Source organism: Henckelia pumila, chromosome 3 (genome assembly GCF_033568475.1).
Source record: "Henckelia pumila isolate YLH828 chromosome 3, ASM3356847v2, whole genome shotgun sequence".
Lineage (NCBI taxonomy): Eukaryota > Viridiplantae > Streptophyta > Magnoliopsida > Lamiales > Gesneriaceae > Henckelia > Henckelia pumila.
The window spans coordinates 176,914,207-176,975,154 of NC_133122.1; the positions used below are offsets into that span (position 1 = coordinate 176,914,207).

A 60,948-nucleotide genomic window follows, 5' to 3' on the forward strand; every position below is an offset into this window, starting at 1 on the left:
ATTATATTACCTTTTCATGTCATAAAATCTCCTCTCGGTATCAATTATAACACATAAAATCAATAAAAAGTTGATCAAACTCCAAAATTACAATAAACACAATAATATAATGAAGAACGTTTAAAAACTAAATTCAATCTTCAAGAATAAATCAAAACATAATTTTGGGGGTATGATCCCCTAAATCTCAACAAATAAAATAAAAGAAAAAAAGAAAACTAGTGTTTGCGGTTCTTGAGTTCTTCAAGTTTTCTCCCTATTTTTGTTCTTCACCCTCTTGATGGCTGCCGTCTCTACGTTTCTGATGTTTGGAACCCTTAAAACGTCAGAATTTTTCCTATTTATAGTGCCCAAGAGTTCTTTCCATGTAAAACACTGGCAAAATATAAATTTTCAACTTCGCGAGGGCGCGCGGTCGGTAAAAAATGACCGACCGAGCGCTGAGAATTCGCCAACTTTTTGCCCATTTTTTTTCCAGTGGGCGCTCGGTCTGCTCTTTTCTACAGCTCGGGCGCCCCCTGTTTCTTTCAGCGCACGACAATTTTGAAAAATTCATAACTTAAGTTCTAACCATCGGATTGAGCTGAAATTTTGACAGCATATTCAAACATCTTGAACTGTAATTTGGACGGTCAAGATTTGATTTGGACCTCTCTAAAATTAAATTCAAATTTTTGACCAAGGCTGCTCCGTAATTCATTCTTCAAAAACCATTTTCCTACAAAATTAACCCGAGGAGTGAAATACACACACATGCACTAAAAGACATAAAAAAATATGAATGCACACAAAATAGACATAAAAATATCACAAACTAATGCATACAAAATGCACTTATTAACACCCCCATACTTAACTCTTGCTCGCCCTCGAGCAAGACAAACAATGCAACAAGCACATCATAAAAACAAGAGTAGGAAAATTCATGGGAAGCTCTCTCAGAGAATTCATATGTCAACTTAAAACACGAATGCTCTCAACCTTTTATAATACACCGTCGATTTAGCGTGAACATGCGTGTGTGCTTTGTCATTCCAGTTTCATGCAACTCAAATAGAATCCGTTTATGTAGTAACCCAGAAACCATTGTAAGATAATAATATGTTAAACATGATTAAGGGTTGGTATTTAACCAATTTCGGAGTGTTATTGGACTTCAGAAGTAAAATTTGGGCTTTTTAATTTTGGGCCGGATAGTAAGTTCCGATCCCGGATAGTAAGCTCCGATCCCGGATAGTAATCTCCGATCCTAGATAGTAAGCTCCGATCGGAACGGAAGCTCCGATCCTGGAACGGAAGTTCCGATCCCCAGCTGCCAGAAATGATCGATGACTCAGTCGCGAGTTTTGACAAGTGTCGATCATAGAGCAGATCGGAAGCTCCGATCGTAGATCGGAAGTTCCGATCCTGGCGTGGCAGACATGCACGCAATGAGCTGGATCGGAAGCTCCGATCCCGAAATCGGAAGTTCCGATCCTGGCCGAGAAATTTGCCTATAAATAGGGCTTCTCAGATTCCTTTCTGAATTACGAATTTCCGAGTTTCTTTATTCAGTTATATAGTGTGAGATATACACTTGAGGGCCCTATCGGTTATAATAGAGGTTCTGGAATAACCAAGGTGTGGTTATAGTCATCCGGGACTAGCGACTTCAAAGGGCTAACTACGGACGAAGGTATGGTTCGAGAATCTATTTAAGTTTTGGGAGTACTTATTAGCTTAGTTAAGGCTTATAGAATTTATGTAGTGATACGGTGAACTTTTGAATATAGGCTTGGAACCTAGGATCCTATTATACTTAAACTAGCCTAGAGGTACGTACACATTGACTGAGATTTTCAGCGAGTATACATGTTTATATGTTGCATTTATTTGGCATTATTATATGGCATGATGTATGATTTACCATTTTCTATACTCATATGTCATGTGCATATACACGTTGAGCCTATTCCCTGTTATAACTGATTATAGAGCCGCTCAACTCTATATTCGATAGTCTGTCACTGAGAGTACCGCGACGGCGGGGGCATTTATGTCTGTCTACTCTGGTGTACTAGACGAGTGTGGTTGCACCCAGAGGTTGATCCGTGCAGTGGCAGCACTCATATGGCGCCGGTTCTGAGCATGAATTTTCAGATGATCTTTTACCAGTCATCATGTTGCATGCATTATATACATATGTTTACTCATGTCTATGTACTGGGCGTAGCGCTCACGTCCTAGTTGTTATCTTGGACACCCTATTCCATGGGGCAGGTCGCAGGATGGATGGAGCTGGTAGTTCAAGGCAGGACTAGGGAGCAGGAGTCTTGAGGATTTTATTATACAGCAGGATTCGATATAGCTGTATAATGTTTACTGTTTAAGATTTTGATTTGGTTGTATCACTACAGATTTAAGTCTGGATTGTGTTACTAAGCTGATATGTAAATTATGGTTTTGTTTCCGCATGTCTTACTCTGTTAAGTTATTTTGCTGTATTAAGTTTAATGCATGCTATTAGTTGCCAGTTAGTAGGTGATACCATGCAGGGTCACTACATTTTTGGTATCAGAGCATGCATAGATTTTGGGATTAGTACTTGGGATTTAGTTTAGTCTTGAGTAATTCTTGCGCATTTGGGATTTTAATGTGCAATTCTTTTCAGGATATGGCTGACGAGAGTCACGGTAGTGTTGGCCAGGGAGGTGGTCATCATCATCGTCGCCATCATCATCAGGATGATCAACATCGTCCTCATGAGGGTCGACGTCTCTATACTATTAATAAGTTCATGCAGGTAGGACCGAAACCCTTAGTGGGAGGCGAGAATCCTGAACAAGCTAGAAGCTGGATGTCTAAACTTGAGAGCACGTTCCGAGCTTTCGAGTGTACTGAGGAGCAGAAACTGGAAGTTCTAGAATTCGTTCTAGAGGATAGAGCACGTTTTTGGTGGGATGCCAAGGTTGCTCAGGCATGTACTGAGAGAGGACAGGTGACTTGGGGGGATTTCTGTCGGGAGTTTCAGAAATTATATTTTCCTCCGGCTGTTCGCCAAACACGATCTATGGAGTTGCTTACTTTGAGGCAAGGATCAATGACTATTGATCAGTATCAGCAGCGATTTCTTGATCTGCTACCTTTCAGTCCTCATATCAATGCGAGTGATGCGTCGAAATATGATATCTTTCTACAAGGCCTGAACCAAGATATCTACGCACAGGTTGTCGTCTGTGATGACCCGGTGTCTTATGAGACTTTGGTGAACCGTTGCCGTCTTGTGGAGACCAGCAACAGGCGTGGACAGTTGATGATGCCAGCACAGCCTAGTGGATTTATTGAGCCTCGAGCTCAATCTGTTGTGTCATCTGTACCTACGTCTTCTTCTACTCCTACTACTTCGTCTGGTTCTCGTGGTTCACGAGGTACTTTCCGCTTTGGGAAGAAGAAGAAGAAGGAGGAGTTTTGTAGCCACTGTGGTGGGAAGCATCCTGCAGCTTCATGTCGGAGAGCTACTGGGGCTTGTTATATTTGTGGTCAGCAGGGACATCTGCGGAGAGATTGTCCTCAGCGTATGGGTTCTGCTAGTGGATCGGGATCACAGGTTGGATCTCAGGCTTCTATTGTTCCACGTCAGCAGCCAGCACCACAGAGTTCTTCTGGTTATCGTCCCTAGACTCAAGGGCAGGTGTTTGCTCTGTCTCAGGAGCAGGCTACGGAGGGAAGCGATCGCATGTTGGCAGGTAACTTCTTGTTATGTGGTATTCCTGCACTTGTATTAATTGATACTGGAGCATCGCATTTCTTTATTTCTAGTCGCTTTGTTAAGAGACATAGATTACCTTACGTATCATTAGATATGGATTTAGTTGTATCTACTCCGTTGGAGCAGGAGGTAGTAACTAAGCGTCTAGTGATGGGTTGCCTTTTGGAATTTGAGGGTAATGTGTTATCGGCTAATTTGATGATATTAGCGATGACGGATTTTGATTGTATTTTGGGAATAGATATGCTGACTTTGTATCACGCTACTGTGGATTGTTATCAGCGTCTGGTACAATTTCATCCCGTTGAGGGTGATAGCTGGTAATTTTATGGTGAGGGTGCGCGACCTCCGATGCCACTTGTTTCGGCTCTGAAGGCATGTCATGTCTTGGAGTCAGGTGGGGAGGGCTACCTCATCTATCCAGTTGATATGTCCATGAGAAGTACGGGTATTGATCAGCTACCGGTTGTCAGCGAGTTTTCTGACGTATTCCCTGAAGAGATTCCTGGTTTTCCTCCGGTTCGAGAGGTTGAATTTGGTATTGATCTAGTACCAGGAACTACGCCTATATCCCGAGCACCTTATCGTCTGGCACCGTCAGAGATGAGGGAATTGAAATAGCAGTTGCAAGATCTGCTTGATAAGGGATATATTCGTCCGAGTATTTCTCCGTGGGGAGCACCTGTTTTGTTTGTCAAGAAAAAGGATGGATCGATGCGATTATGTATTGATTACAGGCAGTTGAATCGTGTCACCATCAAGAATAAGTATCCTTTGCCGCGGATTGATGATCTGTTTGATCAACTACAAGGTACTTCTGTTTATTCGAAGATAGATCTTAGATCTGGATATCATCAGATGCGGGTACGAGACTCAAATATATCTACGACTGCTTTCAGGACCAGATACGGGCATTATGAGTTTCTGGTGATGCCATTCGGTTTGACGAATGCACCGGCAGTCTTTATGAATCTGATGAATCAGGTATTTCGAGATTATCTGGATAGATTTGTCATCGTCTTCATAGATGATATTCTTGTTTATTCTCATGAAAAGGATGAGCATGCACAACATTTGAGGATTGTTCTACAGACGTTACGAAATAAGCAGCTATATGCAAAATTGAGCAAGTGTGAATTCTGGCTTGATCGGGTAGTATTTCTCGGTCATGTGATTTATAATGAAGGGATATCTGTTGATCCTAGTAAGATAGAGGCAGTGCTGAACTGGTCTCGACCGACAACGGTTGCTGAGATTCGTAGTTTCTTGGGTCTAGCGGGATATTACCGTCGGTTCATCGAGAATTTTTCACAGTTGGCCAGGCCTTTGACTCAGCTTACTCGGAAAGATGTTACCTTCATTTGGTCCTCGGATTGTGAGGAGTCGTTTCACGAGCTACGTAGACGTCTTACTACTGCACCTGTACTAGCTCTACCTTCTGGATCAGGAGGTTATGTTGTTTATACTGATGCCTCTGGTCAGGGGTTGGGATGTGTGTTGACACAACATGGACATGTTATTGCCTATGTTTCTCGACAGTTGAAGAAGCATGAGAATAACTATCCAATGCATGATCTCGAGTTAGCCGCCATTGTATTTGCGCTCAAGATTTGGAGACATTATCTTTATGGCGAGAAATTTGAGATATTTACGGATCACAAGAGTTTGAAATATTTATTCACTCAGGCAGAGTTGAATATGCGACAGAGACGCTGGATGGATCTCCTGAAGGATTATGATTGTGAAATCAAATATCATCCAGGTTCTGCTAATCTTACTGCTGATGCCTTGAGTCGGCAGGTGAGACTGTCTGCACTTCATACTAATGAAATATCTCATATGATTCAAGAGTGCTGTTCATTGAGTTTTACGCTCAAGCACAAGAAAGGGAGGAATGGGATTCGTTTGTATACTATTCTATCTGAGCCAGCGTTGTATTCTCGGATCAGAGATGCTCAGATATCTGATGTTAAGACTCAGCGATTGGCACGTCTAGCCAATAGAGTTAATACATCTGGATTCCATTTTCAGGCAGATGGTTTATTGTGCCTATCCAATAGAGTGGTTGTACCTAATGTTGCGGAGCTCAGGAATGATATTTTATCTCAAGCTCACAGGAGTCGATTATCAGTTCATCCTGGAAGTATGAAAATGTATAAGGACTTGCGAACTAGATTCTGGTGGAAGGGGATGAAGCAAAGTGTGTATCAATTTGTTTCGAGATGTTTGGTTTGTCAACAGGTCAAGGCTGAACATCGACGACCAGGTGGATTACTGCAGAATCTTGAGATTCCCGAATGGAAGTGGGAGCACGTGACTATGGATTTTGTTACCCACTTGCCTATGACTTCACGTCAGTGTGATGCTATCTGGGTTGTCGTTGACCGTTTGACAAAATCAGTACATTTCATTTCTTATAACCGGGAGTATTCTTATGATCGCATGACACGCTTATATATCCAGGAGATTGTGCGATTACATGGGATTCCAGTGAGTATTGTCAGTGATAGAGATCCGCGATTTACTTCACGTTTTTGGGGTAGTTTTCAGCAAGCGTTGGGTACCACTCTGAGTTTGAGCACTGCGTATCATCCGGAGACTGATGGGCAGTCAGAGCGCACTATTCGTACGCTGGAGGATATGCTACGTTCTTCTGTCATGGACTTTGGTTTATCTTGGCAGGATCAGTTACCTTTGATTGAATTTGCCTACAATAACAGTTATCATCGTAGTATTGATATGGCACCTTTCGAGGCATTGTATGGTCGACGGTGTCGTACTCCGTTATTCTGGGATGAAGTCGGGGAACGACAAGTCGAGGGTCCTGAATTGGTGCAGCAGATTGTAGACAAGGTAGATTTGATCAAGCATAGGATCAAAGTTGCTCAAGATAGACAAGCCAGTTATGCGAATATTCGCCGCAGGCCACTTCAGTTTGAGCCTGGTGAATATGTGTTCCTTCGAGTATCACCTTTTAGGAAGGTGATGAGATTCGATGTGAAAGGCAAGTTGTCTCCTCGTTACATTGGGCCTTTCCAGATACTGGAGAAGATCGGAGATGTTGCTTATCGTTTGGCTTTACCGCCATCTCTTTCCAGTATACACAATGTTTTTCATGTGTCGTTGCTTTGACAGTACATAGCTGATGAATCTCATGTGATTCAGTCTACTGATATTCAGCTAGAGCCAGATCTGTATTTTGTTGAACGACCAATCTGTATCCTAGACAGGAAGGAGAAAGTTCTTCGGAACAAGACTATACCACTTGTGATGGTACAGTGGCAGCGCAGAGGCGTTGAAGAAGCAACTTGGGAAACTGAGAGTCGTATGCGAGCAGAATATCCTGAGTTGTTTGCTTTGTATTTTTGATTACCATGTAAGATGTAATTACCGTTGTTGTAATAAGACATGGTTTGATGTTTCATATTGTTATCTTGATTTGTCTCTAGATGTTATTTCGCGGACGAAATATCTAAAGGTGGGGAGAATGTAGTAACCCAGAAACCATTTTAAGATAATAATATGTTAAACATGATTAAGAGTTGGTATTTAACCAATTTCGGAGTGCTATTGGACTTCAGAAGTAAAATTTGGGCTTTTTAATTTTGGGCCGGATAGTAAGTTCCGATCCCGGATAGTAAGCTCCGATCCCGGATAGTAAGCTCTGATCCTAGATAGTAAGCTCCGATCGGAACGGAAGCTCCGATCCTGAAACGGAAGTTCCGATCCCCAGCTGCCAAAAATGATCGATGACTCAGTCGCGAGTTTTGACAAGTGTCGATCATAGAGCAGATCGGAAGCTCTGATCGTAGATCGGAAGTTCCGATCCTGGCGTGGCAGACATGCACGCAATGAGCTGGATCGGAAGCTCCGATCTCGAAATCGGAAGTTCCGATCCTGGCCGAGAAATTTGCCTATAAATAGGGCTTCTCAGATTCCTTTCTGAATTACGAATTCCCGAGTTTCTTTATTCAGTTATATAGTGTGAGATATACACTTGAGGGCCCTATCGATTATAATAGAGGTTCTGGAATAACCAAGGTGTGGTTATAGTCATCCGGGACTAGCGACTTCAAAGGGCTAACTACGGACGAAGGTATGGTTCGGGAATCTATTTAAGTTTTGGGAGTAATTATTAGCTTAGTTAAGGCTTATAGAATTTATGTAGTGATACGGTGAACTTTTGAATATAGGCTTGGAACCTAGGATCCTATTATACTTAAACTAGCCTAGAGGTACGTACACATTGACTGAGATTGCCAGCGAGTATACATGTTTATATGTTGCATTTATTTGGCATTATTATATGGCATGATGTATGATTTACCGTTTTCTATACTCATATGTCATGTGCATATACACGTTGAGCCTATTCCCTGTTATACCTGATTATAGAGCCGCTCAACTCTATATTCGATAGTCTGTCACTGAGAGTACCGCGACGGCGGGGGCATTTATGTCTGTCTACTCTGGTGTACTAGACAAGTGTGGTTGCACCCAGAGGTTGATCCGTGCGGTGGCAGCACTCATATGGCGCCGGTTCTGAGCATGACTTTTCAGATGATCTTTTACCAGTCATCATGTTGCATGCATTATATACATATGTTTACTCATGTCTATGTACTGGGCGTAGCTCTCACGTCCTAGTTGTTATCTTGGACACCCTATTCCATGGGGCAGGTCGCAGGATGGATGGAGCTGGTAGTTCAAGGCAGGACTAGGGAGCAGGAGTCTTGAGGATTTTATTATACAGCAGGATTCGATATAGCTGTATAATGTTTACTGTTTAAGATTTCGATTTGGTTGTATCACTACAGATTTAAGTCTGGATTGTGTTACTAAGCTGATATGTAAATTATGGTTTTGTTTCCGCATGTCTTACTCTGTTAAGTTATTTTGCTGTATTAAGTTTAATGCATGCTATTAGTTGCCAGTTAGTAGGTGATATCATGCAGGGTCACTACAGTTTACACGACTGCTTAGTGACCTATAAATACATAAGTGCAATTTCCTTCTCATGTAACCATTCCTTCCAGATAACACTAAAATTTACACCTCCCTCAAGATTTTGAAATAACAAAAAAAAGGGTGATTTATATTTTTAACGCACATCTGCCCCATAAATTACCCGCATACTTAGCTACAAGTAAGATAGGATTAGGATTTCAATCCCCTTGTCTATAGTCCGGATGGAGCTCCAACCACATTTCATCCGCATACTTGGCCTTTTATTTAGGAATTAGGATTTCAATCCTTTTTTTCATGGCCCGGATGGAGTTTTTTTTTTTTTTCAAAGTGCGTATGCAAATCACTCAATTTTGAAGTTACAAAAAATAAATCCGAGATCATGAATGCACTTATTAGAGTATCACCAAAATTCACAAGAATACAATCGAGTTCCCTAATCAACTAGTATCGTGCAATGGTCAAGCAGTCAAAAAAACATCATCAAATCCTTCGCTACAATTCACTGGTTTAACATGAGTGCTTAAAAATATTCATGGTTCAACCTACGGTTTCTCATGTCAAGTCAAGAGCAAAAATAAAAAAATTTCACAAAAATCATAACTTCATATCATCATTGGCTCCCATTAATCATCCTACTAAACTCAAATGCAAACAATGACTAAAACAAACTATATTCAAATAAACTAAACATGCCAGATGCAACACAAACATAACAAACAATACAATAAACTAGTTTACCCCCCCATACTTATCCAAAGCATTGCCCTCAATGCTTCAGAACAATGAAAAGAATGAGAAACGAACAAATGCAACACAAAAATAAACACAATGAAAACAAAATAACACTCCCCTGGTCAATCATCTTGGTGTAAATCCATCTGCCGCTGCTGCACCATATCTCTTAGGCCATCAATATTCCCATATACTCACCTGGCAAATCAAAAATTTTGAGGGATTAAACATGATAAACTCAATATAAAGCAACAACTAGATAAAAACTGACACAAAAAAATGAAGTAAAAATCTTGGGTTGCCTCCCAAGTAGCGCTTGATTTTCAGTCTTCGGCTCGACCCTCAGAAGAACTCATCAAAGAGCGGTTGACGCCCAAAGTAAGTGTCATATGACACCACCAATGGGTCATTGTTCCATGTGCCCTCAATCTTGGCCAGATGTAAGCAGTTTATTCTCGTCACCTCTACAACACTCCATAGCAGCTGATAAACATGGGAAAAGAACATCTCTGTGGGCTCTCGGAGAACAAATTCTTGTGAAACTGGTGTTGGAGATGTATCTGCATATATTTTCTCCCTCAAAACTCCTTCCGGTTGAGGTTCAATGGAAATAGAAGACTCAAACACCTCAAGATCTTCAACATGAATTGATTCGCACTCCAAATCATGGTTCTATGAGTCATCATCATCGAACCAAATTTGGGGGATCATTGTTTGAGTATCTTTCTTCACTTCATTTTCTTGGTGTTCATGGATAATTGATATTTTGATATTCTCTATCTTCTCCTCAAGGTGGCATCTAGAATTGATTAGATCTTCTGTAGCTCGGTCGTTCATGGCCACATACTTGTCCACCATATCCTCCAGTGAATGGAAAATCAATTGAAAATAACTTACCTTCTCTTCTTGAAGCTCGAATGATTGGTCTGAAAATTCTGGGTAATGAGCATCTTGTGGGTATTGGTGGCTCCAAATATGTGGTGTAAGATCTCAATACCTGTGGTAGTCAAATTCTGCCATATCCTCTAGTATGTATATCGCACTATCATCATCTCGGCAAAATAGTGGACAACCAGTTTGCAAAGCTCCATTAATTACTCATCTCCTTGTCACTGCATCCAAACCATTAAGAAAAAATTTAAGAATAGCATAATTAGAGAAATCATGATACCCGAACGTGTTAGCCAAATTATTGAATCTCTCCATGTTGCTGGGTAAAACTCGTGAATACTTGTCGATGGAACATCTCAAAGTATTACACTAGATGAATTCCTGCAAAAATAAAATAGAAAAATGGTAGATCACGCAGGAATAAAATAGAACAAATAAATAAAAAAATTAACTAAAGATAACAAGAAGTAAAAATTGTCTATTCAATCCCCGGCAACGGCGCCAAAAACTTGATCGAGCAAATACTATCATGAAAAATCAACTTATATATATATATATATATATATATATATATATATATATATATATATCAATTAGGCTCGAATAAATTCGTAAGTGCACAAGTCAAATAATAATATAGTGTACAGAGTATGAGTATCGTCCCACAGAGATTGATTTATGACAAAATTATCTCAAGTATGATTCTTTAATTAATTATAACGATAGATGGAGAATAAATTAATAAACTAAAATAAAAATAAGAATTAAAATCAAAACAATAAAGTAAGCTCAGAAAATAAATAAACGATTGTTAGGATCTCGGTTCACCTACCCATTTTATTCTCTAACGATTGAATTTTAATTCTAAAGTCATGCTTTTGACGGAATTCCCTAATCTATCAATATACTCTCTCGAGCTTTATTAATCTAATTAAAAAATTGTAATAACCAAGTCTCCTTGCGTTATTTAACAATTGCAATTGCATTAACGATTTATGGAATCCTCTAGCTTTCGACCTGGTGGACTATGACTATCAACATGTATCCAACCTCATATCTCTATGCAAGTTGTAGATCCATGGATTATATTACCCTTTCATGTCATAAAATCTCCTCTCGGTATCAATTATAACACATAAAATCAATAAAAAGTTGATCAAACTCCAAAATTGCAATAAACACAATAATATAATGAAGAACGCTTAAAAACCAAATTCAACCTTCAAGAATAAATAAAAACATAGTTTTGGGGGTAGGATCCCCTAAATCCCAACAAATAAAATAAAAGGAAAAAAGAAAACTAGTGTTTGCGGTTCTTGAGTTCTTCAAGTTTTCTCCCTCTTTTTGTTCTTCACCCTCTTGATGGCCGTCGTCCCTACGTTTCTGATGTTTGTAACCCTTAAAACGTCAGAATTTTTCCTATTTATAGTGCCCAAGAGTTCTTTCCATGTAAAACACCCGCAAAATATAAATTTCCAACTTCGCGAGGGCGCTCGGTCGGTAAAAAATGACCGACCGAGTGCTGGGAATTCGCCAACTTTCTGCACATTTTTTCCAGTGGGCGCTCGGTCTGCTCTTTTCTGCAGCTCGGGCGCCCCCTGTTTCTTTCAGCGCGCAACATTTTTGAAAAATTTATAACTTAAGTTCTAACCGTTGGATTGAGCTGAAATTTTGACAGCATCTTCAAAACATCTTGAAACTTAATTTGGACGGTCAAGATTTGATTTGGATATCTCTAAAATTAAATTTGAATTTTTGACCAAGGCTGCTCCGTAATTCATTCTTCAAAAACCATTTTCCTACAAAATTAACTCGAGGAGTGAAATACACACACATGCACTAAAACACATAAAAAAATATGAATGCACACAAAATAAACATAAAAATATCACAAACTAATGCATACAAGATGCACTTATCAGTCACCATGGCGCGGGGGCGCCCTGATCCAACTCCCCTGCGCTGCACAAGGCGTGGGGGTTCCCTGCACTGGGGGCACCCGCGCCCTACAGCTGCCTGTGTATGCAGGCAGCGGCGCAGGGTGCAAGCCGCAAGTTTTGTGCTCTTTTCGGTCGTTTTCGACTCCTAACACATAAAAACATATATCCATTGAAAATCGATGACCTTGGGCATGTAAAAACTTCAAAACTCAAAAACGATTTTGCCCAAACCCGATCAATATCAACCATCATGATCCAAAACTTAGATCTAAAATGCACACACAAAAAATGTCATGCTTTTACCCTTAAATCCATAAACTTCAACAAAATTAACACCCAATACATCAGGAACACCTCACGCTTCCCGTCTAAATATCATACTCATGAGTTTTTTGAAAAATATGCATCGATCAACACATACACATAGGGTTTACCTTGAAAATACATATACTCTTGAATGAGTTTCAAAACAGTAAAAACTTGCTTGTAAGATTGCTTGGATTTAACCTGAACGGAAGGATGATCTAGCCTTGAGAATCGAAGAACCCTAGACTTGGATGCAGCGTTGGAACGTGAGAACTTTTGGGGGAGAAAATGAAAGCGTTCTAACGAGATTAAAAGAAGAGTTTAAACGCTTTTCAATTTTGTGACTAATGGGCTCCCAACACGGTCCATTAGTTATAATTAAAAGTTTTAAAATTTTAATCTCCCAATAAATAAATACAATGCATCAACTTAAACTTATTTAAATAAAATATTTTCTTAACTCGATTCGAAGGCTAGCCTCGTCTCTACGGCCCAGAATTAAATACCAAACCTGAAAACTTTAAAAATAACATCACGACACATAAAATTCAGGCATTAAAATAAATCACATAATTAAACGTAACAATTAAATTTTATAAAATAACATGCATTAAATCATATAATTTAAATTAATTTATCGTGATTAAGCTAGTGGACTTTTTGGACCTTACACCTCTACCCTCCTTAAAAAAATTTCGTCCTTGAAATTTGACTTAAAAAATAGCTCAGGATAGCGTACTCGTATATCCCGCTCGGTTTCCCACGTAGCTTCCTCAAACAACTGGTTGAGCCATAGGACTTTCACCATCAAGATATCTCTGTTCCTCAACCTACGAACTTGTCTGTCCAAGATTTGAACAGGCATCTCCTCGTAGGACAAGTCTGACGTCCATTCCACTGGCTCATGGCGAATAACATGGGAAGGATTTGCCAGATACTTTCTCAGCATGGAGATATGGAAAACGTTGTGCACACCCTCCAAGTTTGGCGGTAGAGCTACTCGGTAAGCTCGAGCCCCAACTTTCTCTAGGATCTCGAAAGGTCCTATGTATCTTGGACTCAATTTACCTCTCTTCCCAAACCTCATAACACCTTTCCATGGTGACACCTTTAAGAACACATGGTCATCTACTACAAACTCCTAATCCCTACGCCTCTGATCGGCATAACTCTTTTGTCGACTTTGTGCTGTCAACATTCTGTCCCTGATCTTGGCTATCAAATCCACTGTCTGGGTCACAATTTTTGGTCCCAAAATAACTCTCTCTCCATTTTCATCCCAATGCAAATGAGTTCTACATCTTCTCCCATACAATGCCTCATAAGGAGCCATGCTAATAGTTGCTTGATACTATTGTTGTAAGTGAACTCCACTAGAGGCAATTTAGGCTCCCAATTTCCTCCAAAATCGACCGTACAACCCATCAAAATGTCTTCGAGTATTTGGATCACTCGTTCTAACTGACCATCTGTCTGAGGGTGGAAAGCTGTGCTGAAAGCTAACTTCGTTCCCAACCCTCGGTGCAAACTTTCCCAAAAATTCGAGGTGAACTTGGGGTCTCTGTCAGACACTATTCTCGCTAGAACTCCATGCAATCTGACAATTTCTCGAATGTACAGCTCTGCATATTGATTCATCGAGAAATTATTTTTGACTGGTAGGAAATGAGCTGACTTCGTTAAACTGTCAAATATCACCCAAATCGAGTTCATCCTTCGTGGTGTAATTGGCAATCCTACCACGAAATCCATAGTGACATCTTCCCACTTTCATGTGGGAATCGGCAACGGTTTCAGAAGTCCTACTGTCCTCTGATGCTCAACGTTCACCTGCTGACAAGTCAATCATTCACTCAAAAATCTCACAATATCTTTCTTCATACCTGGACACCAAAATAATAATTGCAGGTCCTTGAACAATTTCTTACTCCCCGGATGAATGGAATACAAAACAATATGAGCTTCCGTCATCACCTCTAATCTCATTGAGTCCACTGCTGGCACCCACATTCTACCTTTGTGATGAACAACTCCATCCTTGACGGTATACAGTGAACCACCCTTAGCCTCATCTCTATTCCTCCATGCCATCAACTTTTCATCAGAAGCTTGACCTGCTCGAATTCTATCAAGCAAACTTGGCACTACTGTTAAAGCTAATAAAGTGCATACCTCCATTGGTTCAAATACCTCCAATTTCATACGCTCAAATTCAGCAATTAACTCCTGTTGAACTGTCAACTGATTCAATGTCGCAAATTTGCGACTCAATGCATCTGCTACTACATTAACCTTACCTGGATAGTAGCTAATGTCACAGTCATAGTCCTTCACAAATTCCAGTCATCGCCTCTGCCTCATATTCAACTCCTTCTGAGTGAAGAAGTACTTTAGGCTCTTGTGGTCGATGAAAATCTGACACTTCTCACCATACAAGTATTGTCTCCACAACTTCAAAGCAAATACAACTGCCGCCAACTCAAGATCATGAGTCGGGAAGTTCTTCTCATGAACATTCAGCTATCGAGATGCATAAGCTATCACCTTATCATCCTGCATCAAAAAAACCCCTAATCTACTCTTTGAAGCGTCGGTATAAACCACAAAACGACCTGTGTCTTCTGGAATTTCTAGCACTGGTGCTGACATCAATCTTTCCTTCAATTCCACAAAGCTTTTCTCACACTTCTCTGACCATACGAATTTCACACCTTTTCGGGTCAAAGATGTCAATGGTAGAGCTATCTTGGAGAAATTTTGAATAAACCTCACGTAATAGCCTGCTAAAACCAAGAAACTCCGTATCTTTGTAGCATTCTTCGGAGCAACCCAATTCCGAACTGCTTCTACCTTAGACGGATCAACCTCAATTCCCTTCACTGAAACTATATGACCCAAAAATGCAATTTGTTGAAGCCAGAATTCACACTTACTGAACTTAGCAAAAAGCTGCTTCTCCTTCAGAATCTGCAACACTGTAGTCAAGTGTTGACAATTTTCATCCAGACTATGGGAGTAGATCAGTATGTCATATATGAAGACTATGACGAGCTGATCCAAGAAAGGTTTAATCACCCTGTTCATCAAATCCATGAACACTGCTGGTGCATTGGTCAATCCGAACGGCATTACCAAGAACTTGTATTGGCTGTAACGAGTCCTGAACGCCGTATTCTGCACGTCCCCATCTTTCACCTTCAATTGGTGGTATCCTGATCGCATGTCGGTCTTAGAAAACACCACCGCTCCTTGCAATTGGTCGAACAGATCATCTATCTTTGGAAAGGGATATCTGTTCTTCACTGTAACTCGGTTCAGCTCTCTGTATTCGATGCACAACCTCATTGACTCATCCTTCTTCTTAACGAATAACACCGGTGCACCCCATGGCGATACACTCGGTCTTATGAACCCTTTATCCAACAGATCTTGCAACTGCTCTTTTAATTCTTTCATCTCAGTCGGTGCTAATATGTACGGCGCCTTAGAAGCTGGCTTAGGTCCAGGTAACAACTCTATCCCGAATTCAACTTCTTGGACTGGAGGCAATCCCGCAACATCATCAGGAAAAACCTCCGAAAAATCCTTCACCACTTCCACCTCTTCAAGCTTTGGTCGAAGCACTTCCTGATCACCAGTTAGACTTGCTAGAAAACCTGTACAACCTTTATTCAATAGTTGTCAGGCCTTACCTGCCGAAATCACACACGACATGCTCCTCTTAGATTCAGCATAGAACACAAACAGTTCCCCATTCTGAACTTTCAAAAATCACATCGAAATCTGCCATCTCCAAAACAATGAAATTCGCACACAATTCTAGACCCTGCATTTGAATCTTACAATTCCTTTCCATACTGTTACTATTCAATTCCCCTCCTGAAGGCAACGACACACTAAACCCCGAAACAAACTTATCCGACACAATTCCCAATTTCATCATAAATTTAACAGACATAAAGGAATGTGTAGCTCCAGTATCTATCAACACATTAGCAGGTAAATCGGCAATACTAATCATACCTGTGATGATTGCAGAATCTGGATCGACTTGATCATGCGCCATAGCAAAAACTCTTCCTTTTATAGGTTCCTTTGCTAGAGGACAATCCTTGGCGAAATGTCCTGGCCTTTTGCAGTTAAAATAGTAATTTGTCCCCAGCATGCACTGACCCGAGTGTACAGATAGTTACATTCACCGGCTTTGGAGCTATGGCTGCCAACTGATTCTGTCCTTGATTCGCGCCTGATTGGGGTTCTGGAGCTGCTGTTGCTGAGGTCTCCTCTGAGCTGGAGCTTGGTAAGGCCTTTTCTGACTAGGTCTCTGCTGATCACGACCTTGGTAAGTTGTCCTCTTGGCCTGGGACTCCTTGATTATTTCATTTCTATCCTTTTCAGATATCATAGCCTTGTCCATTGCATCATTTTAAGTGGCAGCTCCACTTAATCTAACATCAAGGCGGATGGAGGCATTCAGTCCCTCCATAAAGTGCTTCAATTCCTCCGCTGCGTCATTCACGATCATGGGCACAAAGTACTGCCCTCTTCCGAACTTCTTTACATATTAGACGACAGACATGCTGCCTTGGCGAAGCTCTAGGAATTCCCTCGCCAATCTGGTCCTGGTACTCACCGTGAAGTATTTACCATAGAAGACATCCTTGAACCAGTTTCAATTCAGTGTGGTCAGGTTCACAGCAGACTTGGCTCCTTGCCACCATACACGGGCATCATCCCTGAACATGAAAGTAGCACATCTCACACGATCCGCATCATTCATATGCATAAACTCGAAGATAGTCTCCAACGATTGCACCCATTCCTCCGCAACTATAGGGTCAAAGCATCCTTTGAACTCAGCTGGCCCTAACTCCTTGAACTGCTTGTAAATCGGGTTCCTAGCTCCCTCGGTGCGATTATTCTCAGCATTGGTTGCCTGTGCCTGAATCAAATGCTAAATTTGTGCGCCCTGAGCACGGCTCTGCTCTTGCAACAAAGCGGTTAGTCCCACCAAAAATTGGTTGTTCTAGTTAGTATGATTACCCTGATTGTTTGGGTCGTTTGCCTCATTGGTCTGTCGTCCACGAGTTGTCATAATTCCTGTTGTCCAGGATTGTCCACATACTCAATCATGTTTTAGACATAATAAAAGATACTTGAAATATACAAAACTCATAAATCTTACATACTATCATGCATCTTAAACAATCCATAACATAAAAACTTATAGACATGAAGACGAAGCATAGGGTCGTGGCGAGTATGCATGCGTGCGATAAACCCTAGAGCGAACCGCGCTCTGATACCAAGCTGTAACGTCCCAAACTCTATTGGAGAGTTAATCAAACATACCTACTTAAAATTTTGTGGAAATAAAAATTTTGCGGAAGCATAATCTCTTCATTAAATAAGAGTATTAAAAAGTGCACAAAATAATGAATCATAAAAACTTTGTCAAACATAGCCACCAAATAAAACTAAAACTTGTTTTTCCCCTCAATGAAACCATCAAAATATTGTTTGAACAACTCCCAAACATAAATCATCGCATTACTTAACATGAACACAACTTGATGTAACCATAACATAAAAAATTTGGGGGTGATGAAGTATGTGTATTGTGGCAACCGTCATAATGAGTCATTCATAGTTTTCCGTTGTACAACAAGCATATGACTTTACGCCCTTAACATTCGTTATTTGGATAGCCGCTCCGGAGCTCATCCAAATTGCATACCCCGTGTAACCATCTCGTGAGCCATGTTTGGATAGCCGCTTCGGAGCTCATCCCGAAGTTCATACCCCGTGTAATCACCACAAAACACATAAATCATCAAAATATTTTTCATGTATCATAACATTCACCTTAACATATCATAACGTATCATGTCATCATCATACATCTCGTAACTTCGTGAAATCATGCTCTTAAAACTTCTCGTGATGTTAACATGCGTAAAATACTTCAAAACATTTCATGAGAAAATAGCTTTCATGAGAAAAATCACATAAACATGCAATACATAGTATAATCGGTCCACGTGAGCCGTTCCGTCCGTCCCGGACATTGAAAACTTGAAACTTTTCCAATAGAATGTCTTAAAAACACTTAAAAGAGCTTAAAAGATCATAAACTTGAATTATAGACTTAAAATGCAACATCTCAAAATTTTTGGGCAGTGCGTTTCGCGCTCAAGCGGAAGAAAAACCCTCTCGTGCGCGGATCGCACTGGTCACCAGGGCGGGGGGGCACCCTGATCCAGCGCCCCTGTGCTGCACAGGGCGCGGGGGAGCCCTACAGCTGCCTGCGCATGCAGGCAGCGGCGCAGGGTGCGAGCCACGATATATTCGCTCTTTTCGGTCATTTTCGACTCCTAACACATAAAAACATATATCCAATGAAAATCGATGACCTTGGGCACGTAAAAACTTCAAAACTCAAAAAAGATTTTTCCCAAACCTGATCAATATCAACCATCATGATCCAAAACTTAGATCTAAAATGCACACACAAAAAATGTCATGCTTTTACCCTTAAATCCATAAACTTCAACAAAATTAACACCCAAGACATCAGGAACACCTCACGCTTCTCGTCTAAACATCATACTCATGAGTTCTTTGAAAAATATGCATCGATCAACACATACACATAGAGTTTACCTTGAAAATACATATACTCTTGAATGAATTTCAAAACAGTAAAAACTTTCCTGAAAGATTGCTTGGATTTAACCTGAACGAAAGTATGATCTAGCATTGAGAATCGAAGAACCCTAGCCTTGGATGCAGCATTGAAATGTGAGAAATTTTGGGGGAGAAAATGAAAGCGTTCTAATGAGATTAAAGGAAGAGTTTAAACGCTTTTCAATTTTGTGACTAATGGGCTCCCAACACGGCCCATTAGTTACAATTAAAAGTTTTTAAATCTTAATCTCCCAATAAATAAATACACTACATCAACTTAAACTTATTTAAATAAAATATTTTTTTAACTCGATTCGAAGGCTACCCTCGTCCCTACGGCCCAGAATTAAATACCAAACCTGAAAAATTAAAAATAACATCATGACACATAAAATTCAGGCATTAAAATAAATCACATAATTAAAAATAACAATTAAATTTTCTAAAATAACATGCATTAAATCATATAATTTAAATTAATTTATCGTGGTTAATCTAGTGGACTTTTTGAACCTTACAATATCAACTTGAAATTACTCACTTTATATTGGCTAAAATAAATATTTTTCGAATCCATGAACAATGTAACCTCTTCACAGATATATACAGAAATACAAAAGGCTCATAAATATGTCCTTTTTAATTCTAATTTTTTTTTAAAAAAACTATTACTATGGGAAGTTTTAACTTTTTGTTATCCCTTTTCAAAATTGATTTTTTTACAAAAATATTTCTTTTTATTTTATTTATTTAGTTAGTTATTAAATGAAAACAAATCCCACCCAAAAACAGTAAATGATGGAAATTTATATTAGGTTCATTATATTGTAACATTTTTTTGATACACTTATTCTAATCAACCAACTAATACTCACTAATGAATATATTTAGTTAATGTGTAATAATTAGTAATCAATGTATTTTGTTTATTTAAACAAAAACTTATACATTTACTCCTAGCCAATATTTGACTTTTACATTTATATCCTTATATACTTTTAGTTTTACATAAAATAGTGTAGAGCAAAGGACAAAGTTGTAAATTCACAATTGTAAAACTTTGCACTTTTATGCAAAATTGATTTTTTACAAAAATATTTCCTTTTATTTTGTTTATTTATTTAATTATTAAATTAAAACAAATCCCAAATGATGGAAATTTATTTTAGGTTCATTATATTGTAACATTTTTTCGATACATTTATTCTAATCAACTCACTAATACTCACTAATGAATGCATTTAGTTAATGTGTAATAATTAGTGAGTCATGTATTTTGCATTTATTTAAATAAAAACTTATACATTTACTTTTATGTCCTAGCAAATATTTAACTTTTACATTTATATCCTTATATACATTTACTTTTACATAAAATAATGTAGAGTAAAAGGGAAAAGTTCTAAATTAATAATTGTAAAAATTTACCCTTTTATTTACACTTTTAGATAAATAATAGATATATAGATATGCAAAATTGACTTTTTTTACAAAAATATTTCCTTTTATTTTGTTTATTTATTTAATTATTAAATAAAAACAAATCCCACCCAAAAACTAAAATGATGTCTGAAATTATTTGTTAATAATAATTTTAAAAAAAATCCCACCCAATAACCTTAAATTATGGAAATTTATTTTAGGTTCATTATATTGTAACATTTTTTTGATACATTTATTCTAATCAGCACACTAATACTCACTAATGAATTTATTTAGTTAGTGTGTAATAATTAGTGATCCATGTATTTTATATTTATTTAAATAAAAACTTTTATATTTACTTTTATGTCCTAGCTAATATTTGACTTTTACATTTATATCCTTATATACATTTACTTTATATAAAATAGTGTAGAGTAAAAGGGCAAAGTTTTAATTAACAATTGTAAAATTTTGACCTTTTATTCACACTTTTAGATAGGTAATAGACAAAGTATTTTGTAATATTTTAAAAATTCAGAAATTTTCTTCAAAAAATTATTGAAATTAAAAAGGGTGTACTACAAACGGCAGCAAAATGCACACATGAACAAAATATGTCAAAACCAAAAAAACAATATATTAAACACGCAGACTATTGTTTCACACGCACGTGGCGCCAAATTTCCTTCATCTCCATGCGTTTGAGGGAAAGTAAATAAACCCTACCATAAACTTTTTAAATCCTTTAAAAATGAACATGTTTTATGTTCTTGAACCATGTTTGTTTGGAATTTGAGTTAGTGGGTTCATTTTGTTTTGTTCATATTTTGAACTTTAAATTTTAAACCTCCATTGGAGGTGCCCTAAGGGACAGGGCTTAGTGGAGGACATAAAATTTAGTTAATTATAGATATGAAATTTGAAATTTTCTTATTTAGGTGATACAACTCCACTTGAAAAAAGTGTTGGTCTCATTCTCATAACACCGGAGCCTTGATATTTGAATAACTATTCGGGCAAAAACAAGATCAATAAATTATGTAAAGGAAATCAAGGAATCGCATTGAAACCAATACCTTTCAATGTGAATCGCATCCTACGGTGTGATACCATTTTATCGAAACATAAAAATTTGAGGAGCGACAATCTTAATCAATATGGTTCAAAACTTGGTATAAAAGGTTTTCACTTACCAACAGACAACAGTTAAGGATGATAGGAAAAAAAAATTTGAGCATAGCGACGTGCTTATGCATAAAAATTTAGAGTGGTGACATGCTTAAACATATACGGTCCAAAACTTGGTATAAGAAATTTCAACTCATAAACACAATTCAAGGTTGATAGGCATCAGGAAGCTTGAGGCCCACACTTGCAGCAGATTTCCCTAATATTTTTTTCATCTCATCTGTCATATTTACCGCAATGTTGTATGACAACAATAAATCCTATCAATAAACCGATTTTGAAATGGTAAAAAACTGCAAACCAAAAATTTAGCAATGATTTGTCCTATATTCAAATATTAACAAAAATGAATAAAGCCTCAAACATGGAGCAATATGTTTAGTCTCACTATTGATTTTAATACGGTACTGAATCAAAACACTATTTCAGAAGTTGCATATCTTTTCCCACCAATTAGCCTTCAAATGAACCACCAAAGATATACTTAATGTGGTGCCAAATCAAATCAAAGAATGAAGTTAACAATTGCATCATAATTTATCAAACTTTCAAGCCAATGCATGATCTGTAGAAACCCCATAAAAAAAATTTCAATAAAGAACTAAACAGCGAAATATTTTTGAGGTTAACTTGTTATATAACAAAGCTACAAAGGAATTACAAATATTAGAGGCACAAAAATTCAAAAAAAAGCTACAGGAAAAATCAAGTACTCACAAATGCTCAAAAATTTCTAGTCACAAACAAGAAAAAATAATTCGGTTATAGGTAATTACAATGATCAAACATTATACAACAAAAATACGATAACTCATGCATAAACTATATACTAAATGTTAATTGTTCTTCAATCATATATAGCATAAATTATTCTTTTAATAACCAGTTACCACAAAATATTAGTATATAAATTTATTACGAACAGAAAGCAAACCTACACCTTCACTGACGTATTTACTTCTTGAAATGATGAATTCATTTCTGCTTTGAATTATTTATATTGTCCACTTAAAGAATTGCTTCTCCAAGACAAATTAGTGACAGATATATCTCTTGATAGAGCCTCAACCGAAAACTAAACTGCAATCCATTTTCTTAAAATCGTAAGTGGAATGAAGATTTGAATTTCTTTTTCTTTGAATTTCTTTTTCCTTCTATTTCTTCTCCTATTTGTAGATGTTGGTTTACAAAAGCGCACAACATTCCTAGTGTTATAACTGAATGGACCGAACCCAAATTAGCAAAGCCGAACCAAAACGATACCCACAGATTTCCCTATTAAAACCGAACCAAACGAACTAATTAAAAATCATTTTGGAGTTTGTTTGACAAACGACAGGAAAATGCTTCTTTTTTTTCCCTCACAAATCAGTAATCAACATAAACCATTACTTAACTAAATTAACCATTATATGCTTCCATTGACCGGCGCCTAGAGCCACAGCCTACAGAACAAAAAATTACAATAATAACATATTTTGAAAAACTAGAATGGTTATTAAAGAAAGAGGTTTAAATACCACCAAAAAATCACAACTAAAAACAAACGAAAACGGAGAATTACCTCTCATGATTATCGATTTATCGTCATTGATGCAGATTCTCCGTTTTAAGTTTCGAAAGTTAGGGTCAGAGAACAGGGGAGGGAGAGAAGCAAGAACGATGGCCGATGGTCTGTGGAAATGAAAGGGTTTTTTCGGGTTTTCTTTGTTAAAAGTGTAACAGTGTAAACCACTACAAATGTAGTGACCCTGCATGGTATCACCTATTAACTGACAACTAATAGCATGCATTAAACTTGATACAGCAAAATAACTTAACAGAGTAAGACATGCGAAAACAAAACCATAATTTACATATCAGCTTAGTAACATAATCCAGCCTTAAATCTGTAGTGATATAACCAAATCGAAATCTTAAACAGTAAACATTATACAGCTATATCGAATTCTGCTGTATAATAAAATCCTCAAGGCTCCTGCTCCCTAGTCCTGCCTTGAACTACCTGCTCCGTCCATCCTGCGACCTGCCCCATGGAATAGGGTGTCCAAGATAACAAATAGGACGTGAGCGCTAACGCCCAGTACATAGATATGAGTAAACATATGTATATAATGCATGCAACATGATGACTGGTACAGGGTCATCTGAAAAATCATGCTCAGAACCGGCGCCACATGAGTGCTGCCACCGCACGGATCAACCTCTGGGTGCAACCACACTCGTCTAGTACACCAGAGTAGACAGACATAAATGCCCCCGCCGTCGCGGTACTCTCAGTGACAGACTATCGAGTATAGAGCTGAGCGGCTCTATAGTCAGGTATAACAAGGTATAGGCTCAACGTGTATATGCACATGACATATGAATATAGAAAGCGGTAAATCATATATCATGCCATATAATAATGCCAAATAAATGCAACATATAAACATGTATACTCGTTGGCAATCTCAGTCGATGTGTACGTACCTCTAGGCTAGTTCAAGTATAGTAAGATCTTAGGTTCCAAGCCTATATTCAAAAGTTCACCGTATCACTACATAAATTCTACAAGCCTTAACTAATCTAATAAGTACTCCCAAAACTTAAATAGATTCCCGGACCATACCTTCGTCCGTAGTTAGCCCTTTGGAGTCGCTAGTCCCGGATGACTATAACCACACCTTGGTTATTCCAGAACATCTATTATAATCGATAGGGTCCTCAAGTGTATATCTCACACTATATAACTGAAGAAAGAAACTCGGGAATTCGTAATTCAGAAATGAATCTGAGAAGCCCTATTTATAGGCAAAATTCCCGGCCAGGATCGGAGCTTCCGATCCAGCTCATTGCATGCATACAAGACACGCCAGGATCGGAACTTCCGATCGGGCGATCGGAGCTTCCGATCTGATCTACGTTCAACACTTGTCAAAACTCGCGGCTGAGTCATCGAGCATTGCTGGCAGCTGGAGATCGGAACGTCCGTTCCAGGATCGGAGCTTCCGATCTCGGTGCTTCCGCTGAGCTTCCGAAGTGGCTAGGATCGGAGCTTCCGATCTGAGTTCGGAGCTTCCGATCCGGCCCAAAGTCAAAAGCCCAAATTCTCTTTCGAAGTCCAATAACACTCCGAAATTGATTAATTACCAATCCTAAAATATGTTTAACATATTATTATCTTAAAATGAGTTCTGGGTTACAAAATTCTCCCCACCTTTAGATATTTCGTCCGCGAAATAATATCTAAAAATAAATCAAGATAACAATATGAAACATTCAAACCATGTTTTATTACAACAACTGTAATTACAACTACATGGTAATCAAAAATATAAAGCAAACAACTCAGGATATTCCGCTTGCATACGACTCTCAGTTTCCCAAGTTGCTTCTTCAACGCCTCGGTGCTGCCACTGTACCATCACAAGTGGTATAGCCTTGTTCCAAAGAACTTTCTCCTTCCTGTCTAGGATACGACTTGGTCGTTCAACAAAAGACAGATCTGGCTCTAGCTGAATATCAGTAGACTGAATCACATGAGATTCATCAGCTATGTACTGTCGAAGCAACGACACATGAAAAATATTATGTATACTGGAAAGATTTGGCGGTAAAGCCAAACGATATGCAACATCTCCGATCTTCTCCAGTATCTGGAAAGGCCCAATGAAACGAGGAGACAACGTGCCTTTCACATCGAATCTCATCACCTTCCTGAAAGGTGATACTCGAAAAAACACATATTCACCAGGCTCAAACTGAAGTGGCCTACGGCGAATATTAGCATAACTGGCTTGTCTATCTTGAGCAACTTTGAACCTATGCTTGATCAAATCTACCTTGTCTATAATCTGCTGCACCAATTCAGGACTCTCGACTTGTCGTTCCCCGACTTCATCCCAGAATAATGGAGTACGACACCGTCGATCGTACAATGACTCGAAAGGTACCATATCGATATACGATGATAACTGTTATTGTAGGCAAATTCGATCAAAGGTAACTGATCCTACCAAGATAAGCCAAAATCCATGACAAAAAAACGTAGCATATCTTCCAGCGTACGAATCGTCCGTTCTGACTGTCCATCAGTCTCCGGATGATACGCAGTGCTCAAACTCAGAGTGGTACCCAACGCCTCCTGAAAATTACCCCAAAAACGTGAGGTAAATCGCGGATCTCTATCACTGACTATGCTCACTAGAATCCCATGTAATCACACTATCTCCTGGATGTATAAGCGTGCCATGCGATCATAAGAATACTCCTGGTTGTAAGGAATAAAGTGTGCTGATTTCGTCAAACGGTCAACGACAACCCAGATAGCATCACACTGACGTAACGTCATAGGCAAGTGGGTAACAAAGTCCATAGTCACGTGCTCCCACTTCCATTCGAAGATCTCAAGATTCTGCAGTAATCCACCTGGTCGTCGATGTTCAGCCTTGACCTGTTGACAAACCAAACATCTCGAAACAAATTGATACACACTCCTCTTCATCCTTTTTCACCAGAATCTAGTTCGCAAGTCCTTATACATTTTCATGCTTCCAGGATGAACTGATAATCGACTCATGTGAGCTTGAGATAGAATATCGTTCCTGAGCTCCGCAACATTAGGTACAACCACTCGATTAGATAAGCACAATAAACCATCTTCCTGAAAATGGAATCTAGATGTATTAACTCGATTGACTAGACGTGCCAAACGCTGAGTCTTAACAACAGATATCTGAGCATCTCTAATCCGAGAATACAATGCTGGCTCAGATAGAATAGTATACAATCGAATCCCATTCCTCCCTTTCTTTTGCTTGAGCGTAAAACTCAATGAACAATACTCTTGAATCATATGAGATATTTCATTAGTTTGAAGTGCAGAAAGTCTCACCTGCCGACTCAAGGCATCAGCAGTAAGATTGGCAGAACCTGGATGATATTTGATTTCACAATCATAATCCTTCAGAAGATCCATCCAGCGTCTCTGTCGCATATTCAACTCCGCCTGAGTGAATAAATACTTCAAACTCTTGTGATCCGTGAATATCTCAAATTTCTCGCCATAAATATAATGCCTCCAGATCTTGAGCGCAAATACAATGGCGGCCAACTCGAGATCATGCACTGGATAGTTAGTCTTATGCGTCTTCAACTGTCGAGAAGCATAGGCAATAACATGTTCATGCTGTGTCAGAACACATCCTAACCCCTGACCAGATGCATCAGTATAGATAACATAACCTCCTGATCCAGCAGGTAGAGCTAGCACAGGTGCAGTAGTAAGACGTCCACGCAGCTCGTGAAATGACTCCTCACAATCCGAGGACCATATGAAGGCAACATCTTTCCATGTAAGCTGTGTCAAAGGCCTTGCCAACTGTGCAAAATTCTCGATGATGAATATTTGATAGGATTAATTAACTAAGATTTAGGTGAAACATGAATTTGATTTTCAATGATGAATATTTGATAGGATTAATTATTTTTAGGGAATCGATGAATGGATGAATAAATATCAAGAGAGTAGTCAACTGATACCAAGGATTGTTTCTTATTGATTTCTTCAGTTTAATTCTCAGTCTTGCATGATAGTGATAATATTTCTTTTTAATTGCTTAAATTTTCAGTAATTAATTTCAAAACTAAAAAAACCCCTTTATTTTATTAAAACACATTAAATTTCTCTTTTCTCGTGGGAACGATCCCTACTCACACTACTACATATTCTTGGTTATTTGATTGAGTTGGGTAATTTGGGCGTGACGCGACTTAGCGCTACCAAATTTTGGCGCCGTTGTCGGGGATCGGTGTTTAATTTATTGTGTTCTTTTCTTTTTATTTTGTTTTGTTTAATCTCACTCTCTTCTCTTTTCTTTGTTTCTAGTTTCTCTCTCGTTTATGCTTTCAGGTGATTTTGCTGAAGAAGACCTTCTCTACGACCCAGAGATTGAAAGGAATTTACACAGGCAAAGGAGAGAAGCTCGTAGGAAACAGGAAGAGGACCAGACTCGAACAGAATTTCAAGAAGAAGAAATGGCTGCTAATGCTAATCTGAGTCTTAGACAATTGGGCACTCCTGATCCCAATCAACAACATTTATGCATTACTTTTCCTATATTAGAAAATAATGCTACTTTTGAGCTTAAATCTGGTTTGATTCACTTATTGCCTTCTTTTCATGGTCTTGCAGGTGACGACCCTAATAAACACTTGATGGAATTCCATGTGGTTTGCACAAGTATGAAATCCCATGGAGTGACAGAGGAGCAGATTCAACCGAGGGCCTTTCCTTTTTCTTTGAAGAGTGCTGCTAAGGATTGGCTATACTATTTACCCTCTGGTTCTATCACGACTTGGACGGAGATGAAAAGAATCTTTCTGAAAAAAATATTTCCCAGCCTCTAGAGCCGCGAACATCGGGAAAGAAATCTATGGAATCAATCAATACTCAGGGGAATCACTGCATGAATACTGGGAGCGGTTCAAAAAACTGTGTGCTAGCTGTCCGCAACATCAGATAAGTGAAAATCAATTGATTCAATTTTGCTATAAAGGTTTGTTGCTTCATGACAGGAGTATGCTAAACGCAGCAAGTGGAGGAGTTTTTGTGGATAAAACTCTGGTACAAGCGAGGAATTTAATCGAGAACATGACTGTCAATTCTCAACAATTTGGCACAATCAGGAATGATCATGTACCAAAGAAGAACATTGAGGTAAATGTCTTTTCCCTTGAACAACAATTAATTGAATTGACTTCTCTTGTGCGTCAGATGGCTGTAGGGAATGGACAGACTGCAAAGGTATGTGTTATCTGCGCTGCAATGGGACACGCCACTGATATGTGTCCTACACTTCAAGAGGAATCGGTAAAAAAGGTTAATGCTACTGACGGATTTCCTGGACAACCACAGCGGAAGTATGATCCATATTCCAACACGTACAATCCTGGTTGGAAGGATCATCCAAATCTAAGATACGAAAACCCTCAGGAAAATCAACCTGGACCTCAAGCACTACCGCACAATCAAGCGTATAGGCCACCGTATCCTCAACCACAGCAGCGTCCACAGATTCCAGCACCAGGTGAGTTTCTTGAAAACATAGTTAAGGATCTTGCAACTAATACTCTATCTTTCCAATAGGAAACCCGAGCAAGCATCCAAAACTTGAACACCCAAATGGGGCAGCTCACCACTGCAATCAACAAGTTGGAAGCACAACATTCCAACGCTTTACCATCACAAACAATTCCGAACCCAAGAGAGAACTCAAGTGCAATTACTCTAAGGAATGGGAAGGAGTTGAAGATCAAAGAGAAAGAAGTGAGGCTTCGCCCAAGGAGAAGCTCCAAGAAGAACCGAAGGCGAATGGTGGAGAAACATCCAAGGAAGAAGCGCCAAGAGGTAAGTTTCCTCCTTTTTCTGAATATAAGCATGTTGCCCCTTTTCTCTTAGCACTTAAGGAGTCTAGAAAAGATGAAGGGATAAAGAAACTTTATGAAACTTTTCGTAGATGTGAGGTGAATATTCCGTTGCTAGATGATATTAAGCAGATACCTCGATACGCGAAGTTTTTGAAGAAATGTGCACAGCAAAGAGGAAACAGACATTGAAGGGTTGTCAGAAGGTGGAGCTAGGTAAGAATGTATCTGCTATGATCCAACGAAAATTACCCGCAAAATACAAGGATCCAGGTATGTTTTCTATCTCATGCACTATAGGGAATGTTAGACTTGAGAATGCCACGTTAGATCTAGGAGCATCAATCAATGTTATGTCATATTCTATTTATGCATCCTTGAAACTTGGCCCATTGAATAAAACTGGAATTGTTATTTAGTTAGTTAATAGGTCTAATGCATACCCTAGGGGAATAGTGAAAGATGTGTTAGTGCAAGTAAATAACTTGGTATTTCATGCAGAATTTTATGTGCTCGACATGGAAAATGGTGATCACAATAGTCCTATACTGTTAGGCAGACCATTCTTGAAAACTTCCATGACTAAAATTGATGTTCATAGTGACACACTCACTATGGAATTTGATGGAGAGGTTGTGAAATTCAATATTTATGATGCCATGAAATTTTATGACAGTGATGATTGTGTATATTCTGTTGATATTGTGGATTACTTGGCACAAGATTATTGTGAGCATGCAGGAAAAGATGAGCTAGAGGTGGCTATTGTTGCACCCATTCAGCAGGATGATGGAATTGGATGCAGTGAAGAAGTGAAAGAGATGGAGAGAATTTTGAACAATGCTCCTGAGCTACCTCAGTCAGGTAATGTTTCTTATTTATCTTTAAAAATTTCTAATATCGGCGCCTTCCATCTGTTTTGCAGGCACCGGTGGTTGAACTAAAGACGCTTCCCAAACATCTCAAATACGTTTTCCTTGGAGAAGGAGAAACATTACCAGTCATCATCTCCAACAGTTTGAAGCCGAACAAGAGGAACAATTAATCAAAGTTCTAAAGGAGCACAAAACTGCTATTGGGTGGATCATAGCAGACATCAAGGGAATTAGCCCTTCTACATGCATGCACAGAATTCTGATGGAGGAAGGAGCGAATCCCTCACGTCAGCCGCAAAGAAAGTTAAATCCACCTATGATGGAAGTGGTCAAGGCTGAAATTCTGAAACTTCTTGAAGTTGGAGTCATCTACCCGATTTCTGACAGTCAATGGGTCAGCCCAGTCCAAGTGGTACCCAAGAAAATTGGGATAACTGTGGTGAAGAACAAGGATGACGAATTGGTTCCCACCCAAATTCAAAACGGGTGGAGGGTTTGTATAGATTATAGAAAAGTAAATGCTGGAACCCGAAAGGACCACTTTCCTTTACCCTTTATTGATCAAATGATTGAACGTTTAGCATGTCATCCTTATTATTGTTTTCTTGATGGCTATTCTGGTTATTTTTAGATTGCTATTGCACCAGAAGATCAAGAGAAGACGACGTTTACTTGCCCGTTTGTCACCTTTGCATATCGACGGATGCCCTTTGGACTTTGCAATGCACCGGCCACATTCCAACGATGTATGGTTAGTATTTTTTCTGATTTCATTGAGCATATCTTAGAAGTCTTTATGGATGATTTCATTGTCTATGGTGATTCATTCGAAAACTGTTTGTCTAACCTTGCTCTTGTCCTTAAGAGGTGTGTCAAAACAAACCTAGTCTTAAATTCTGAAAAGTGTCATTTTTATTGTTGGGCAAGGTATTGTGTTGGGTCACGTCGTTTCATCTAAGGGAATAGAGGTAGACAAAGAAAAAATTGATATTATTCAATCTCTCCCTTATCCCACATGTGTGCGGGAAGTGCATTTTTTTTTTGCCATGCAGGTTTTTACAGGAGATACATTCAGGATTTTGCCAAGATCGCATCCCCCATGTGCAAACTGTTGCAAAAAGAAGTCCCGTTTGAGTTTGATGACCCATGAAAAACATCTTTTGACAAACTCAAAGACTCATTGACATCTGCACCAATAATCCAACCACTGGACTGGAGCAAACCATTTGAGATCATGTGTGATGCCAGCGACTATGATGTGGGCGCGGTTTTGGGCCAAAAAGTTGGGAAAGCATCGCATGCTATCTACTACGCTTCGCGTATCCTGAACGATGCCCAACGGAACTACTCCACCACTGAAAAAGAACTCTTGGCTGTAGTTTTTGCCTTAGAAAAATTTTGTTCTTATTTACTTGGTTCTAAATTTATTGTTTATTCTGATCATGCAGCTCTTCGCTTTCTGATGGCGAAGAAGGAGGCAAAACCAAGACTAATAAGATGGATACTACTCTTGAGCGAATTCGACGTGGAAATAAAGGACAAAAGAGGGACAGAGAATCGATTCGCAGACTACTTGAGCCGTCTAGTTCATATTGATGAGGAGCTAAGCTTGCGAGAAGAATTCCCTGATGAGAAACTATTTTCAGCAAGCACAGAATTACCCTGTTATGCAAATATTGTAAATTATTTAGTTACTAAAGGGTTTTCTTCTGAATTTTCAAAGGCGCAAAAGGACAAAGTGAGAAGCGATGCTAACTATTTTGTGTGGGATGATCCATACTTGTGGAAACACTGCTCTGATCAAGTCATACGACGATGTGTACCTGCAAGCGAGGTAATCCCTATTCTCACGTTTTGTCATTCTTATGCGTGTGGTGGCCATTTTGGAGCGAAAAGGAAAGCGAGAAAGGTGTTGGACTGTGGATTTTTCTGGCCATCCTTATTTCAAGACGCTTACATTTTCTGTAAGTCGTGCGCTCAATTCCAGAAGACAGGTAATATATCCCAGCGCAAGGAGATGCCCCAGCAACCTATTTTAGTTTGTGAAATCTTCGATGTTTGGGGCATCGACTTCATGGGACCTTTTCCCAGTTCGTATATATATATATATATATATATATATTACCTTTTGTGGACTATGTCTCGAAATGGGTGGAAGCAAAGGCCACCCGTACTGATGATTCTAAAGTTGTTGCAAAGTTTATCAAGCACAATCTTTTCTCTAGGTTTGGGATTCCACGAGCCATCATCAGTGATAGAGGAACGCACTTCTGCAACAGAACTGTAGCCAGTTTGCTAAAAAAGTACCATGTGACGCACATGATCTCCACTACATACCATCCACAATCCAATGGTCAAGCTGAAGTTTCGAACAGAGAAATCAAGTTCATCCTAGAAAAGACCGTGAATCCTAAAAAGGAAATACTGGAGCTTGCGCTTGGATGAAGCTTTGTGGGCTTACAAAACCGCATTCAAGACGCCAATTGGAATGTCCCCATATAGGCTGATGTTTGGAAAACCATGCCATCTGCCCGTAGAATTGGAGCATAGAGCCAGTTGGGCTATCAAAAACTTTAACATGCTGTGAGACCTCGGTTCTAAACAAGGATTAAACTAACAAGCAACCACAAGTAATGGTTTGAAGCCACAAAAGTTTTTTTTTAAAAAAAAAAAAACAAGACCGCGCGCCCGCGCCAGCGCCTCGCCTAATTACCAGCGCGCGCCCGCGCTCGCTCCTCGCAAAAGGCCGTGCGCCCGCGCCGTTCTCTCGCTCCGAAAGGCAAAACACCGAAACGAAACCCAACCAAACCTAAACACTTGCATTTAAAATATCTGAAAAATACAATAACAATACAAGAAGAGTCTAGTGATGAAAAACATTCGATTAGGTAGTACCTACATCGATTCTTGCTTACAAAACGAAATACAAGAAGTTCGAATTTCTAAACATGCTCGCAAAACATAAACTAGATTGACATGCTGATTCGACTTCTATACCGAGTCTCACTTCTATCCCTTGCTCTTGACGCTAACCAGGTCTACGCTGACTTGATCCTGCCCCTCCTGTTGCCAAGTACACATACAAAACAAAACAACAGCCGGATAACTTCGGTGAGAAAGATATTTCCAGTAAAAGCAACATAACAAGTAATATATCAACAACATGCTTTCAAGACAACAACGTAATCGATATTAATGTAATGAAATGCATGTCTGTAAATTGGAATAACAATTCTGATAAATGAGGGATTGCTGCTGTGCTTTTGGGATCCCGAGGATGAGATCACGTAACGACTCACCGACTCTTCCAATTGAGGTGGTGCCACGTATCTCACTTCCCTATACTTTGGTGCGACTATAAGGAGTATGCTGACACCAGGTGAACTTCTACACCCACGCCACTTACAGTATAGCCCCCAAAACGTCTAAACAAAAAGGGTTGTTCTTTCCGCTGAAATCGAAGTTGGCTCAAGATGAATGCATAAGAAAACATAAACATTAAGCCATATAACAAAAGCTAAAACAACACAAAATACAAGTTACACATGCTAGAACAAGTATTGATGCAAGTATGTGATTTTAAGGGAAACTCGAGAACCAACTGTCCCGAGTATGCTATCCCGCTAACGATGACTTCTTTTACCTTTCAATGCAGTAGTTTCAACTCTGGATAAGCTACAATAAAAAGGTTATATCATAACTATACAACCTAACAACAACAACGGCTCAAGGTAATTCTCTTTACCGTTCTTCGTCCAAACTCTTAGATGATCCAATGCTGTCAACACCGGGCTCGACAACTCCAAACGAATCTGTACGGAGACAAAAGATAATCAACAACAACGATCAACTCAATAGCCAAGTTTCAACAACTCGAAACGGTTCGAAATCTCTAAAACTCAAACCGGCGGTATAACGGCTATAACTGAACAAACCGAAAACGCAGACAACAGTTCAATATCGATATCAACTCATATCAATGCTAATACAACAATAACAAGGCAAATCCAACAAATCTCAAAACTAGATTTTCGAAAATGGCTTCCAAAAGTCATAACAATTCCGAACGTCGCTCTATTTCAAAACCGACAGATAATAAACGATCAGAACTATGTCAATAACAACATACTCGTAACTCAATCGATTATAACAACATCCGAAAACTAGAATGTATCTGATCGTAGAAAAACTTACGATATAACGGAGCTCTCGCTGCAGTGATCGCTAAACTGCCTTCAGAAATAAATTCCAACGGCCGGATCGAGCTCGGATTGAAATCTCAAAGCTTGGAAACTCAAAGTATCGGCTTCAATGGAGGAGGAACGAATGGGGAAGGAGATGGAGTGCTTTTGACAAGTTAAAAATGAGTAGATAATATATAAAATCCATTATTTGCGGTTTAGTCCCTGAAATTTTCAAAATTTGCAAAATGGACCCTGATCAAAAACAAGTCGGCTCTTGAACTCTGAAATCTCCGAATAACTCAAATAAACTCATTTAGGATAAAAAAGGGGCGTTACACATGCAGATGGATTAGAGTGGCGAGCATCGAAAGTTGCAGTCACAAGAATTAGAGGAGATACGCAATAATGCATATGTCAGTTCAAAGATTTACAAAGACAAGACAAAGGTCTTCCACGACAAGATGATTTCTAGACAGGAATTCGAAGTCGGTCAAAAAGTTTTGCTCTATCACTATCGACTTCGGTTATTTCCAGGTAAGTTGCGTTCACATTGGAATGGTCCGTTTGTTATCACTAATGTCTTTCCCCATGGTGCAGTCGAAATTCAGAGCTTGGACACATCAAAAACATTCAAGGTGAATGGTCACCGACTTAAACGCTACTATGAAGGAGTCCAAGCGAATGTAGGAGAAGAAGAGCATGATCTCACTTTAGATGCTCCGCCAAATGTCGAGTGAATCGTAGCATGCAGTCGAGCTATAGAATGACAGTAAATTTAGCGCTGACTGGGAGGCAACCCAGTGTTCTTCATTTTCTTTCCCTTGTTTTTTATTTTAGCAAATTTTTTTTTTCTGTGTATTCTCTTATTTAATTTTGTTTTTTTTCGTTAAATTAGAAAAATCCAAAAATATTTTGAAATTTTTGTTGCCGCTCGATCGGTCATTCTTTATCGATCGAGCGGGCCGTTTATTTTTCTTAGGCAGTAAGTTGTGTATTTTGTTGTCGCTCAATCGGTTATTCTTTACCGATCGAGAGGGAGTGTTTTTAAACGTAAGGCAGTAATTATGGGATTTTTGTCTTGCTCGATCGGTCACATCTTACCGATCGAGCGAGAGCACTTTTATTGCGGACAGTAAGTTGGGTTTTTTGTTGTCGCTCGATCGGTCACATCTTACCGATCGAGCGACACCCCTTTTACGCGATTTAAATTGTGATTCCCCTTCTTCCTTCTCTCATTCTCTCTTCTATTCTCTAAAATCCCTAACCCCCAAAATTATTTCTTTCTCCATCTCTCACACGACTTTAATTTGAATTCACAAGGAATTCATTGGCAAATACATCACTACACTCCGGTCACCACCTCGGGTAATCATCTCCGCCTCGGCCCTGTTCTCCACCTCTGCGTACTCTCCGCCATTTGCACGCCGCACATGCGCCGTTTGGAGTTCTTATTCCGCAGCCTCCGATCATCAACAACCGTTCACCTCCGTCGGCATTCATCTTCTCTGATCGGCCGCCACAGTTCTAGGAATCCATCAAAATTTTGTGTGCACGCCAAGTGTTCGACGAATTGACCTACTACAATTTGTGTCCTTTTTTGGAATATCATGGGGCCTAAACGAGTTCGAGTTACAGGCGAGTCCTCTTCTCAAGGCGTGGCCGCAGCTCGTTCTTCCGCCAACCTCGCCGGGCACTTTGTCAATCAAGCGGCTCGTGATCGCTACGATCACGCTAAGGTAACCCGCTCTCCCATTCCCGAGCGTGGATTCGAATTGGAATTTGGTGATAGTGAAGTCTTTTGCTTTATTCAAGAACGTGGTTAGGATAAATTTTGCACGCAACCTCCTCCCGCTGTCGTACCCATTGTCCGTGAATTTTATGCTAATGCAGCAGAGAGGACGGATAGTAAGGCGTTTGTCATGGGGAAATTGGTTTCTTTTCTGCCCCAGGAGTTGAATTCCTTATTTGAGACGTCGGATGTCGATGATTCTCTTTATCAAAGCCTAAAACACGACCCGGATTTGGAGGAATTACTTGGCCAACTAGCCTATCCTGGCGCTGCGTGGGTTGACCCTGTGTCGTCATTGAATTTTAAGGAGCGCTATTTGCATGTGGTTCCTGCCACATGGTATGCTTTTTTGACTCGGCGTCTGATGCCGATATTACATTCTAGAGAAGTCAGTCTTGAGCGTGCTCTCCTCCTTTACGCTCTTGATATGGGGTGGTCAGTTAACGTGGGACATGTAGTCCATAGCGAGATTCGCCGATCGATTGCTTCTACTGCCATGGGTCTCTACTTTTCGATGGTCATCACCGCTTTGTGCATACGTGCCGGGGTTTTAGTTCGTACCGACAAAGAATGATTGCAGCCTAAGAGACCAATAGACTCAGCTGCTATCGAGGCCAAGAGGGCTTATCGCATTAAGCATTTTTTGCGAGACGACCGTTTTTATCATCCTCTGATACCCCCAAGACCACCTCAGCCTCCTCGTCGCTCTGAAGTCGATGTTATCCGTGAGCTTACCGCCTTCGCCCATCACCAAGATGCACATAATAATGTGGCGGCTCACAACTCACAAGCTGTGGATGCTCTACTGAGGAATCTCACTTTGCATTTTGGCCTTGACCCGACTGTCGTTCCTGCTGCGCTCCCATACCCTCCGCCCTTCCCATTCCAGTATGCCGCTCCTGTTCTTCTGCCCGAAATTGAAGAGGAGGATGACGCCGATCACTAGACCAGGGGAGTTCTGTTTTTCATTTTATTTTGCATTGCATTATATTTAGTTCTTTGTTTGTGTCTTGTGTTTTGATGCATTGAGGGCAATGCTTCATTTAAGTGTGGGTGGTGCATTACATTTGCATGCATGAGTGTTGTATTTGTTTTTGTTTATTTTTGCCTTTAGTTGAGTTGTTGCATTTCGTTTGTGATTTGTTGTGCGTTATTATGTTTGTTGTTTGTGTGTCGTATGCATGAGTTGAAGATGAGATTGTTAGCCTATGATGATGAAGTTTAAAAAAAAAATTGGATTTTTGGTGACAAAATTTTTACTCTTGATCAGATTTGAGAAACCGTAGGTTGTTTGTTGAATATTCCAAGCACGCTTGTTTAACCAGTGAAGTGTAGTGATGTATTAGATTTTGTAGATGTCTGTTGGATTATTGCACGACAATAGGTGCTTGTGGAACTTGATAGTTCTTGAGTCTCGATGATCTTGTTGATATAGCATATACTCTCTTGGATACACTTTTAAAAACAAAACTTTTATAACATGTTATGAGACATTGATTCCATCCGGGTTGCGAGCGAGATGTTTGAAATCCTATTCATCTTGTTTGTGGCTAAGTTTGCGGATAAAATGGGGTTCGACCTTGTTTAAAAAAAATATTAAGCAAGATGTCAGTTCCATCCGGGCTTGGAATGTGAACGAAATCCTATTAACTATTTCATAGATAAGTATGCTTGTAATTATCGGGACTGTAAAAGAAATCAAAAATTAATGTGTAATCTGCTTAAGAGAGTTTGTATTTTGTTGATGGATTGTTGAGAGGAGAGTTCTTGATTGTGAGACTTGCACCGAATTGTTTTTAGGTCGGCGAACAGTCTTGAAGCTTTATCTTTTGAAGTTGCATGTAACTGGGATAACATGTCACACACGCACGTTCGCATTCGACTGAAGGTGTATCATTGATGATCGAGAGTACATCTGCACTTGTTTTTGAGGGAAGACTTTTCTGAGGCTATGTTGTGCATGATCGTCCTTGCTTATGTGTTTGTTTTGTTTCATTTTGTTTTGCATGACTTACTCGAGGGCGAGTAAGGAGTAAGTGTGGGGGAATTTGATAGTTATGTTTTTGTTGCATATTTTAATGTCATTTTGTTATTGTTTTGCATTCGTTTATGTGTTTTAATTATGTGTTTTGTTAGTATTTCATATTTTGTGTCTGCATAATTTGTTTCTCGGTTTGTTGGTTAGGTTGTGCGTTTTGGCGGATGCATGGACGAACTATGGAGCGAAGGGAAATGACGAAATTATTTTGAAGGAAAGTGCTCGATCGATCTGCAGGATTTAACCGATCGAGCGGAGCATGTGAGGAAACAAGACAGTAGGCTCTGGAATTTTCGGCCGATCGATATGCAAGATGTTACCGATAGAGCGGCTCGCTGATTTAACAAAACAGTGGGACACTAATTTTGTGCTTGCTCGATCTGCAGGATTTAACCGATCGAGCGAGCGTCGCTGTTCGGGAAAGAATTGTTATTTTTAGAAACTCTTTTATTTTGGACTCTAGCTTTTATTAGGCTTTTTATTCCGTTTTTCAGAGAGAATTATCAGACTTTTGCGTCTCTCTTTGGCGGCTAGGTTTTGTATTCCAACTTTCATCAAGATTTCTTCCTTTCTTTTGAATTTTTCTTGAGTTTTTCATGAATCGTTGTAGCTAAACTTTAATACTTGGTTGAAGGAAACAAACCCTTGATTTTTTTTATTCATGAGATTCGATTTTCATGGTTTAATCCTTATTGAGTATCAATAGTTGATCTGTTTTATTTCATGTTTGTATGCAAAATTTTTGGATTGGCCATCTTAGGATTTTGCTATGCAAACTATATCTAAATTAGAATTCAAATCCGTAATTGTTTGAATCAACTAATTTGCGAAGCAAATACGTTTAATATCTTCTGCTGTTGAATTTGTTAAATCGTAGGAACAACTCTTGACTAGGCTAAATACAATCGTTGGTATTTGTGTTGTCTAGATTCATCAGTTTTACTTGTTTGAATGCTACCTTAAATTTAAATCTAGATCGCTGGAATCCGGGTTGATTTATTTATAAGGGTTAATCTAGAACGCTGGTGTCTAATTAACTAAAATTAAGGTGAAACAGGAATTTGATTTTCAATGATGAATATTTGATATGATTAATTATTTTTAGGAAATCGATGATTGGATGAATAAATATCAAGGGTGTAGTCAATCGATATCAAGGTTTGTCTCTTATTGATTTCTTCAGTTTATTTCTCAATCTTGCATGATAGTGATAATATTTCTTTTTAATTGCTTAAATTTTCAGTAGTTAATTCCAAAACTAAAAAAAAAACCCCATTTATTTTATTTAGAACACATTAAATTTGTCTTTTCTCGTGGGAACGATGCCTACTCACACTACTACATATTCTTGGTTATCAGATTGAGTTGGGTAATTTGGGCGTAACGCGACTTAACGCTACCATGGCACCAAATTTCATTCATCTCCATGAGTTTGAGGGAAAGTAAATAAACCCTACCATAAACCTTTTAACTCCTTTTAAAATGAACATGTTTTATGTTCTTGAACCATGTTTGTTTGGAATTTGAGTTAGTGAGTTCATTTTGTTTTGTTCATATTTTGAACCTTAAATTTTAAACCTCCATTGGAGGTGCCCTAAGGGAGAGGGCTTAGTGAAGGACATAAAATTTAGTTAATTATAGATATGAAATTTGAAGTTTTCGTATTTGGGTGATACAACTTTCATTGAAAAAAGTGTTGGTCTCATTCTCATAACACCGGAGCCTTGATATTTGAATAACTATTCGTGCAAAAACAAGATCGATAAATTATGTAAATGAAATCAAGGGAACGCATTGAAACCAATACATTTCAATGTGAATCGCAACCTACAGTATGATACCATACTCTCGAAACATAAAATTTGAGTAGCGACAATCTTAAACAATATGGTTCAAAACTTGGTATAAAAGGTTTTCACTTACCAACAGCAGTTAAGGATGATAGGCAAAAAAATTTAAGCATAGCGACATACTTATACATAAAAATTTAGAGTAGTGACATGCTTAAACATATATCGTCCAAAACTTGGTATAAGAAGTTTCAACTCATAAACACAGTTCAAGGTTGATAGGCATCAGGAAGCTTGAGGCCCACACTTGCAGCAGATTTCCCTAATATTTTCTTCATCTCATCTGCCCTATCCACTGCAATGTTGTATGACAACAATAAATCCTATCAATAAACCGTTTTTGAAATGGTAAAAAACTAGAAACCAAAAATTTAGCAATAATTTGTCCTATATTCAAATATTAATAAAGATGAATAAAGCCTCAAACATGGAGCATTATGTTTAGTCTCACTATTGATTTTAATCCGATACTGAATCAAAACACTATTTCAAAAGTTGCATATCTTTTCCCACCAATTAGCCTACAAATGAACCACGTAAGATATACTTAATGTGGTGCCAAATCAAATCAAATATGAAGTTAACAAATGCATCATAGTTCATCAAACTTTCAAGCCAATGCATGATCTGTAGAAGCCCCATAAAGTAAATTTCAATAAATACTAAACAGCGAAATAATTTCGAGGTTAACTTGTTATGTAACAAAGCTACAAAGGAATTACAAATATAGAGGCACAAAAATACAAATTAACAGGAAAGATCAAGTATTCACAAATGCTCAAAAACTTCTAGTCACAAACAACAAAAAATAATTCGGTTACAGGTAATTACAATGATCAAACATTATACAACAAAAATACTATAACTCATGCATAAACTATATACTAAATGTTAATTGTTCTTCAATCATATATAGCATCAATTATTCTTTTATAACCAGTTACCACAAAATATTAGTATATAAATTTATTTTCGAGGTTAACTTGTTATATAACAAAGCTACAAAGGAATTACACATATTAGAGGCACAAAATTACCAAAAAAACAACAGGAAAGATCAAGTACTCACAAATGCTCAAAAACTTCTAGTCACAAACAACAAAAAATAATTCGGTTACAGGTAATTACAATGATCAAATATTATACAACAAAAATACTATAACTCATGCATAAACTATATACTAAATGTTAATTGTTCTTCAATCATATATAGCATCAATTATTCTTCTTCTAACCAATTACCACAAAATATTAGTATATAAATTTATTACGAACAGACTATCATTGGTGAAGAAGTCAGAAATAATCACCTTGTGATGATGGATACTGTTAAGATAGAATGTGTAATCACTGGCAAGCTTCAAGTTCCTTGACTCCTCAAAGTTGATATTCTTCCTAAATTCTTTCTTGATAAAATCAGTGAAATGGGCCTTGCATTCTTCTTTCCCAACATGTTTCCTAACTTCTTTTAGAAGATGTCTATACACCTTCACTGACGTATTTGCTCCTTGAAATGATGAATTCATTTCAGCTTTGAATTATTTCTCTTGTCCACTTACAGAATTGTTTCTCCAAGACAAATGAGTGACAGATATATCTCTTGATAGAGCCTCAACCAGCAACTAAACTGCAATCCATTTTCATATAATCATAAGTGGAAGGAAGATTTACATTTCTTTTTTCTTCTATTTCTTCTTCTATTTGTAGATGTTGGTTTAAAAAAGCGCACAACATTCCTAGTGTTATAACTAAATGAACCGAACCAAATTAGCAAAACCGAACTGAAACGATACCCACAGATTTCCCTATTAAAACCGAACCAAACGAACTAATTAAAAATCCTTTTGCAGTTTGTTTGACAAACGGTAGGAAAATGCTTTTTTTTTTCCCCTCACAAATCAGTGATCAACATAAACCATTACTTAACTAAATTAACCACTATATGCTTCCATTGACTGGCACCTAGAGCCACAGCCTACTGAACGAAAAATCACAATAATAACATATTTTGGAAAAGTAGAATGGTTATTAAAGAAAGAGGTTTAAATCCACCAAAAAATCACAACTAAAAACAAACGAAAACGAAGAATTACCTCTCACGATTATCGATTTCTAGTCATTGATGCAGATTCTCTGTTTTAAGTTTCGAAAGTTAGGGTCAGGGAACAGGGGAGAGAGAGAAGCAAGAACGATGGTTGTTGGTCTGTGGAAATGAAAGGATTTTTTCGGGTTTTCTTCGTCAAAAGTGTAACAAGGGAGGGAGAGAAGCAACGTTATTTAGAGCATCCACAACCCTATCCATTAATAACACCAATAACACCCTCCACATTATCAAAAGTCATGGATCCCACTGTTAATAACACATCCTTCTTTCCACCCACAATCCTATTAACATTAACACTCATTATTTATGGGTCCCACATTCCACTCAACATTATAAAATTATTTTATACTAAATAAATTCATTTTCTTTACATTTTATAATATATTTATAATTATAATATTATATTTTAAGTTTTAATTTAATTAATTTTAAAAATAAATAAAATCATTTTAATATATTTATTCAATACACGAAATTATTAAATTCAAATGCAACAATAACTTTAAAAAAATAACAATTCAAAGAAATTAAAAATAAAAAATACAATATTAATTCACGGATTCATGTTGTTGCAATTCCCCCAGATATGCTCCACTAAGTCCGCGCGAAGTTGGTGATGAACTTGAGTGTCACGTAGTTCTGAATTTGTCCGAAGATAATCCTGAAAGCCTCGGTTGGATCCTAGGATAGGTTGTGCAAGTTCATCCGCTTCATCGTTGTACCAATCTATCACGTGACCTCCTTCGTCCTCAATAATCATGTTATGCAAAATAATGCATGCTAACATTATTTGTTTTAATTTTTTCCTATACCAATAGCGAGCTGGGCCTCTGACAATCGCCCATCGAGATTGGAGCACACCAAATGCCCGCTCGACATCTTTTCTTGCAGATTCCTGTCTTTCCTTAAACAACTTTCTCTTGGGATCCTCCGGGCAAGGAAAAGCCTTAACGAAAGTAGCCCACTCGGGATATATTCCATCTGTTAAATAATAACCTTTCGTATATGTAGTGCCGTTCACCGTGAAATTAACCTCCGGTGCATTTCCTTGCAAGACGTTGTTGAATATTGGAGATTCATATAACACGTTGATATCGTTGCGTGAACCGGCGACCCCAAAGAAGGCATGCCAAATCCACAAGTCATGAGACGCGACCGCCTCTAGCACAATTGTTGGTGACCCATGTCCCCTTGTAAATTGACCTTTCCAAGCAATCGGACAATTTTTCCATTTCCAATGCATACAATCAAGGCTACCCAACATGCCAGGAAAGCCGTGTCTGTCATCATGCATTTGAAGAAGACGTTGAACATCATCAGCATTTGGTCTTCTTAAGTACCTATCACCAAATATTTCAACCAAGTATTCACAAAACTTGAAAAGACACCTGATGGCCGTGGATTCACCCATACGTAGGTACTCATCAAGATGATCTGCAGGGACTCCGTAAGCTAGTTGACGAATCGCAGCGGTGCATTTTTGTAGTGGTGACAACCCTTTTCTTCGCACAGCATCTTCCCTTTGTTGAAAAAACGTCGAATGATTCTCTAAGGCAGTCACTATGCGAAGGAATAACTCTCTTCGCATTCGAAACCGTCTTCGAAATATTCCATCATGATACACCGGGTTTGTAGAGAAATAATCATTGACGAGCCTCTCATGACCGGCTTCACGATTTCTTTGGATGAACCTCCTTCTTCTGCGTGTTTCTCTCCTCTGATATGCTTCCATAACTTGTTGGTGTTGTTGAAGTACCATTAACATCAGATCTTCTACTGGATCATCATCTTGCTCATCGATTTGAACATGTACTTCTTCTTCGCTTGTCGAACTGGAACTTGACCTAGAACTGTCTGTGGAATGAGACATTTTCGGAGGAAATATATTGTTGTATATGTGTTTGTGAAAGTTATCTTAGTGAAATGCAAATATCTTAGCACAATGTGTCTATATATAAAGGATATCTTGCAACGACTAGTTTCCAACGGCTATTTTGCAACGATTAGATTCTAACGGCTAGTTTGCAACGGATAGTTTCTAACGACTATTTTGCAAAAATAGTTTAATACATTCATCAACTTTTTCAAATTGTATACTTTAATATATATTCTTTATTTTTATATTATTTTAATAAAAAAAGTCTCAAAAATTGATTATAGTAGATACCTAACGTGGCTTGCATTCTTAGAGAATCCACATAACTTGAGCAATCCAACAACTTTAATAATTATACCAATTCCACCATATTTTCTTTCCTTTTTTGTTTAGCCGTGTCTTTTATCAAACTCATTTTGCTTCAAAGATTAGATTATTTGCTTAGCACCATATATTTATATATCTTTGAAATCTATTAATTAACTCAATATGTTTTGAAAATATAATTTTGTTTATTTCGAAAAAAGTTGTAAGTTGATTTTATTTGTAATCTAATAAGTCAAGTTGTTGGATAATTAGACATTTGATATTACTACTTTGTAATGACTAGTTTTCAAAGTTGATAAAAATTTTAAATCACGATAATTGGAACCACACTAATTAAAAATTACAATCACTCGAAACCACAATAATTAAAAATTACAATCACTCGGAAATACTACATTACAATCACTCGAAAATACAATAACTAAACAATACAAATACTTCGAAATGCAATAATTAAACAATACAATCAATCGAAATGCGCAAACAGTTTATATATTCCAACTGGACCTGATATCCTTGCACAAACATTCATGTATGATAAGTTGCTCAGTAGTCATTTCCGAGGTGTCTTTGTTCAAGATCTCGTACTCCTTCAACCTCAATCGACGATTCTTTGCTTCTGCATTGGACAAGGAAGTTTTTGCCTTAATCTCCTCAACTTCAAGTTGTTTTTGTTTCAGATCGACTTCAGACTTCTTTACGTTTGTGTACTCATTGAACTTTGAAAAAATACTGTTATAGTTTACTGTCAGATCCTCCATGGTCGATTTGACTTTGTCTTTTCCCTTTCTTTTTGTTGCCTTCCTACCCATTGGACGATTATCTTCGTCATCTATGTCTACGCTCACATTTTGGTTGGAAGATGTGTTGCTTGCTCCTGACTCAGAGGTCCTAGTCTTCTTTGTGGCCACAAAGTGATCATCGGATTGTGGAGTAAACATTGGACGATCTTTAACAATTCTCCACACATGCTCGAGGTTGAACGCAACACCATTGTGTTCTTCGCGATATTTTTCATACGCAAACCTCAATATGTCTTCATCACTGTGACCACTGCGATATAAACTGTAAATACTATTGTAATTTGCGTTGAATAGATTTACCTTCTTCTGGATTGTGTTGTGCCAATGTGACCGTATAACATTAGTTTTTATGCTGTTTGAACCTGCAGGACGATTGTCATTGTAGTAGCTTGCGACACGTCCCCAAAATGCATCTGCCTTCTGGTCATTGCCGATTATTGGATCATCACTGATTGTGACAAAACTTCTGGCCAAGACCTCATCTTCAACCTTTGTCCAAGTCGAACGCTTTCTCGTACCCTCAGCATTCGGAATCGTTTTTTCTAAATTCACCACCTCGATTGGGGATTCACGATCGGACAGTTGAGTCTCTGGGACAAAAGTCGGAGATGCAGGTTCAGTCGGCATCGAAGATGAAAAATGCGTACCAGTTGTGTATGGGGTACCAAAGCCTTGAAGAACTGGCGGCGTGAATGGTGTATGACTCGTGTTTTGCCAATATTCGGCTGGAAGCGGTTGTGGTGGACCTCTGGAGGTATAATTCGGATGGCTCATAAAATTTCCAAATCATGGGAAATTTTGAACGTTTTGTGGAGGAAACTGCATATTTGGAAATGGATGTGGATATTGATGAGTTGGTGGAATTTGTGGATTTTGGGAAGATGCATTTTCTTGCGAGTTTTGTGTAGAATTTAACAAATATGTAAGATATGCCCTCGTATTTTCATCCATTTCGGATAGAAAATAATATTTCAGAAAAGAGTAAGAAAGATATAGGAGAGAATGAAAGTAGAATTGAAGAGTGTTGGAAGTGGAATGAATTTTGGTGTTAGCATTGAAGGGTATTTATAGATGAAAATTCTAACTAGCCGTTATAATTTATTTATTTATTTATTTTTTTATATTAAAAATAAAATAAATTAAATAACAAAAAAAAAGTTTCCGTTAAAAAATGCACTAGTTTGACACAATCTGACAAATAATTGAATATATTACCGTTATTTATTATTATTTAAATTTAAAAAATTAAAAAAAAATTAAAAAAAAATAAAGTAATGCAGGTGCAGACGCATGGGGCCCGCGTCTGCACCTGCACACTCTCTTTCTGGCGCGTGCAAGCACGTGCCAGAAAGAAAGTGATGGGGCGTGCAAGCACGCCCCATTACATTCAAAAAAAAAAAAAGAAAGGAAGATGGGCGTTCACAACTGTTAACGCCCATCTTCTCTCTCTTGTGGGTGGGTGTTAATAACACCCACCCACAATGCTATGAACACCCACATGTTGAATACCCCACAATGTTATGGAGGTGTATTCAAGGAAAGAGAAATAATGACTTGTAATGATTTTTGTAGAGTTTAAAAGTTTAGATGTATTCAATTTAAACTTTTATATACTCTACAAAAGTCTAGGGGTATTCAACATGAAATTTTATAGAGTTTAAAAAATCATGTGGCATTCAAACTTGACTTTTTAAAACTCTATAAAATTCTATAGATATCCAAAATGTCAATAAATCTCCATTGACTTCTATTAAATTCTTTAGTACACATTTTTAAACTTTAGGTACAACTATGAAATGCAAAAAATTCTCCACCACTCATGCCAAAGATTTTTAGAGATTTCTAATTATAAAAACCATTATTTAATTTCTCCAAACATAAAAAACAGATTTATCTCTTATTATTAAAATTATATAAAAACATTAAAATAAAATCATGAAAACATTTTAAATAATAAATTTCGTTAATTGCTATTATTTTATCTAATCTAAAATCTATTTTATCTAATCTAAAATCCGTACGTTAATTGCTATTATTAATAATATACGTTAATTGCTATTACGTTAACAAAAATATTCTCTATTTACGTTAGCAATTATACAACGTATAGTAATAATAGATATTATATTATATTCTACAGTTTATCTTACATTTTTTATAATTTAATTTTAAATTATATTATTTATCTATTTTTTAGTCGGTTAAATGCTAATAATTTGTAATAAAAGAGTATTACTTCACCGGATAATCGTGTTGTTATGTATTAACAATGTTAATATAATTTGCATTTTAAAAAAAAATTCTTTTGTTTTGCAATGTGTTAAAGAATTTTTTTGAAATTTATGATATGTTTGTTTGATGGATTCATAGCAAATAATTTTCGTAAACATATCTCGATTATTATAATTTAAAATAAACATATTGTGATAGATAAATTTATTATATTCGTCGATACATTATAATTTTAAAAAGTTTGTACTTGTTTGTACATACTTGACTATCTCTATTTTCAATACCGTTCAAGTTATAAAATCTATAGAATTCCATTTAAAAAATGTTCATGAAAGTCTGTCAAAAAAGTCTGCAGGAATCCATAGAATTCTTTTTACAATTCTGTGACATTCTATAAAAGTCAATAAAAATCTAGCCACTCCACAAAAGTCTGTCATTTTTAAAAGTCACTGAAAGTCATTAAAAGTCTGGATTGAATACACCCTACTTAGTTTTTGGGGGCTCTATTTCGTAGCTTTGAGGTATATTTCGAAAGTTACGTTTTGAATTTGAGGATTTTTGGTTATTTCGAATTTATATAACTGATATATGATTATTTGTTGGTTGTAGATGCTATATTTGAGCCGATTGGAGATATTGATCGAATTTTCTATTTTTCGAGAATTTATTTTGAATTTTCAGAATATATATATATAGGATTCCCGAATTATTGAGTTGAATTATTGAATATTTGGGTCTTGGATGCCTTAGAATTAGCATATAAAAGTTCTGGAATTTAATTTTCATTTTTCCGAAATTTCAGAAATTGAATTTGGGCATTCTCGACCCTAAGATTGTATATTTGAATTGTTTGGAAATTGATATATATATGTTAGGATTGACATGAATGATAATTGTCACAGGTTTGAAATAATTAGGAACACACCGAGTTTTTAAGAATTATTATTTGACAATCGAGTTAACCAAACAATCCTCAAATTCAAAACCTAACTTTTACACTGTTAAACTGTTGACAAAGAAAACCCGAAAAAACCCTTTCATTTCCACAGACCATCGTCCATCGTTCTTGCTTCTCTCCCTCCCCTGTTCTTTAACCCTAACTTTCGAAACTTAAAACGGAGAATCTGCATCAATGATGAGAAATCGATAATCATGAGAGGTAATTCTCCGTTTTCGTTTGTTTTTAGTTGTGATTTTTTGGTGGATTTAAACCTCTTTCTTTAATAAACATTCTAGTTTTCCAAAATATGTTATTATTGTGATTTTTCGTTCTGTAGACTGTGACTCTAGGCGCCCGTCAATGGAAGCATATAGTGGTTAATTTAGTTAAGTAATGGTTTATGTTGATTACTGATTTGTGAGGGGAAAAAAAAGAATTTTCCTGCCTTAGTTCGTGTGGTTCGGTATTAATAGGGAAATCTGTGGGTATCATTTCAGATCGATTTTGCTAATTTGGGTTCGATCCATTCAGTTATAACACTAGGAATGTTGTGCGCTTTTGTAAACCAACATCTACAAATAGGAGAAGAAGTGGAAGGAAAAATAAACGCAAATCTTCCTTCAACTTACGTTTTTATGAAAATGGATTGCAGTTTAGTTTCCGGTTGAGGCTCTACCAAAAGATATATCTGTCACTCATTTGTCTTGGAGAAGCAATTTTTTAAGTGGACAAGAAAAATAATTCAAAGCAGAAATGAATTCATCATTTCAAGGAGCAAATACGGCAATGAAGGTGCATAGACATCTTCTAAAAGATGTTAGGAAACATGTTGGAAAAAAAAAATGCAAGGCCCATTTCACTGATTTTATCGAGAAGGAATTTAGGAAGAATATCAGCTTTGAGGAGTCAAGGAACTTGAAGTTTGCCAGTGATTACACCTTCTATCTTAACAGTGTCCACCATCACAAGGTGATTATTTCTGACTTCTTCACCAATGATAATCCTGTTGTCGGTCGGCTTTCTGTTCGTAATAAATTTATATACTAATATTTTGTGGTAACTGATTATAAGAAGAATAATTGATGCTATATATGATTGAAGAACAATTAACATTTAATATATAGTTTATGCATGAGTTATAATATTTTTGTTGTATGTTGTTTGATCATTCTAATTACCTGTAACCGAATTATTTTTTGTTGTTTGTGACTATAAATTTTTGAGCATTTGTGAGTACTCGATCTTTCCTATTGCCTTTTTTGAATTTTTGTGCCTCTAATATTTGTTTGTAGCTTTGTTATATAACAAGTTAACATCGAAAATATTTCGCTACATAAGAAACTAAACAATTTTTTATTGAAATTTACTTTTTGGGGCTTTTACAGATCATGCATTGGCTTGAAAGTTTGATAAATTATGATTCAATTGTGAACTTCATACTTGATTTGATTTGGCACTGCATTAAGTATATCTTTGGTGGTTCATTTGTAGGCTAATTGGTGGGAAAAGATATGCAACTTCTTAAATATTTTTTTGATTCAGTGCCATATTAAAATCAATAGTGAGACTAAACATAATATTCCATGTTTGAGGCTTTATTCATCTTTATTAATATTTGAATGTAGGACAAATTATTGCTAAATTTTTTGTTTCTAGTTTTTTACCATTTCGAAATCGGTTTATTGATAGAATTTATTGTTGTCATACAACATTGCGGTGGATAGGACATATGAGATGAAAAAAAATATATTAGGGAAATCTGCTGCATTTATGGACCTCAATCTTCTTGATGCGAGGGGTGGGCATTTAGTGTCGGATTTCGGGTACCCGACCATAGTTGTCAAAGGCGAGCGCCTCTCGCTGCGCCTGGGATCAGCAATTCACTAAGGCGAGCCCAGGCGCAGCGATTCACTAAGGCGCGCCTCAGTTTGTTTTTTGTTTTTTATAAATTTTATTGTGTTTTAAATTTTAAGATAAGAAAGGAAAGTCTATCAAGCCCTAGAATAAAATAAATGGGCTTAAAAAAAGTCATATATTTTCCCTTTTTTAATTTAAAGAACATTTAATTGAGGTTCTATTTCCCAAAATATTTAAATTTACATTTATTGATAGATTGATAACAACTATAAAAACTAGGATCCAAATTGTCAATCAGCCTTAAACTAGAATCTAAATTGATTGACCAGACAAGTTAATAGAGAAAATCCCTACACTAATATGGTAAAAAAGAAAAAATAAAAGTAAAGAAAAAATCTGTTAGTAATAAAAGATTTCTTAACTATAGATAGCATACTAAAATAATATATGAGTATTCTAGATTAGAAAAGTAAAAGTAACTCATAAATATATGAATAATGAAAGATTTTCTTACTAATATATGTACTTTACAATGAAATAGCAGTAATAGATAAATAATTTTTGTGATATGATATATTTTTTGCTTAGATTAATTATTTCAATAATAGCTTTTTGTCATATAATATCATTAAATAAATATATTTTTCTGAAAAATTAATTTTGCGTCTTGCTTCGATAAGGCGCGCGCCTCGCCTCAGGCTCCAGGACCTTTTGCGCCTTAGTGCGCCTTGTGCCCTTAACAACTATGCACTCGACCGGGTAAAACCGCGGGGGTGGGCGTTTAATGCCGGGTTTCGGGTACCCGACCCAACCCGAACGGGTCGTGTAGTTTTTTAAAATTTCAGGCTCGGGTAGAACTCGAACCCGATTTATTGAATGTCGGGTTGGTGTCGGGTAGTAAAAATACTACCTGATCGGTTATCGGGTAACCGATATTTTTTTTAAAAAAAAAATTTATTCTTGGGCCTTTGAAATTAAACTAATATAGCCTAATAGTTGATGGCCCATCATCTTTGACAATAGAATTGAGACGTTCACCATTTCAATTTTCATTTTTCACAGCCCATCCTCTTTCTTTCACTCCAAGTTTCCATTCTCCATTGCAGCTGCCGCCTGCCGGCTAGGGTTTCGATCTCTCACACACCCCACGGCTGGACCTGGACGGCGGACACGAACCACCACTCTCGAGTCTTGCGAACCACTGTACCGGCACTCTCCCATGTCTCTATCGCTAAGACACTGATTCGAACCACTGACTAGCACACAATTCTGCTTTAATCTCTTTTTGGGTTCCTTGATTTTGCTCTCTATTCTCTCGATTTATTGGTTTATTACTTTATTAGTTTATTTATTGTGTTTAATAGTGATAATATTAAGGATATTTTTAGGATTAAAGTTGATGGACATTGGACAGTGAATCTTTAGTGATGCTTCACGCCATATGGAAACAAATATTCCTAACATTTTCAATCTCTATCGTGGCTTTCTTGAAATTAGATTTATTCATGCTTTATTTTATAGTCTACAAAAAGCTTTTTTTATTAAAAAAAAAAAAAGGCTGCAGTTTTCGGTACCCTACGGTACCCGAAAGTACCCAACTTATTCGGGTACCCGACTGTTGGGTACCCGATTGTCATGTATTGTCGGGTCGGGTTCGGGTAGTAAAATTTGCAACCCGACATATCGGGTATCCTACCCAAACTAACCGAACCCAATGGTACCCGACCCGATGCCCACCCATCCTTGAACTGTGTTTATGAGTTGAAACTTCTTATACCAAGTTTTGGACCATATATGTTTAAACATGTCACCACTCTAAATTTTTATGTATAAGCACGTCACTATGCTCAATTTTTTTTCCCTATCATTCTTAACTGCAGTCTGTTGGTAAGTTAAAATCTTTTATACCAAGTTTGGAACCATATTGTTTAAAATTGTCGCTACTCAAATTTTTATGTTTCGAGAGAATGGTATCACACTGTAGGATGCGATTCACATTGAAATGTATTGGTTTCAATGTGTTCCCTTGATTTCATTTACATAATTTATGTATCTTGTTTTTGCACGAATAGTTATTCAAATATCAAGGCTCCGGTGTTATGAGAATGAGACCAACACTTTTTTCAAGAGGAGTTGTATCACCCAAATAAGAAAATTTCAAATTTCATATCTATAATTAACTAAATTTTATGTCCTTCACTAAGCCCTCTCCCTTAGGGCACCTCCAATGGAGGTTTAAAATTTTTAACATAAATAAAGTTATTAAGATGCACTTTTGATACAAAGTTGTAGTCATCCGAATTTTAAGGTTAATTCTAGCATTAATGCATCATATCGGGATCAATTATCAACCGGGACATCTCTCACCGGGAGAAAAGCTCACCAACTCCAACACAACACCAGAATTCTGTCATGAGGTTGTTTCGATGAGATTTTCTCTCGATCGGGCCATCACTCCCCGAGAAAGAAACTCACCAACTCCACAAACCCATAAACTATACTTACTATACGGACAACACAGGCAATGGAATCATAAATACACCTACATTTTACCTATGATTTTCGAAAGAATTTGATATATGAAAATTTAGGAAGAACCGCTGAAACCTAATATGCAGAACAATTCCATTCCAAGAAACATTATAAACATCATACATATTCATGCTTTGTTTGAGTGTATTTTAACATAAATAAAGTTATTAAGATGTACTTTTGATACAAAGTTGTAGTCATCAGAATTTCAAGGTTAATTCTAGCATTAATGCATCATATTGGGATCAATACTCAACCGGAGCATCACTCATCGGGAGAAAAGCTCACCAACTCCAACACAACACCAGAATTGTTGTTCCGTTGGGATTTTCTCTCGATCCGCTCATCACTCTCCGAGAAAGAAACTCACCAAATTCACAAACCCACAAATCACCCTTACTATACGGACAACGCATGCAATGGAATCATAAATGCACCTACATTTTACATATGATTTTCGAAAGAATTTCATATATGAAAATTTAAGAAGAAAAGCTGAAACCTAATATGCAGAAAATTCCATTCCAAGAAACATTATTATTAAGCACTTTCACTTTAAATGTCAAGGTGTAGCATATAAATCAAATATTATATATAATAGCAATGGAGAAAAATAGAGGGGAAAACATCTTCAAAATATTTAATTCTCACTAACGAGCTTGCCAACTAAAAGGAAATTTGGAAATGTTAAAGCAAAAAGAGAGCATGTGTGACAATCATCATAAACTTGGAGAAGACATAGTAATGCAGCAGAGCACGTAGAAGTTAAGCAATACATATAAAGAAGAAATGGAACAGAAGAAGTGAATGTACCCACTCGAAGCTTTTCAATCCCTTTCAGAAGGGACACCTCGCAAATTATTATTATAGAATAAAAAGGCAAAGCTTTAATTTCGCATTGGGCTGGGTCTTATGCAACATTCACTAAGCTTTGGTTAGAGGATGAGTTGATAGCAATCATTAGAGAGTATTGATGGATAGGCATTTGACAAGAAATTCAATAAATGATTACTGGTACTTGATGTTCAGATTTTGACAGCAAGTGTTCGGAGTCAGAGGTGATCCAAATAAATTAGTGGTTTTCTAGGGATGAGGGGGATATGAAACTTGTTCTATCTTGAAAAAAGATGATGTCATACCAGAATAAATAAACACATGCAGGACCGTTGAATGACCATTAAATTAGATAGTGATTTGAGTGGTAGTTTTCAGTTGCACAAAATGCAATCGACAAGAGCGAAATAAATAGAAACATGATTTTCTTTTCATCGTTTTGTTTAAGATGAGAGCACGAGAGGAATTCCATGTAAATGTCTACTCTAAGGAGAAGTGATCAAGTGAGGCGCATGATATCAGGGATCACAAAGAGAATGGCAAAGGCTTGCCAGTTCTTGCTGAAGCTTGTTATTTTGCTGAGTAGCAGAATTTTTCCCCTGTGTCAGCTTATTTATCAGGGATATGAACTGCATTCAAAACAAAAAAAAACAGTCACCAACAAGTATTATATTATTTCACCATTATCACATCGATCTATTGTCACATGAGTTGCTCCAAAATAAGAAAAGCGAAATGAATGAAAATTTAACAGTCTCCAGTCTCTGCAGTGTGTTTCAAGGTTCATCAAGATTGATTCAAACCAGAAAATCAGCATAAAGACATCACTCGTTTATCTCAGCTTTCTATGTTTGACCTTTCAAAGTTCAACCAAACTTTTGTAAAATAAAAAATTGATTTTCATAGAAACATTCTCAATCCAAATGGACTTCAAACCCAGTATAGGGACAACTGACCTCTGAAACGATTAGAAAAATCTTAAAACCTCTGTCCCAAATAACAAATAATCAAAGAACAGAAACCTCTGTCCCAAATAACAAATAATCAAAGAACAGCTACGAATTGCAGACCCATCGGAAACCAAAAAGGCCAGCAAAAAAGATGATGTCATACCAGAATAAATAAACACATGCAGGACCACTGAATGGTCATTAAATTAGATCGTGCTTTCAATGGTAGTTTTCAGTTGCACAAAATGCAGTCGACACGAGCGAAATAAGTAGAAACATGATTTTCTTTTCATCGTTTTGTTTAAGATGAGACCATGAGAGGAATTCCATGTGAATGAAGCAGAAGTGTTCAAGTTAGGCGCATAATACCAGGGATCCCAAAGAGAACGGGAAGGGCTTACCAGTTCTTGCTGAAGCGCAGTGTAGCATAATTTTTCTCCACTGTCACCTTATTTATCAGGGATTTGAACTGCATTGAAAACAAAAAAAACCAATCACCAACAACAGGTATTATATTATTTTACAATTATCACATCGATCTACTTACAACGAAGCCATATAAATCACACCAACAAGAGGAGGCGACGAAGAAGGATTGAAATATTTCGAGATTATCTCAACTGACTTTTGAACGAAAGAGAAAAGAGAGAACACCAAAAATGTGGGGGAAAAAAAAAAGCGGAAACAAAAACAAGAGCAGCAAACCAACCCGTCGAAGAAGGATCGAAGTCAAGAAAATCCTAAGCAATCTAAAAAAAAAAAAGTGCAAGAAATAACAAACGAAATGTAAATACAACTAAACAAAGAACGTGAAAGAGCAGGGAAAAAAACAAAAACAAGAGAAGCGAACCAACCCAGTCGGAGGAGGACCGAAATCGAAGAAATCCTGAGCCGTCGAAGAAATTAGAATCGAAGAACAAAAGAGGAACTGATGACACAGTTACTTCATCAACAATGGATTCGATCGAAGCCCAAGTGAACCATCTCTTTATGTCAAAAAAGGAGTTACAAATGAATTTTTGATCGTGTGTCTTTATGTTGATGATTTGATATATACTGACACTAACTATGTGATTGCTAGAGGAATTCAAAAAGGTCATGATGAAAGAATACGAGATCACAGATCTCGGCCTTATGAAATATTTTCTTGGCATCCAAGTGCAACAGTAGAAAGAAGAAATATTTATTTCTTAAGAAAAATACACAGAAGATTTGCTGAAAAAATTCAATATGTGTAATCCTATCACAACTCCAATGGCCTTAAATGAAAAATTGCAGCAAAATGATGAAGCAAAAAAGGCCAACGCAAAAATTTATCGAAGTTTAGTGGGTTCTTTAATGTACCTCACTAACACCAGACCAGATATTGTTCATTCTGTGAACGTGATATCCAGATTCATGAGTGACCCAAGTCAAATTCATTTTTCCGCTGCCAAAAGAATACTGCGATTTTTGCAAGGAACAAAAAATCATGGTATAAAATATACCAGAGAAGATGACAATAGCCTAATTGGTTACACTGACAGTGACTGGGCTGGATCAATTGATGACAGGAAAAGCACATCTGGATATGTATTATGTATTGGTACAAAACCAATTTTTTGGTCTTCTAAAAAACAGAAGACAGTTGCACTTTCATCTGTCGAAGCTGAATATATTGCTGCTACTGATGCTGCTTGTGAAGCAATATGGCTACGAAGAATTCTTAAAAATTTAGAACAAGAGTCAAAAAGTCCTACGAAAATATTTTGTGACAATATGTCTGCTATTGCTATGACGAAAAATCCTGTTTTTCATGACATATCAAAACACATAGAACTTCGTCATCATTTCATCAGGAATCTCGTCAATGACGGAGAAATTCAGCTAACTTTTGTTAGCACTGAAGAACAAATAGCAGATCCATTCACAAAGGCAGTATCTTCAGAAAAATTGGAACATTTTAAAAATCGCATATGCATTACAAATTAAGGAGGAGTGTAAAATATATAATATATTAATTTGTATGTATTATTGTGATTGTAAATCATGATGTGAAACACATCATTATTGAAGGCGGCCACATTTTATAAGTTGTGAAACACAATATTTATTGCTAGAAGACTACATGAACGGATGGAATTTAAGCATAGCTAGTGTTGTCTTCTTTCATTTATTACTTTGCATGCGTGTTGAATTTGTAGTGTTCATGTTTGAATTGTAATCATCAATTGCCTATAAAAGGCAATACTCAGTATGAAGAATGTATCGTGCGGAATAAAAATCATTTCCTCCATTCTTTCTCTGATTCATTCTTTCGCATATTTTTTGCTCAGTATTCATATTAAATCAAAAGCTTCCAATATCATATTAATTGCTCGTTAACATCCCACATACCACCATATATATTACTGGTACCCAACAAAGCGCAGTGTAGCATAATTTTTTTCCACTGTCACCTTATTTATCAGGGATTTGAACTGCATTGAAAACAAAAAAAATCAATCACCAACAACAGGTATTATATTATTTTACAATTATCACGTTGATCTACTTACAACGAAGCCATATAAATCACACCAACAAGAGGAGGCGACGAAGAAGGATTGAAATATTTCGAGATTATCTCAACTGACTTTTGAACGAAAGCGAAAAGAGAGAACACCAAAAATGTGGGGAAAAAAAAAAGGAAACAAAAACAAGAGCAGCAAACCAACCCAGTCGAAGAAGGATCGAAGTCGAGAAAATCCTAAGCAACTAAAAAAAAAGTGCAAGAAATAAGAAACGAAACGTAAATAAAACTAAACAAAGAACGTGAAAGAGCAGGGAAAAAAACAAAAACAAGAGAAGCGAACCAACCCAGTCGGAGGAGGACCGAAATCGAAGAAATCCTTAGCCGTCGAAGAAATTAGAATCGAAGAACAAAAGAGGAACTGATGACCTAAAATTGACAGTTACTTCATCAACAATGGATTCCATCGAAGCCCAAGTGAGCCATCTCTTTATGTCAAAAAAGGAGGTACAAATGAATTTTTGATCGTGTGCCTTTATGTTGATGATTTGATATATACTGGCACTAACCATGTGATGCTAGAGGAATTCAAAAAGGTCATGATGAAAGAATACGAGATGACAGATCTGGGCCTTATGAAATATTTTCTTGGCATCCAAGTGCAACATAAGAAAGGAGAAATATTTATTTCTCAAGAAAAATACACAGAAGATTTGCTGAAAAAATTCAATATGTATAATCCTATTACAACTTCAATGGCCTTAAATGAAAAATTGCAGCAAAATGATGGAGCAAAAAAGGCCAACGCAACAATTTATCGAAGTTTAGTGGGTTCTTTAATGTACCTCACTAACACCAGACCAGATATTGTTCATTCTGTGAACATAATATCCAGATTCATGAGTGACCCAAGTCAAATTCATTTTTCCGCTGCCAAAAGAATACTACGATATTTGCAAGGAACAAAAAATCATGGTATAAAATATACCAGAGAAGATGACAATAGCCTAATTGGTTACACTGACAGTGACTGGGCTGGATCAATTGATGACAGGAAAAGCACATCTGGATATGTATTCTGTATTGGTACAAAACCAATTTCTTGGTCTTCTAAAAAACAGAAGACAGTTGCACTTTCATCTGCCGAAGCTGAATATATTGCTGCTACTGATGCTGCTTGTGAAGCAATATGGCTACGAAGAATTTTCAAAAATTTAGAACAAGAGTCAAAAAGTCCTACGAAAATATTTTGTGACAATATGTCTGCTATTGCTATGACGAAAAATCCTGTTTTTCATGCCAGATCAAAACACATAGAACTTCGTCATCATTTCATCAAGAATCTCGTCAATGACGGAGAAATTCAGCTAACTTTTGTTAGCACTGAAGAACAAATAGCAGATCCATTCACAAAGGCAGTATCTTCAGAAAAATTGAAACATTTTAAAAATCGCATATGCATTACAAATTAAGGAGGAGTGTAAAATATATAATATATTAATTTGTATGTATTATTGTGATTGTAAATCATGATGTGAAACACATCATTATTGAAGGCGGCCACATTTTATAAGTTGTGAAACACAACATTTATTGCTAGAAGACTACATGAACGGATGAAATTTAAGCATAGCTAGTGTTTGTCTTCTTTCATTTATTACTTTGCATGCGTGTTGAATTTGTAGTGTTCATATTTGAATTGTAATCATCAATTGCCTATAAAAGGGAATACTCAGTATGAAGAATGTATCGTGCAAAATAAAAATAATTTCCTCCATTCTTTCTCTGATTCATTCTTTCGCATATTTTTTGCTCAGTGTTCATATTAAATCAAAAGCTTCCAATATCATATTAATTGCTCGTTAACATCCCACATACCACAATATATATTACTGGTACCCAACAAAGCGCAGTGTAGCATAATTTTTCTCCACTGTCACCTTATTTATCAGGGATTTGAACTGCATTGAAAACAAAAAAAAACCAATCACCAACAATAGGTATTATATTATTTTACAACTATCACATCGATCTACTTACAACGAAGCCATATAAATCACACCAACAAGAGGAGGCGACGAAGAAGGATTGAAATATTTCGAGATTATCTCAACTGACTTTTGAACGAAAGCGAAAAGAGAGAACACCAAAAATGTGGGGGAAAAAAAAAGCGGAAACAAAAACAAGAGCAGCAAACCAACCCAGTCGAAGAAGGATCGAAGTCGAGAAAATCCTAAGCAATCTAAAAAAAAAAAGTGCAAGAAATAAGAAACGAAACGTAAATACAACTAAACAAAGAACGTGAAAGAGAAGAGAAAAAAACAAAAACAAGAGAAGCGAACCAACCCATTCGGAGAGGACCGAAATCGAAGAAATCCTGAGCCGTCAAAGAAATTAGAATCGAAGAACAAAAGAGGAACTGATGACCTAAAATTGACAGTTACTTCATCAACAATGGATTCCATCGAAGCCCAAGTGAGCCATCTCTTTATGTCAAAAAAGGAGGTACATATGAATTTTTGATTGTGTGCCTTTATGTTGATGATTTGATATACACTGGCACTAACCATGTGATGCTAGAGGAATTCAAAAAGGTCATGATGAAAGAATATGAGATGACAGATCTGGGCCTTATGAAATATTTTCTTGGCATCCAAGTGCAACAGAAGAAAGGAGAAATATTTATTTCTCAAGAAAAATACACAGAAGATTTGCTGAAAAAATTCAATATGTGTAATCCTATCACAACTTCAATGGCCTTAAATGAAAAATTGCAGCAAAATGATGGAGCAAAAAAGGCCAACGCAAAAATTTATCAAAGTTTAGTGGGTTCTTTAATGTACCTCACTAACACCAGACCAGATATTGTTCATTCTGTGAACATGATATCCAGATTCATGAGTGACCCAAGTCAAATTCATTTTTCCGCTGCCAAAAGAATACTGCGATTTTTGCAAGGAACAAAAAATCATGGTATAAAATATACCAGAGAAGATGACAATAGCCTAATTGGTTACACTGACAGTGACAGGGCTGGATCAATTGATGACAGGAAAAGCACATCTTGATATGTATTATGTATTGGTACAAAACCAATTTCTTGATCTTCTAAAAAACAGAAGACAGTTGCACTTTCATCTGCCGAAGCTGAATATATTGCTGCTACTGATGCTGCTTGTGAAGCAATATGGCTACGAAAAATTCTCAAAAATTTAGAACAAGAGTCAAAAAGTCCTACGAAAATATTTTGTGACAATATGTCTGCTATTGCTATAACAAAAAATCCTGTTTTTCATGCCAGATCAAAACACATAGAACTTCGTCATCATTTCATCAGGAATCTCGTCAATGACGGAGAAATTCAGCTAACTTTTGTTAGCACTGAAGAACAAATAGCAGATCCATTCACAAAGGCAGTATCTTCAGAAAAATTGGAACATTTTAAAAATCGCATATGCATTACAAATTAAGGAGGAGTGTAAAATATATAATATATTAATTTGTATGTATTATTGTGATTGTAAATCATGATGTGAAACACATCATTATTGAAGGCGGCCACATTTTATAAGTTGTGAAACACAACATTTATTGCTAGAAGACTACATGAACGGATGGAATTTAAGCATAGCTAGTGTTTGTCTTCTTTCATTTATTACTTTGCATGCGTGTTGAATTTGTAGTGTTCATGTTTGAATTGTAATCATCAATTGCCTATAAAAGGCAATACTCAGTATGAAGAATGTATCGTGCAGAATAAAAATAATTTCCTCCATTCTTTCTCTGATTCATTCTTTCGCATATTTTTTGCTCAGTGTTCATATTAAATCAAAAACTTCCAATATCATATTAATTGCTCATCAACATCCCACATACCACCATATATATTACTGGTACCCAACAAAGCGCAGTGTAGCATAATTTTTCTCCACCATCACCTTATTTATCAGGGATTTGAACTGCATTGAAAACAA

General features: G+C 37.2%; 5 protein-coding genes and 1 long non-coding RNA gene across 8 annotated transcripts in view; 2 read left to right on the forward strand and 4 right to left on the reverse strand.

The window, feature by feature from the left end:
- The window catches only part of LOC140890021 (uncharacterized), a 15,080-nt gene extending 1,408 nt beyond the window's left edge, over positions 1-13,672 (reverse strand). The window contains exons 1-2 of the mRNA XM_073297771.1: positions 13,325-13,672; positions 12,714-12,786 (exon numbers count right to left, since the gene is read on the reverse strand). Coding sequence (XP_073153872.1) covers positions 12,714-12,786; positions 13,325-13,672 — 421 coding nt within the window. The remainder of the gene's footprint in view (positions 1-12,713; positions 12,787-13,324) is intronic.
- Positions 13,673-39,982: 26,310 nt separating this feature from the next.
- LOC140887608 (uncharacterized) lies at positions 39,983-57,226 on the reverse strand. Of its 3 annotated transcripts, none has more exons than XM_073294972.1 (5): positions 57,180-57,226; positions 54,885-54,952; positions 54,085-54,162; positions 41,339-41,655; positions 39,983-40,351 (listed from the first exon to the last, which is right to left on the reverse strand). In XM_073294972.1, exons 4-5 carry the CDS (start codon positions 41,552-41,554, stop codon positions 40,238-40,240), a joined length of 330 nt encoding a protein of 109 aa, XP_073151073.1. In that variant the 5' UTR covers positions 41,555-41,655; positions 54,085-54,162; positions 54,885-54,952; positions 57,180-57,226; the 3' UTR covers positions 39,983-40,237. The 3 variants fall into 3 exon arrangements, with proteins under 3 accessions (XP_073151073.1, XP_073151072.1, XP_073151074.1); XM_073294971.1 differs by lacking the exon at positions 57,180-57,226 and adding an exon at positions 55,338-55,542; XM_073294973.1 differs by lacking the exons at positions 54,085-54,162; positions 54,885-54,952; positions 57,180-57,226 and adding an exon at positions 42,122-42,281.
- On the reverse strand, positions 42,686-44,002 carry LOC140890022 (protein ANTAGONIST OF LIKE HETEROCHROMATIN PROTEIN 1-like). Its single transcript, XM_073297772.1, has one exon. The coding sequence runs from the start codon at positions 44,000-44,002 to the stop codon at positions 42,686-42,688; it is 1,317 nt and encodes a 438-aa protein (XP_073153873.1).
- LOC140890023 (glutathione S-transferase T3-like) lies at positions 44,824-45,765 on the reverse strand. The gene has a single exon (XM_073297773.1). The coding sequence runs from the start codon at positions 45,763-45,765 to the stop codon at positions 44,824-44,826; it is 942 nt and encodes a 313-aa protein (XP_073153874.1).
- On the forward strand, positions 48,136-51,630 carry LOC140887609 (uncharacterized). The gene is made up of 3 exons (XR_012151953.1): positions 48,136-48,529; positions 48,963-49,279; positions 51,274-51,630. It is a non-coding gene; the product is annotated as an uncharacterized lncRNA (long non-coding RNA).
- Positions 55,738-56,454, forward strand: LOC140890024 (secreted RxLR effector protein 161-like). The gene has a single exon (XM_073297774.1). The coding sequence runs from the start codon at positions 55,738-55,740 to the stop codon at positions 56,452-56,454; it is 717 nt and encodes a 238-aa protein (XP_073153875.1).
- Positions 57,227-60,948: the final 3,722 nt, after the last annotated feature.

Coding starts and splice junctions, on each gene's coding strand:
- LOC140890022 (XM_073297772.1), bottom strand. CDS start 44,002: ATGTCTCATTCCACAGACAGTTCTAGGTCAAGTTCCAGTTCGACAAGC.
- LOC140887608 (XM_073294972.1), bottom strand. CDS start 41,554: ATGAATTCATCATTTCAAGGAGCAAATACGTCAGTGAAGGTGTATAGA. Junction 40,352..41,338: donor ACAGTATCCATCATCACAAG/GTGATTATTTCT, acceptor GTTTATTGATAG/GATTTATTGTTGTCATACAA.
- LOC140890023 (XM_073297773.1), bottom strand. CDS start 45,765: ATGCCGACTGAACCTGCATCTCCGACTTTTGTCCCAGAGACTCAACTG.
- LOC140890024 (XM_073297774.1), top strand. CDS start 55,738: ATGGCCTTAAATGAAAAATTGCAGCAAAATGATGAAGCAAAAAAGGCC.